Below are 72,089 nucleotides of genomic sequence, written 5' to 3' on the forward strand. Positions count from 1 at the left end.
TAATCATTTATTTTTGTCTTATTATATTTTCATATTTTCTCATGTTTTCTTATATTTTTGGCAAGAAAATTTATGAGGGAGCAAAAAAAAATTTCATAATTCTCAAGAGAAATTTTGAATTTGAAAATGAGAATCTTGTTTTGGGTGAAGCCGTACCAAGTGCAAAGAAAAATTCTTAACCTAAGGAAAAAAGAACAAAAAGTGTACTTTTTTCTCGTCTTTTCTTGGCTATCAAACACAGCCTTAGGGTTTTGTTTTGAAAGGGTGAAAGAGTCAAAATACAATATTGAAGGGTAAACTAGGTATTATCCCTTATCAAAATATTAAACAAACTTTTTTTTTGGTAGAAAATATTAAACAAACTAACAGTATAAAAAACTTAACAGAGTCAGTTTATTAGTAAAATCTAACTTACTTACATGGGAAGGGGATGTAATTTTTGAAAACACGAGAGTGATTTTTGAGAAGAGCAAAGTACAAGGCAGGTGATATAAATTACTTATTATTTTGAGGAAACGTGTGGACACACAACTTTTTGCTACACTTCTCCTTCATTCTCTCTCTTCACTTTTCTTCTCCCCCTATCTCCTTATTTCTTTCAGGTTACGAAAAAAAAAAAAAAAAAACTCCTTATTTCTTTGGATTCTTGCAAATCAAACCGGCAACCATATCGAACTCCTCTCTCTTTCCATCAACCTCTCCTGTCCTCACTACTCGTTGTCATTAGATACATAAATAAAAAAAAAAAAATTCAGAAATTTTCCTTTCTTAAATTGATTCCTAAAACTATGATATGGGGATTCAACTAATCTCCAACGATGCTCCAAATTGTTGGACGCTCAACACGTGGATTCCGACAAATCCAACGACTGAAAGACTTCAACCTGTCTCTCCTCTCGCTGAACGACTTAAGAGGGAGATGAAACACTGAGACCAATGAAGATCTTGCGACAATGACAGTGATCATGGCGACGATGATGTGGTTGAGAACTTCATAGATTCGTCCTAACCATCAGGACAACCTGGATGGGTACACCTACACACCCACACACATACAATGCGTATGACAGGGTTTGATCCCACGACCTCCTCCCCTGGGCACCAGCTCTTTAAGCCGGAGCTGCCACCACTGGGCTATTCTAGTGTTTGTAATTTTCATGTTTTGATTATGGTCTTAAAACTTGGGAATCGATCATAATCTATACGATTTTCATATCAGATAGGTCTCAGTTGGGATCGGATTAGACAGACAGATTTACCCTTTCTTTAAGAAAGTGGTATTTTGATCCATTCTACCCTTACCTTACCAGTGGATTGGATTGGAGATCCGAATTTTAAAACTGTAGTTTTGACACAATAAATTGAAGTTTTTCATTTCTTGTTTGGAATGAAATCATTCTCAAAACCCACCAATCCAACCAAATCCAATTTCACTCAATGGCTTTTATTGGAATTCCTGAAATGGATCAACAATTTGTGCATTGTGGTAAATTCTGATCTAAACAAACTTCCCCATATTATCTATCAAGAGAACAAAAAAATCCTCAACCATCTCCACGTTCTTTTCTAGAAGTGGGGTTTTTGGGGTCCATAAATGATAATCCTTTTTTTTTTCCCTTCCTACTTTTAAAGCTTTTCCGTCTAAAGCTATTGTCAAGTGTTATCGGCCTTTTCTTTTTCCTCATAATCATACGTTCATTGATTATTGAATAAATAACATAATGAAGTCTCTCTTCAGTTTGATTTCTATTTGTATTTATTTGACTTATTTTTATTTTTACAAGTGTTTGGTATAATTTATAGCATTTATTTTTATTTATAATAAATTAGAATAAACTACAAATCACAAATTACTCTCAAGCTATTTGTGACTTGTGGCAACAAATCATTTATGTTGATTTTTGCTACTTTAAATGAGCACGTGTGCTAAACTACTCAAAATCAATGGTAAATTGGTAACTTCAGTATCTTTTATACTTTTCCAATAAAAAAAACCCCAAATCTATCATCTCTCTTGCTCAAAGGTCAAAGCTCAAAGCTGAAGGTGTAAACTGAAACATATTTTTTCATTATATAATCAATTTTATAAATAATAACCAAACGAATACTATTTGTGGTCCATAATTTATCGTCACAAATAATTTCTAAAAAATAGTTAATAAATACAAATAGAAATCATATCAAAGAGAGCGGAAGCACACTGATATGGTTTATATATACTACAGTGCTCCAAAATGATTCAGATTTGTTTTAGATGGAAATTAATCGGGACCAATGCGGATTCTGATTCTGGGTTTTCTATACTTTGTTTTCACATTCTCACATCCCTCATATCAAATCCAAGTCCCCCCACCCCAAGCAAAGCAAGTTCTCATTTGACTGTTGACATCATTGTAATGATGAATGAGTTCACAATGTAGACGAAAAATTGGAAATACATGTATACAAACATGGGGATTAAACAAAGATGAGGTGTGTTAGAACAAACACTAAAGAAAACAAAGAAAACAAATAGATTCACACAAGATAACGCAGAGACTTAACGAGTTTCATACACCAATGTGATGTGCTACGTCCTCGGGTAAAGAAGAAAATGATTCATTAAGTTGGAAGAAAAATTACAATGGAGATCTCTCAAGAACATTCAAACTCGCGGTAAGAACACTCGCCTAGAAACCCTAACACAAAAAGATCCAAATCTTACTTACACAACAAAACATTATAACATATCAGTACTCCTCCAAGTCGGGTTGCTACCAAATTTTGTCTGAGCGAGTCAATCTTCAAAATAGTTCAAGAATTCGAGACACATAACAAGGTGGGGAATAAAAAATCCCAACACCATATTCATAAAGGCTGAGAAGATCCATGGTTGAAGATGATGAAGGTCGGAAGGATGATGTAACCATGACTGGACCTCCTCGGCCTCTAGCAACATCTGAGTTCTGCTGTGGATGAGAATAGGAAGGTGTGGAAGGGATGATTGGGCTTCCTCGGCTGCTTGCTCAATGATTTCAGAAGATACCAAATCCTAACCGAGAAAACTGCACCGGGTTAAAGAAGTCTTTAAAATCTGTATAACAGCGGATGAAGTGTATAAAATATAACAAGCCACCCAACCTGGATGAATATAAATGAAGTGAATTCCTGATAAATTCAATATTTAAGAACCTAAAATTCACTATCCAATCTATGAATTATGAACTTTACAAGTGGTTTCCCAGCAAAGAAATTGAACATGCCCACATGGTAGAATGAAAAACAACACAAAAACTCAACCTTGTTCCAGAATGATTTATGAAGGTTTATCAGACTTGAGAATTGTCAAGTACCAGCTTGATGATTTTCAATTCTTATTTCATAGGTTCTAGCAATCTCACCTTCATGACCGAAGTTGGTTTAAGATATAAAACTAAAGGGCCTTGAGCTTTGTGGAATCCAGAAAAGGTTCAGTAACAAAGGTTCTTGAACAAAATGGTACAAATCAACGACACCCAGAAACCAGATTGTGCAAATCTTAACATTTAGAAAGATAATAGAATGCTAAAAAAGAGTTAAGTAATCCACAGTATCTCACATTGATCTGGGGTTGCTGCAAATTAGGGGAGCTTCTTGCAAGACTCACCCACCGAGATTCACTGAGATATGAAAAGTCTGTAAAGTTCAATGTAGTAAGAAGTCTCGCTGGCAGCTGGCTGGTTGCCAAAACTGGAAGGACAACAAATGGATTACTTGTAGACAAGGTTCTAAAATGAACAGATACAGCAAATAAGTAGCAAGAAGATTGATCGATTTGTTTTGCCCTTATAAAACAAACCTCTAACTTCTAGCTTCTCAATAACACAGAGCCAGCCATGAACACAGATCATTGGATTGCATGCTTACTTCCATGCCTGTGGCATTCACCATGATGGCACATGAGATTTTGGTAGTGGGCAAAAGGGATTGTTCACAATTGAATTTCGAAATTCTTAGGCATTTGAGATTTGATGTGCAGAAGAGTAAAAGCATCGATCATATAGATCCTTAGAATCAAAACCTTGACAAGCAGAGTAAGCTCTGATCTGATTTATCAATAAAACAAGAAAGAATCAGAAATTAAAAAAAAAAAAACCAAAATCCCTAATTAACCAAAACCAATAGATTAGAAAATAATTCCATAACAAATCAATAAATAAACGAAGAAATAAAGAAAGAACCAAAATCAAGTAAGCAATGGACCTGAGAAGAGATGACAGAATTGTACTATTTCTCTCTCCCTCTGATCATCAAATGGTAGACAGTGGATTCTATGTTGAGAATTCCAACGGAGGAGTTGAAGAGGCCGGGTACTCTCGATTATCTGAAAAGGGTGAAAAGAAGAAGAAGAAGAAGTGAATTTGAATATAGAATAGAATGAGATAGAAGCATGAACTCCGCTACATCAGAATTACTAAAAGAATTAAGTTACTGTTCTTACCTTTCATCAAGTATATGATCTATTGTGTCTTGTCCACTTCTTTTTCCTCCATCTCTTGTTAGTCTGGAAGTTACCACTTGTTCGATCTTCTCCCCATCAATAAAGATTTTTGGGATGTGGGATATCTTGCTCCAATTCTCACATATCTCCTTTAGGAAGCATAGTTTCAAGTTACGACATCTCATGATCTTCAACTCTTGGAGTGCAGTGAGATGCTGCAACTCCCTCTCAGGAATTGACTTGATCTTAGAACAGGTTCGAATATCCAGAATCTGAAGTGATGTGAGTTGCCCTAAGCCTTCAGGTAACGATGAGTAAGGTGATTTTCTCACACACAGTAACTTGAGCTTTGGAAGAAACATGTGGTTGTTTGATACAAATGTTTTTGAAAATGAACCTGCATTCTCTTTTAAAACCAACTCTTCAACGTCCAGAGAAGCAAGATGAGAGGATGGAGATGGCTTCCAAGTCAACTTCGGACACTCCCATATGAACAACTTCCTCAGGGATGTAGCTTGGGTAAGGTGCGGTGGAAAGGACTTTAACTTGGGCAATTCAATAAGTAGAAGATACTGGAGACACGGCATAAAGATAAACTTTTTCCCATATTGAACTCCCATATCCCACTCTTTCAAATTCCACATTGCATCCAACTGAAATACTTTCAACTTTGGGAATATAATGTCAACCTTATTGTCACTTCCTATAGCACTGTCTTTTTTTGGTAGACTTTCTGTAGCGTTGTCAATGGCAAAAAACTCAACTCCTATGGATTTCACTTTACCCATTTTAGCAAGTACGAGGGTTTCAAGGAATGGTAGTTTCTTTAGAATTGGAGGCAATTGCTTACAGTTACTACACCCAGAAAGTTCCAAGAAAATAAGATTGGAAAAGAACATGACGTTTGCATTACTACCCATCCAATTGGGGTACTCGGCCCCAGGGTAGTCCCTAATTTTTAGTTTCTCAAGGTTTGGGTGCGGTTGGAGACTTTCTAGCACATCCTTCATCCTCCTCGATAACATATCTCCTCCAAAAACTTCTTCTTCTTCTTCTTTAAGATCTTTTAATTCTCCAATCTTACATTCTCCTTGTTTTACCCCACCAACAATGAAGTCTGACAAACCACACATCCTGCTTAATCTCCCAAATCCTTCTGGTAAGCAGCTCAGTCTAAGAGTTTCTGTCAAATCAAGATTTAACAAATTGACCATTCGCCCAATCCCATCAGGTAGTTTGAAAAGATTCCTGCATGCGGACAGTTCCAGTACTTGCAAATTGTACATACTAGTCAGTGTTTCAGGTAGTTCTCTAACCCTTGCCCCGGCCAAGTTGAGGTATTTTAGATGTACCAATTTCTCTATCTCATTTGGTAGCTCTTCAAGGTAAGTACCCCCCAAATCTAGTGTCCTCAAACATGTTAAGTGACAAAATAGCTCAGAAGAAACTAAAGGAATCTGTCCATTGATTTTAAGGGTGCGCAACTTCATTGCCTTGTGAATGAAAGAAGGAATCATATTTATCTTTTCTATTAATAGAAATAAATGGCGGACTTCAGTAAAGCTCAACTCCTGAGCATTAGTATCTTTAATCGTCAAAACGAAGCATTCCTTCTCTACAAGGGATTTTGCAAAATCGTGGACAAGATCATGCATTCCATAATATTCTATGATACCCTTCGAATAGTTAATGTTTTTTTGAAAAAATGAGCGTATGACCAAACTATTAAAGCACTCATCACCTACTTTAAACAAATCCCCACGGCCTGTTGCCAAGCTATCACCAAGAAAGCCTTGTGCGATCCATTCTCTGACTGTAGATAATTTTCCAAGGCAATAATCTCTCGGCATGATTGAACAATATGCAAAGCATTGTTTCAAATGAGAAGGCAAATCGTTATAGCTTAGTAACAGAGCCGGCAAGATTAGTCAATCAACATTTGATATAACCTTCCATACATCACTTTCCAATATATCTTGCCAATCTTGTTTTGACTTTTTCAAATGCAAAAGACTTCCCAAAGTCTTTGCCGAAAGAGGCAATCCCTTGCACTTGTTAGCAAGTTTCATGCCAATTTCTATCAATTGTTCAAACTCTTCCTCTTTCCTTCCAAGAAAGGCATAATGTCTCAACACTGCCCAACAACCTTCATCAGACAATTCTCCTAATTTATGTATATATGTGGTACCCATCATGGATGCAACATTCTCATTGCGAGTTGTTACAATAATTCTACTTCCTGGAGAACCACGTTTGAGAGAAAGCCACAATGGATACCACAAACTATGATCCTCATTCCACACATCATCCAACACTAGTAAGAAATGCTTTCCTTCAACAGAACTAGTCAGTTGACGATGCACAGATTGCCATGCAATATCATGATGACCACCTTGGGAGGCATTAATGTTCCCACCACCACCGCCGATTTCTTCAATAATACGCATGGCAACCTTCATTTTATCAAAAGGTTTAGACACATGTACCCACATTCTCTTGTTGAAATGATTTTTCACCCTATCATCATTGAAGACTGTTAGATCAAACACGAAGAAACACGAATAAAGAAAGATAATAGATCCGTACGACACAGAGATTTAACGAGGTTCACACACCAGGGTGGTGTGCTACGTCCTCGGGCGAAGAAGAAGATGATCCACTATGCAGAAGAAGGATTACACCCTAACAGCGACGAGGAAGAACTCGCCCTGAAACCCTAGCTTCGTGAAAACCCTAGAATACAATGACTCTCAACAAGCAACAGTACATTATATATATATACGCCAAATAACGGATCGACCCATCGGGTCGTGGTCGATCCGGTCGAACCATACCGCGGGGGCTACGCCCCCGCACCCCCATACGAGATACGAGATCAGTGATGGGCTCCGGGCTTGGGCCTATCGGCCCAAGCCCTCTGCTTCCATCACAGATCTCAGAAAAATTCCCATTCGGGTCGCCACCAAAATATGTCGGATCGGGTCAATCTTCAAAACGGGTCAAGAATTCGAGACAAACTTAACAAATCTCCACCTTGCCTTGAATTCTCCTCCAACAGATAAACAAATAGCTAATATCTTCATCTTCTCCAATAGCCCTCCAAAGGGCTGAACTCAAACATGACAAACACCAAGTAAGTTCAAGCAATGCTCGAACTTACCAACACATAAAGGCTTAGTCAACATATCAGCTGGATTGTCTTCAGTACCAATCTTCAACACTTGGATATTACCTTGAGCAATTATCTCTTTTATGAAATGATACCGAACATCAATGTGCTTTGTCCTCTCATGATACATTGAATCTTTAGTCAAGTGAATAGCACTCTGGCTATCACAATGGACAACAGTCACCCCATGATCCATGCTGAGTTCTCCCAACAAACCTCTAAGCCAAATAGCTTCTTTAATTGCCTCAGTCACTGCCATATACTCTGCTTCAGTGGTAGATAATGCAACTGTAGCTTGTAAAGTAGCTTTCCAACTAACCGTACTTCCTCCAAGAGTAAATACATAGCCTGTGAGTGACCTTCTCTTGTCAAGATCACCTGCATAATCTGAATCAACATAACCAGATAAACTATCACCATTCCTCCCAAACTCCAAACAAACACCAGAGGTCCCTTTCAAGTACCTAAGTATCCACTTCACTGCTTCCCAATGAGCTTTACCTGGACATGACAAATATCTGCTCACCACACTGACAGCTTGTGAAATGTCAGGACGAGTGCAAACCATAGTATACATAACGGAGCCAACTGCACTAGAGTATGGAACACGTGACATGTACTCCACCTCTTCATCTGTCTTAGGTGATAGAGCAGTTGAAAGTCTAAAATGAGATGCAAGAGGAGTAGTTACAGGTTTGGCATCTTTCATGCCAAAACGATTCAATACCTTCTCAGTGTACTTTTGTTGAGATAGCCACAGCTTCCCTGCTTTTCTATCCCTCTTGATCTCCATACCAAGGATCTTCCTTGCTGCCCCCAAATCTTTCATCTCAAATTCAGAACTTAATTGTTCCTTCAACCTATTGACCTCATTCCTATCTTTTGCTGCAATCAACATGTCATCAACATAAAGCAACAAATATATGAATGACCCATCAGAGAGCTTTCTGAAATAAACACAACAGTCATATTGACACCTGGAGTATCCAAAACTAGCCATAACTAAATCAAACCTTTTATACCACTGTCTAGGAGACTGTTTTAAACCATATAGGGACTTCTTCAACAAGCATACATGGTCCTCCTTATCTTCAATAACAAACCCTTCAGGTTGATGCATATAAATCTGTTCTTCTAGTTCACCATGCAAGAATGCTGTTTTCACATCAAGTTGCTCCAACTCCAAATCATGCATAGCAACTAAAGCAAGTAGGACACGAATAGAACTATGCTTAACAACAGGTGAGAAAACATCATTAAAATCAATTCCTTGTACCTGACTGTAGCCCTTTGCAACCAAACGTGCCTTGTACCTAGCATCTTCAACACCTGAGGCAGATTCCTTCTTCTTGAAGACCCATTTGCAACCAACAATTTTCTTCCCTGTTCTCGGCTTCATAAGCTCCCAAGTCTGATTTTTATGAAGAGATTCGATCTCCTCATTCATGGCAATCAACCATTTTGTAGAATCAATTGAAGCAACAGCTTCAGAATATGTTGCAGGCTCACTATTTTCAATTGTATCTGCAACAGACAATGCATAAGCAACAAATTCAGCATGCCCATACTTTTGTGGTTGTCTAATATTCCTCCTTGGTCTATCCTTGGCAATGCTGTACCGCTCTTCTTCTTGATTCTCTTGAGCATCATCTCCTTCAGTAAAAGTAGGCAACTGGACTAAAGTAGATTGTGCTTTGTTTGAAGATGAACCACCAATTTCAAACTCCACCTTCTCTCTAGATTTTTCTTGACCTTCATCACAATGAATAGGGACTTCTTTCCTAGGATGCAACATAGCAGATTCATCAAAAGTAACATCTCTGCTAATAAGAAATTTTGGAGACTTTGGATCAGAACACCACAACCTGTATCCTTTCACTCCAGATCCATACCCAAGAAAAATGCATTTCTTAGCCCTAGGTTCCAACTTCCCTTCATTTACATGTGCATAAGCAGGACATCCAAATGCTTTTAAATTTGAGTAGTCTGCAGGTTTACCTGACCAAACTTCTTCTGGAGTCTTGCACTCAATAGCTGTGCAAGGAGATCGATTCACCAACAAGGTTGCTGTGTTAATTGCTTCTGCCCAGAACTCCTTGCCTAATCCTGCATTTGATAACATACACCTTGCCTTTTCTAACAAGGTTCTATTCATACGCTCCGCCACTCCATTCTGCTGGGGTGTTTTAACAACTGTATGGTGTCTTGCAATACCTTCATTTTTGCAGAACTCATTAAAGTCACCTTCACAAAACTCTAGGCCATTATCGGTTCTCAACCTTTTAATTTGTTTCCCGGTCTGCTTCTCAAGCAAATTCTTCCACTGTTTGAAAGTGGCAAATACTTCATTTTTGTGCTTCAAGAAATAGACCCAAACTTTCCTAGAGAAATCGTCAATGAAAGTAAGCAAGTATCTTGCACCAGCCCCCTTTGAGGCAACCCTGGAGGGCCCCCATAGGTCTGAATGAATGTAGTCCAAAGTTCCCTTGGTCCTGTGAATAGCAGTACTGAAACTAACTCTTTCTGCTTCCCAAACACACAATGCTCACAGAACTCCATTGCTCCTGTACTCTGACCACACAACAAGCCCCTTTTACTTAATGATGCCATCGCTCTTTCACTCATATGGCCTAACCTCATGTGCCATAAATTTGTGACATCTGATTCAGACATAGATGATGAAGCTGCTGCAACAGACCCAGTGACTGTAGTACCCTGCAACACATACAAACTGCCAACCTTGATTCCTTTCATCAATAAGAGAACTCCCTTGCTGACCTTCATGACTCCACCTTCAGCTGTATACTTGCACCCATTTGAATCAAGAGTGCCTAAACTGATGAGATTCTTCTTCAAATCAGGGACATGCCTGACATTGGACAAGGTTCTGACAATGCCATCATACATCTTGATATTGATCGTTCCCATTCCAATAGTCTTACAAGAAGCATTATTTCCCATCAACACAACTCCACCTCGAACTGATTCGTATGTGGAGAACCATTCACGATTGGGACACATATGGTAGGAACAACCAGAGTCAAGAATCCATTCATCCTGTGATCTAACTTTATCATCAGTCACCAAAAGCATATCAGACTCACTCTCATCTTCAGCAATACTGGCTTCTGCAGAATCATCTCTTTTCTGTTGATTTTGAGCACCACCACCTGCCTTCTGCTTATTTAAAAGCTTATAGCATTCAGATTTAATATGCCCCTTTTTCTTACAGTAATTGCAGGTTAAATTCTTGTGCTTAGATTTTGATCTAGCATTCTTTTTGTCACCATATGAACCCCTTTCATTCGTTCTCCCTCTAGCTACCAAACCAATACCATCAGATTTATTGGTAGTTGTCAACTCATCATCAATCTTCTGCTTGCTTTGCAGATTCGTTTTGACATCCTCAATAGATATTGTCTCTCTACCATAAATCATGGTATCCCTAAAGTGCTTATAATAAGATGGAGGCAGAGAACATAACAATAATAGGGCCAAATCTTCATCGTCTATTTTAACATCTATCCTTTTCAAATCAGTAACAATAGAATTGAACTCAGATATATGGGATTTAATAGAAGTACCTTCGCCCATATGAAGGGTATACAGTTGTTGCTTCAATCTCAACCTATTGGTGAGGGATTTGGTGAGGTAGAGGTTCTCTAACTTCACCCATAACTCTGCAGCCGTTTTCTCTGAGAGAACTTCCTGTAGAACATCATTCGAAAGACACAACTGAATAGCTGAAAGGGCTTTATCATCCAAATCGCTCCAATCATCATCGGACATAGTTGCAGGTTTCTTCGCCTTCCCAAATAGGGTTTTCTTCAAACCCTGCTGCGTGAGAACAGCCATCATTCGAACCTGCCATAAACTGAAACTGATGTTGCCGTCAAACCTATCAATATTGTATTTCGTTGAAGCCATAGATCGAAGTAACCAAGAACTCTGATACCAGTTTGTTAGATCAAACACCAAGAAACACGAATAAAGAGAGACAATAGATCCGTACGACACAGAGATTTAACGAGGTTCACACACCAGGGTGGTGTGCTACGTCCTCGGGCGAAGAAGAAGATTCACTATGTAGAAGAAGGATTACAATCTAGCAGCGACGAGGAAGAACTCGCCCTGAAACCCTAGCTTCGTGAAAACCCTAGAATACAATGACTCTCAACAAGCAACAGTACATTATATATATACTCCAAATAGCGGTTCGACCCATTGGGTCGCGGTCGATCCGGTCGAACCATACCGCGGGGGCTACGCCCCCGCACCCCCATACGAGATCAGTGATGGGCTCCGGGCTTGGGCCGATATGCTTCCATCACAGATCTCAGAAAAATTCCCATTCGGGTCGCCACCAAAATATGTCGAATCGGGTCAATCTTCAAAACAGGTCAAGAATTCGAGACAAACTTAACACTTATTTTTCTAAGAATTAGAGTTTCACCAGTAGCATGAATACCTTGGAACGACTCTCAAACCAGCTACTTGTTAAGGCTCTGATACCATGTAAAGATTTGAGAGCCAGAATCAAAGAAGAAGAAATAAGAGAGACAAAGAGATTGGTGTAACTTGGGAGTCACAACTGTGTGTTTGGGTCTTCCCCTTTCATTCGATATGTAGACTACCTATTACATAGTCATAACCCAAATAGGAAAGTAGAATGCATAATCAGAATAGGAGACTCTAACTTAGTTAACAACTATCCTAAACCCAATAGGACACTAAGAAAGATATATCAAATATTATCCCACGGTATGGAGGTCTATGGTCACCCATAGCCCTCCAACTGATAAATGCTCTCATATACTCTAACAGAAGTATTCTTTTAAGGTTTGATCATGTCAACATACCATCTATTCTAGTTTTTCTCATGTGTGGCAGACATTTGGATTCTGACCGTCAAACCATAAAGGAAGTCATCTACGATAATTTGATAAACCCATAGAATACATTTAGCAACTACAAATAATTAGACTGCCTAACGGAGTTCATTTCAATCCACAGGGTTATGGCAGAAATTTATATAACTAGAAGAAAATACGAAATCAATGATTATAAAATAAGGAGTAATTATAGCTTTTAAGTTCCTCCTCTTCGCCCGCCCCCACTAGTTAAGAATCATGCCTTAGAAGTAAGAATATCGAATTAATTGACAAACAACAGTCCCAATCAGTTCCGTCTCTTTGAGTGTATGAGGTTGAAAGTACTCCAATTGCGCTCTCAACCGTGGCTGATGATGTCTGGGATAACACTTTAATTGCTACTTTAGACAAGTTAGGTGAGTCTCTTCCATATTGCACCCACCAGTCAGCTACATAAAACAATGAGAGACTATTAGATGGGTGTTTTCGTGATGGTGCATATCTAAATATGAAACAAAAGAATAAGGTCATTGGACCAACCAGCAGCAGTGTTATCTTGACCCGCAGCAGCCGCTTGGATGAAACTTCTAGTACATCCCAAAAGGCTTTCATCTGCATTTCAGTACCAATGTTAACAACTTAACATTAATATCCTAAATTAATAATTGCATCAATTAATAACTACAAAACTCACCTCTGTGTTGATAATATTCTGTGCCACTGGATTTGACTCAACCTTCTCCATCACGGTGTGAGCTGCATCTATGTAGAGGATGCATGAGTTGTCTCTCCTAGCGGTCCTTGATTATGGCAAGAAACTTCTAGTTACCCTTTCTATACACCACATCCACCTTCATCATTCCAATTTTTGCCCATGTGATTAGTAAGGTGAGTTTCTTTTGTGAGTCGACCAACCTCAAAACACTAACAATCGGGTATAATATCCTCACCACCTTCTTGAGGTCATCCTAGGATTTTTCTCTAGCAATAGTTACCTGAGCAAATTTTCCTCCCTGAGAATTATATCCATCCCAATTAAACCAGTCCTCTGAAGCAAACATGGACCTCAATCCAGACTTCTTCGTCTCAAAGCTCTTTAACGCGATATAGTTTGTTGCAAATCTTGTTAGCCCTGGCCTCACCAAGTCCCCACCACATTTAGTTCTTGACAAGTTTAGAGCACAACCATGGTTGTATACATAGGTGGCCACCTTCCTTGCTTTTTCAATAACATTTTTTACAATCTTCAGATTTTTTATGTCTTTCAACATGAGATCAATGCAATGGCTGCATAGGGAGTTCAAAATAGATAGTATCTGAGATTGTTCATTAGTTTTTCCCCAGTTTTCTTGAAATTGCTCTCATTGTCAGTGACAATATGAACCACATTCTTCACCCCAACATCCTTTACCACCTCTTCCAACAGCTTGTAGATGTATTTTGCATCATTCTTTTGACTAGATCCATCAACTGTCTTGAGGAAGATAGTCCTTCTATCACAATTTATCATGAAATTGATGATGGACCGTCTAGTGGGTCCAGTCCATCCATCACACATCATGGTCACTCCATAGTACTCCCATATTGGCTTAAATTCCTTAATGAAATCCACAAACTCTTTCTTCTGCTTTGGCAAATAGACGTAATACATCTCATATGCAGTGGGCCCCTTTACACCTGGCCCAACCCTACCAATCTCATCCAACATGTTTTAGTAATATGACCTTATGGGCACATTGACTAGAATGCTATGATGGAAAGCCCACTTGGAGAAAGCTATTTCCACTACCTCCTTTACATTGGTCCTACCTACTTCAACTTTAACTATTTTGAGTCCTGCTTTCGAAATAGTGCAGGATCATCTTGAAGAAGCTCAACATTACGGTTGTGAGCTAGTGGTGGGGGGTGGGGCTTCGTCCCTCACACTCTGGGACCTCAGTGGAATCTCAGTTTCTCTATGTCTCACCTCCTCCTCCTCCTACGTGGCTCAGGGTCTTCTTTAGCCTGTCAAAACGAACCGGCTCCCTTAGCCCTCTAACCACGTCTTTCCTTATCAATCTCAAGATGGGTTGTGCTTGCTATGAAAGAGTTCCTCAGTTGTTAAGCCTCTTGTGCTGTTTCTACATCATCCAAGTCAGGTTTATCACTGTCATAATCTTGCTCCCTCAACTTTGGCAACGTCTCTAGACAAGCATCATGATATTCTTCCCTAATTGCCCTCTTCTCCTTCCTCTTCTGCTTCCCTCCTCTTACATGCTCTAACATACTCCTCTTGATCTCATTAGAAACATTAGGACGGTCCAACACAATTCTGTTCTCACCAGTAAGATGCTACTTTAGTCTTGTGGCCCCACCGGACATGATTTTTTTTGGCAATAAATTACACTGTGATTTCCTCTTGTCAATTGAACAAGGTCTCCCATGCAGCCATGCAATGTTCCCACTTCATTCAACCATTATGCAATACTAACATCTTTGTACCAACACTGTTCCAACAAAAAATAGACCATTATTAACTTATGTACATCAATTTTGCCACATAAAAACAATTAAAGGTTTTTGTAAATTCCAAACAAAACACTATATTTTTTGCCTATTTAAAAAAGTTAATTTGGTAATAATTATTTAATTAATAAACAATAACTAATTAAGAAACATCACATTATTAATCAATCTTGATTGTAAATGCATTTCTAATAAATTCAATAATTTTCTTGAATTTTCAAACCATAATAGACTACTTTTCATAATTATTTGCATTCTTAAAATAATTTCAGCAAATATTTAGTGAATTTTCGGAATTAAAAAAAAAATGTTAAAAAACCATCATGTTGTAGATCGGCCAATGGTGTTCATCATATATTAAATTAAACATCAAATATCAAATATTAACCCTATTTTTTTTTTCAAATGTATGTTGTAGGTAAATATATTTTTAAAAATAGAAAAAAAAACATGCAAATAAAAAAAAAAAATCGGACACCGTGAATGCGTAGATCGGGTCATTCTAACTAACATATAAAAATTTGCATCATTCAACTCTTTTTCCATCTATATTCTATAAAATAAATGATTTTTGGGGAAGATGGGACTTACCTTTTTGGTCCAAGCTCCCTTACTTAGAGTTTGCAAGATCCAAGCTTGGATTGAAGTTTTTTGGGCACAAGAAGGTAATCTTGAGTGTTTTCCCAAGTTTCCCACTTCATAGAGAAGAAAATATAGGGAGAGGGTCGAAATTTTGAAATGAGAACACTTGGTTTCCCATTTAAGCATGTTTTATAAAGGCTGGCTCAACCTAAAGGGTTGAGCCCATTGGTCCACTCAAAATTTCTCACATTTTGTTTGAAATGTGAGAATTTTGGTCGATACCTGTCGAAACCAGTGACTTTTTTAAAAGTCACAGGCTATATGGTATTGGAGTCATGGGATACTGTCGAAATGTGGGAAATTTCGACGGTATCGCTCAAGTTCTTGAACCATGCCCAAAATTTCCCTCTTGATTTCAAGTTTGGGTGCCTAGACAACTTTACAATCGGTTGTGGTGGGGGGTAGATAAGAAAACCTCCTAGATAGAGGACCCAAATAACCCTACTCAGATAGCAACCCTAAGGTCAACTAAAAAAGTCAGCCTTATCAAATGATGGTTAAATTATAGGAATCAATCCCCCACAACTAGTGTTAATATCCTTCAAAAGATGAGAGAGAATGGTTGGGTAGTTTAATAGTAATTAGAACAATTTGAATATGAGATAGAATTTCCAGAAAAACACTAAAACTGAAATTAAATTTAATCTGTATCAGATCCTACCCAAAATTAAGATTGAATTTAAACAACTTAAATTAAAAGACTAACTAAACTAATGAAGCAAATCCCATTTTCCTTCCTTCTACCCAATATTTTAGGTTCATAAGTGGTCCATTACGAAGAAAACCCATGGGATCAGAGGCCCAACACCTACATAACCCAGCCCAAGCTTATTTTCGACAAAATAAGCCCTTTAGGTGACTTATCTGTATCAGGTTGCCTAGGATCTTGGAAACCACCTTGTCTCCTAGGCAGCTTCTAGGCTATGTCCTGACAACTATGCCTAAATAAATCAATTTTAGGATGTTCCCCCCCTCCCTTGAAGGTTTACTATGATAGTGTATTTATCTAACCAATATAATTTCAATTTTGGACCTAGTTTCTCTTCAAGCATGGGACCTCTGATTGGACTAAGATATTTTCATTCGCATACAATAGGGGTTGGGAGTTAATGAACCCAGAGTCAAGTCATAGCATCACATCACCAATGATGTAGAGATCTGGCCATGGGTGAAGGGAACTTATTCTTTAATTTTTATAGCAACAATAATTATAATTGAGGACTAAATACTTTTAATAATTTAAAATTTTATAGCATCAGTATTTAAAACTTTTTCTTATACATATATTTTAGCATAAATCTGTTTCTTGTATTAGATTTCTGTAGGTACTTTCAAGTAAGATAAAAGGTTTTATGGACTCTGTATAAAAAAGAAACCATGGATGGCTGCACTTAGTTCTACCTTGTGGAAGAGTGATGTGACAATTCTGACTGCTGTATATCTGGGGAATGGTCTGGATAGGCCACATGCCAAATTTCAGACCCAATTATATATCTTCCCATGTAGTGGCATGTACTCTTCTGGTAGTTTAAGCATTGGTGTGCACCCTTTTGGTAATTATGGAATTTCCAATGCTGTTTGTCCACTTGCCCAACTCTGTTTGAGCTGAAACTTGACATGTGAACATGGGACCTTGTGTCTACCTGTTCACCAAATTTCAGCCATATTTGACCTACAATGTGGTAGAACTAGGTACGCATCTATATATTCCATATTTCCGTGGTGGGTCAGCCACTCAAGAAGCCTGAACCCAATAATAAAATAATATTAACTATATAAATGAATGATTTTTTGGTGATTGATTTGCTGAAAAGTGATTGTTGAATGTATGTGCAATTAATCCATAAAAGTTTTAGAAATACTTAAGTTTGGGAAATTCTAAAATTGTCTATTTTTTTTAATTAAACAAATTAGCGAGTTTATAATTGGGAGTATTGAACTTTGAATCGTTGCCCTAAAAGTGTGTATAACAATATTTTACAGAAAAGTAAGGACTGCAATGTAAATTGTGGAATACTTCCAAAGATTTTTTAGGGTCTTAAATAATGAACATTTGGTGGGAATAAAATTCATTTTTATATGAATCCTTGTTCTTTTGGGTAACATAATACTTCTTTGCAATGGGTTTTAGTGCATTATTAATCTGTACTAACTATTGTGCTTTTAATGAAATCAGGAAATGAGCTTCCAGTAGAGTTCCTCCAAACTTTGTTGAAGATGGTGCCAACGGTAGATGAAGAACTGAAGCTCAGGCTATTCACTGGTGATATTTCCCAACTTGGACCCGCAGAACGGTTCCTAAAAATGTTGATTGATATCCCTCTTGCTTTTAAACGCATAGAGGCTTTGGTTTTCATGAGTTCACTGGAAGAGGAAGTCTCAATTGTTAAAGAGTCTCTTGCAACTCTAGAGGTATGTTTTGGATCTCCTGATTGGGTCTGTCACTCTGTCATCAGTTACCTGTTTCATGCCTCATTAAGGAGAACTCCTACTGTGCCCAAAAAGTCTATAGTTGTCAAGTTGCTGTGGTGAGCCAAGGCCCTGGGCAGCAGCCTTGGAGCCAGGGAGAGCTCAGGCTACACTTTACTGGTCAAGGCATTTATACGACAGGTTTAGTTTAGGACTTTTAAGCCATTGTTAGTTCTTACTGTTTACTAGTATCCTGACCATAGTTTTTAAGGCGCTGGTAAGGCGACGCCTTAGGGACGCCTTGGCGCTGATGCGGTCTAGAGATGATAAGGCAATGCTCCGCCTTTTGTGAAGTGGCGCCTTATATGTTTTTTTTTTTTTTAAACACATTTTAAAATTACTTGATGAAGATTCCAAATATAGATTTTTTATTGGTAGGTGTATGGTTTTGTTAACACTTGAGATGTATAGGATCAACTTTACTCCATCAAAAATAACCAAAACAAACAAAACAAAAACACGATTCACAAACAGGGTTTGGATTTTGTCAAGGGTTTTAAGAAAGGGCTTTGAGAAGGAATCAAGGTACAAGGAAGAACCATTGATCTAGGCCACCATTTTGCTCCGGCAGCGGTGAGCTTCATTCTTCTTTGACGGGAGTAGAAATATAGTGGATGACCTTAGGACTTAGGCACTCATTTTGGCATCATAGAGGTAAGTATAATAAATGCTTATATTTTTTATGTCTTCTTTTCTTTATATTTATAATTTTGTTTCATAATTATGTATTTATATTATATGATTGATGATTGATGATTGATGAAGATGAACTTAGGGCCCGTTTGATAACATTTCTGCCGTTTCTGTTTCAAGAAACGGCAGAAACATAAATTTCCGTTTCTAGAAACAGAAACGGAATTGAAGGTGTTTGATAAGTCATGTTTTTAGAAGTCGATAGTAACCAATGAAAAAATAGCCACAAGTCGTTTCTAGAAACGGCGACGCCTGGGTCGTTTCTTGAACCATAAATAAGTAAAAATTTCTACTTCTATTTCTGAAAATAAGTGAAACGAAACAGTTTTATCAAACGCTTTTTACTCCGTTTCTGCTGTTTCTGGAAACAGAAACGGCAGAAACGCGTTTCTTGAAACGTTATCAAACGGGCCCTTAGTTTATTCACTTTATTGATTTGTTTTCTTGATGAATATCTTACATTGGTATGAATATGAACATTTAATATTTATTTAGCATATGAGTAATATGATTCAACTAGGATTTGAACCAAATAGATTGGTTTTATAAAAAAATTACACACGAACGCTTTAGTCGATAAGGCGACGCTTTATGCCTGCCTTATCGCTAAGGCGCTCTGAAAGACCCTCAAACGCCTCCGTCGCCTTACCGCCTTAAAAACTATGATCCTGACAAGTTATGCCAATATTTATTTACTCTACTTAGTAGTAGTATAAGCTAAAGAGATGACATCATTTATTCATAATCAGTCAACGATAATCAAACAACAATAGCAAATTGGGCCTTATCCCAACTTAGTGGGGTCGGCTACGGATCCATGCAAAAACAAAATAAGAGGAAGGAAAGTCAATGAAAGTAAAATGAGAATAAAAGGGAAGAAGCACAGCCCAACAGAACATGACAAACTCAGATAAATGGTGTCGGCTACATGGATCCGAGCCCTCCAATCATCTCTTTCTAAGGTCATACTTAGGACCAGATCTGAGCCCTCTAATCACCTACATAATCTAACCCAAGCTCATTCCTCACTACTTCTCCTATGGTCATTTTAGGCTTTCCCCTAGCTCTTTTAGCTCCTTCAATTGGAATTAGATCACTCCTCCTTACTAGGGCATCCTCAAGCCTTCGTTGAACATGGCCATACTACCTTAAATGACTTTCTTGGAGCTTGTCATTAAAGAGGGCAAGTCCCATTTCCCAAATCAGCTCTAATGTATTCATTCCTTACTTTATCCTTCATAGTTTTGCTACACATCCATCTTAACACTGCCCAATATTCCACCCATACATCATAGTCAGTCGCACAACAATCCTGTAGAATTTTCCCTTAAACTTTAAAGAATACTCCTATCACACAACAATCCGGACTCACCTCTCCACTTCGTCATCCCACTTTAATTCTTCGTAAAACATCATCCTCTGTCACCTTCTTTATTTATGGTTGACCCCAGATATCTAAATTAGTCACTTTGTAGTATCTCTCTCCTCAATTTTCACCATATCATTATCTACCATAGTATGACTAAAGTACACATAATCTACTCTATCTTGATCTACTAATCCTAAAATCTCTTGTTTCCAAGGTTAATCTCTGTAGCTCCAACTTATCATTAATCCTTGTTTTAGTCTCAGCCACTAAACAATATCATCAACGAAGAGCATACACTAGTGGACCTCGTTTAGAATGCTCTTGGTTAATTTATCCATGATAACCGCAAACAAATAGGGGCTTAAGGCCAATCCCTGATGTAACCCAATGGGAATTCATTGCCTTGACCTCCCACAGATCTCACACTAGCCACCACACCCTCATACATGTCCTTAATTATATCCATTTATGTACTTAACAACCTCACTTTACTAGTTAATGCCAGATTAAATCTTTAGGGACTCTGTCATATGCTTGTTCTAGGTCAATAAAGACCATGTGGAGATCCTTGGCGCTATATATTTTGATGAGCCTCCTCAGTAAGTAAATAGCCTTTGTCATGGATTTACTTGGCATGAAACCAAATTGGTTCTCCGAGATATGAGTCTCTCTCAGAAGACGGGCTTCGATAACCTTTTCTCATAATTTCATAGTATGACTCAATATTTTTATGCTTCTATAGTTATTACAGCTCCAAATATTGCCTTTATTTTTGTAGCTCGGAACTACAATGCTTGTCCTCCATTCATTTGGTATTTCCTTATGATCATAATCTTATTAAACATATTGGTTAACCAAAATACCCCACATACTCCTAGGCTCTTCACACTTCTACAGAGATCTCATTTGGGTCTGGTGTCTTGCCTACTTTCATCTTTCTTAAGGCTTCTTTAACTTCCGCCGCTCCAACCTTTCGTATATATCTATGACGTAAGGTGTCTTGTTGACTAACACAGTCTTCTAGGTCACTCTTGCTTGAACTATCTCCATTCAGTTGGTCACAAATATACTCATCCCACCTCTTGACGATGTCCTCATCCCTTACCAACACTCGTCCATCATCACTTTTGATACATCTCATTTGGTTGAAATCTTTAGTCCTTTCTCTCATTTTAGCTATAATTTCCCCTTCTTTTGTGTTTAGGTTTACATAAAGGTCCTCATATATCTCTTCGCCCTAGCTATTCCCATAATCTTCTTAGTTTCGAATCTGGCAGCATAGCTCTTTTTATTTTATCTCTTTAGTCCTTGCCATATCTTAAAACTAACTTTCTTGGTCTTAATGGCTGCCTAGGGGCCTGATTGATGTAAGATCGAATCACTAGTTATCCAATCCCAGGTAGGATCCTTAATACATTCAATAAATTTAGATTCAAGAACAAATAAGAAAATAAAATAGAAAAATTAGATAAAAGAAATAAGGAAGTGTAGCCCCTTAAAAACTTATATAAAAGACTCCAAACAAACTCGAATGCTGAAAAGGAAGGCTAACCCAATCATTAACTATTTGGGAAACCTAAACTGGTTAGGAAACTGAAATAACAAAAACAAATAGACTCAAAACATAATAAGACTCTTAGGACAGCTAAAAGACACTTAAGACTCCAACATGGGGTTAGACTCAAACAAAACAACCAAAACATATCAAGACCAGGGCACCATTTGATAACGTTCCCAGAAACGCGTTTATGCGTTTTTTTGTTCCTAGAAATGGAGAAATAGGGTAAAAAGCGTTTGGTAAAAGTGTTTCGTTTCACCTGTTTTTAGAATTGGAAATAGAAATTTATAAAAATTTATGGTTCTAGAAACGCCCCAGATGAAACAAGTTTAATCTCCGTTTCTGGAAACGAGTTGTGCCCAATTAATCACCCCTGTACCTGATAAAAGTGCCTAATCAAACTGCTGCCTAGACCCTTCATCACGCTTCTCCTCTGAAGTAAAGAACAATAGTGGAGGTGTACTCCTCTTCAACTCCTCCGCAACCTCACTCTTTGAATCTCTTTTGCAAGTCTCATGAATCTGCTACTCCCGTGAACCCTCTTCAACCAGTCTGAGTGGTCTTATCACTTCCCAACTCGTGATTTTTCTGCAAGTCGTGAAAGGGTAAAGCAACCGTCGGTTTTCTTCAAATCTGCAAGATTCTTCTTCGATACCTCTCATCGACCTTCAAAAACCTACTTGCGACCTCAAATCTCTCTAGATCAAGCTCCGATTCCTATATCCCTGTGCTGCTCTCTAAGGGCCCGTTTGATAAAGTTTCTGCTGTTTCTGTTTCAAGAAACGACACGGGATTGAAACGACACGGGATTGAAGGTGTTTGATAAGTCATGTTTCTAGAAGTTGATAGTAACTAGCGAAAGAATGGCCACGAGTCGTTTCTAGAAATGGCGAAACAAATAGAACTTGTTTGCCTGAGTCGTTTCTTAAACCATAAATAGGTAGAAATTTCAATTTCTATTTCTAAAAACAAGTGAAACGAAACAGTTTTATCAAACACTTTTTGTTCCATTTCTGCCATTTCTGGACACAGAAACGCATTTCTTGAAATGTTATCAAACGGGCCTCAAAATTCTACAAGATACGCCCCTGTTCTTCCCAAGTTCCATTGAACCCTAAAATGCATGTGCGTAAAAGATCGAATAGCTTTAAACGGTGCTGGTTTTTTGAAATGGTTTCTGTTCCCAGAAACGGTTTATCAAACACCCAAAAATTTGTTTCTGTTCCCAAAAACGAGAATTTATGTTTCTGCCATTTCTGGACACAGAAACGGTAGAAACGTGATCAAACGGTGCCTAAGACTCTAACTAACTAATGAAGTATTTTATTTTCTTACTTTCTACCCATATTTTAGGCCAATTAAAGTGGCTTATTACAAAGAAAACCTACGGGATGAAAGGACCAAAACTTACATAACCCAACCCAAGGCTTATTTTCAAAAACATAAACCCTTTAAGTGACTTATTTGCATCAACTCTCCTCCACTTAAAAAAACTCTTCCTTGAGTTTTGAATATTAGAACCACCACCTTGGTGCGATGAAGGTGCAGTCAATAGTAAAACTCATACAATTCTTTAAAGACATGAATGTAGTATAGAATGTGAGGAGCTTGATCTTTAAGATACTTTAATGGGATGACGAACTCCACATGCGCAACCTCAACATCGTCAGATATATCCATTAGGTTCTATATATGCACTTTCAATCTCTTCAAACTCCAATGCAACATAGAGCTCTTTTGGTTCATTTACTCGGTGGTTAAAAAGCATCTTCAATCTTGAGGGTTGTTCATAGTCATCACAATTGTTGTAGTGTCAGTTCCTTTTTTTTGGATGAATAAAAAATTCTTTACCAAGAGAAGAAGAAGAATATACAAAGGGGAAAAAGGGGGGGGGGAGGGGAGAGGCAAAAGCCTACAATAAGAAGCCAACAAGGCCGAAAAACAAGAAGAAAAACTAAATAGCATCAACAAAGGGCAACAAAATTGGGGGGGGGGGGAATGCCATAATCCAGAATATCTTCAAGGGGGTGGATCAACCTGGAGGTTCCAAGAAGCAATGATGTGGGAGTTTCTGATGGTGGGAGGGGGAGTACAGGATGGGAGGGTTTTTAACTTTGGAGGTGACATCAAAGTAACGAGCATTCCAAATCTTATCTGGAGATCGCGATTTGGAGGTCCATCTATGGATGTTACGCTCCATCTCTAGGTGGTTCACAGTAGCACAAAAAGTGAGTTTTCCCACAGAGTCACAGATGGAATCACCAAAGAAGGTCATATCAATCCAGATCCATTCTTTATTCCCTATCGAAGGAAAGAATGGATCTTCTAGACGGCCAGCATTTGGAGAGGATAAATTTCCATATGAGGCGAGAGAGAGGGCAAGCAAAGAAGAGATGGTGGATGTCTTCTGTGCCTCAGGGGTAGAGGCAACAAGAAGGGTTGGCAGGGATATGCCGGTGAATGAGAAAAGATTGGGTGGGAAGGCAGTCGGTGAGGCATCTCCATAGAGTGAAACTATGGCGGGGCATGTGACCTTTGAACCAAACAACCTTATGCCATTGTAGAACCGGGGAAGGGGTCCTAATTAAAGACCAAGCAAAGGCATAGGAAATGGTTCCATTTGAAGAGGGAAGCCAAGTGCACTTGTCATTTCTACCTCTATGGGCAGGGGGGAGAGGGAGGAGAGAGGACCAGAGATCAAGGAGAGGGGGAGTAGAGGGGGGGAGGGGACCAACCAGTGGGGGAAAGGATGGATGAGAGTAAGGCATCAGTGGGAAGACTAGACGAGTATATGACTCTAGGAGATAGGAGGTGGGCAAGAATGCCTGCAGGATGCCAGGGGTCTTTCCAGAGAGATAGATTGACTATTGCCAACAGCGAAGGAGATGGAAGGAAGGACACTGGATCTATGCTTAAGGATCTTCCTCCAGATCCACAAGGCATCAGGGATGAGGGGGCGGTCCAAAGAGAGTTAGACTTGAGTAAACCAATGTAAATCCAGTCAACCCAGATACTTTTTATGCTTGGACACAATCTTCCAGATGAGCTTGATAATCCTAGTGGAGTTGGAGGCTTTGATTCTTCTAATCCCTAGGCCACCTTCGGCTCTAGGAAGGCAGACCTTCTCTCAGCTTAGGGGCCTTAGGAATTTGGAAGAGTCAGAGCCCTTCCATAGGAAAGAGTAAAGGAGACCTTCAAAGGATTTGATAATAGAAGTAGGGAGAGCAAAGGTTCTAAACTAGCATTACATGGATTGGAGGGCCAATCTGATTAAGGTAAGGCGTCCGGCGAAGGAGAGGAGTTTCCCTTACCAGAGCGGAAGTCTTTTCCTGAGGTTATCCAACATGGGAGCATAATGGTGGGAAGAGAGCCTGGAGAGATGAGAGGAAGGCCAAGGTATTTGACAGGTAAAGAACCAAGCGGAACACCAGAGATCTCTGAAAGGTTATCCCGGATATGAGGGGGAACGCCGGAGATGAAAATGTTGGACTTGGGGAGGTTAATACTAAGCCCCGAGATGGATTCGAAAGTTTGGAGAGTGGTCATGATAGTGGAGATAGAAAGAGGATCAACTTTGTCAAAGATCATGATGTCATCTGTGAATGCCAGGTGAGAGGCGAATGGCTTTGCATTTCGGGATGGAAGAAATTAGGTGAAGGTCGGTGGGGGATTGGATGGATCGGGAGAGGACTTCTAATGAGAGGGAGAAGATAAGAGGGGGAAAGGGGACATCATTGATGGATTCCGTGGCCTGATGGGAAATAGCTAGCCGGACTCCCGTTCACCAGGACAGAGAAACGAGGGGAGGAGATGCAAAACCGGATCCAATGCATAAAAGAAGGCGGGAAGGACATTTAAAGTAGCACATTAGAAATGAACTCCCAGCTGATGGAATCAAAAGCTTTGTGGATGTCAATCTTGAGGGCAGCTGAGGCATAGGACTTACGATCAAAACCGCGAACAATCTCATGACAGAGCATGATGTTATCTAAGATACTCCTACCCGCAATAAAGGCCGATTGATTAGGACTGACGAGGGAGTCAATGACTTTCTGGATCTGTTGGCAAGGATTTTGGCAATGAACTTGTAGAGAAGATTGCAAAGGGATATGGGTCTGAAGTCGTTCATGGAGACCGCATCTTCCTTTTTGGGGACGAGGCAAAGAAATGTGTGGTTGATGCCTCAATTTGGATCGGGTTGTAGAAGAAGCTATGCACTGCCGAGATGAGCTTATTTCTAATGGTACTCTAACAGGCAGAGAAGAAGCCCATGCTGAAACCATCAGGGCCCGAGGCTTTATTGGACTTATGGGATAAGATGGCCGCTAAAATTTCTTCCTCATTTGGAATGGTTTAGAGAAAAGGAATGGAATCTTCAAGGACAAACTTATTAAGAAGGTAAGGCGGGATAGGGGTGGTGGTGGAGGGGGAGGGGCTGATGAGTCTCTGGAAGTGGGAAATAGCTTCCGCCTTAATGAGATCCGGGGAAAAGTGGTCGATCCCAGAAGAAGAGATGAGCATCGGGATTAAGTTGGCATTATTTCTGGCTTTGAGAGAATGATGGAAATTAGCCGAGTTAGAATCTCCTAACTTAAGCCATTTAATGCGGGCTTTTTGGCAACGAAAGCTTTTTCCTTGATCGAGAAGTAAGGAGAGATCAGAAGAGGTAACTTTCTCTTCCTCAACAAGGATAGGGTTGAGGAGATCCTGTTGAAGTCTGGATTGGATGGAATGGAGCTTGTCCCTACCAGAGGAGACCCTGGAAGAGATGTTCCCAAAGGTAGAGGAGTTCCAGAGCTAGAGGGCAGATTTCATGCTCTTAAGCTTTTTGGCAAAAGCGAGAAGAGGGGGGAGGGGGTAGGGGTGTGAATACTCCAAACATTATGAACAAAAGGGTGGAAATCCGAGTGGGAGATCCACATGTCAAAGAACTTGAAAGGTTTAGGGCCAAAGGAGTGAAAGGGAAGGACATGGATTGAAATGAGGCTATGGTCCAAGATCCCAGGGAGGCCAAAGCAGGCATGAGAAGAGGGCAATGACAAGGGCTTTGTCAAGCTTACAAGCCACACGGTGAAATCCTAGATCTTCTGTTATGCCATGTGAGCTTGGCACTAGACCACCTGAGATCCATGAGACTGAGATCATCGATACAGTCATTGAAGGAATCCACAGCCTGAGAATCAATAGGTTGCCCCATGTTTTTCGTGGCTGAAACGGATAACAATGAAGTCCCCCGCTATACCCCAAGGTCTGAGACCTATGGAGTTGGCGAAGGAAAGAAGGTTGTCCTAGAGGGGAAGTTTGAGAGGGCCCAGTAATGAGCATAGACAATAGAAAGAAAGCAAATATAGATAGTTTGGGTCGAGGAGGATTGACAAGAGATGTTAAGGCAGGAGGGATCCCAAAGAAAACCCTACCATTGGGGCTATGCAGGTAATTGGAGAGGAAGGACCAGTTGGGAGCAATTGAAGAAGCAATATGAGAGGAATTTTCTTCCAGAACCTTGGTTTCAAGAAGGCAACAGAGGTTGGATTGAGAGGAGCGGATACGAGATCGGATTTCCACTTGTTTAGCTAAGGAATTGAGACCTCGAATATTCCAGATGGTCTATGGATTCATTGGGAACCAGGGTGAGTGGGCATCGAATGCTTTGAAGAGCTACGAGGGGTGGAGGGGATGGAAGGGCCTGAGAAGGGAGGGGGCCGACGGCTATAACCAATTACAGGGGTGGTGTTAGAAGTGGTGGTGGATGGGGTGGTAATGGAGGAGGTTTTATTTTTTTGGTTTTTTAAGGTTGGGGGTGGAGTGTTTAGGAGGTGGATTAAGGTTGGTGGGGGGGGGTTGTGGTGATGGTGTGAAGGGGTGGCATCTAAGGGGGGGGTCTAGAGTGGCATTCTGGATTGTACCGATTGGCGCAGAAGCAATAGGGATATGCTGTCTAACCATGGTCGTGGGGCTACATCTGTTCTACTGAGGCATGGTGCTGATGATGTCACGGATTCCAGGGGAGCGGGGCAAAGGCAATGTGGGCCTCACAGAGGAAGGATCCTCAAGGCCTTCAAAGGCTAGGTGAGAGAGGCCGAGGTTGATGTCTTGAGCGGAGGATTTATCTAGGTGAACGTCGTGGTTGGTGTGGCCTTCTGAGGCCGGCAGGGTCAGAGAACTATATTGGTCTGCGTGGCCTTCAAAGGCCAAGAATGATATAGCGATAGTGTCTTCCAAGGCTAGACAAGAGTCAACGGTGGAGGCCAGGGAGTTGGAGAAGATTCGGTCGTCAATAGGAGAAGGTGATGCAACGAGAAGACTTGACGAAGTGGTGAGGTCTTGCGACGGCAGGACAGAAGCAGACGAAGAGCGTAAGGTCTCAATGGCAATCAGAGATGAGTCGGCAGAGGTACCAAGAAGGGGCGAGGGATGGCAGCAAGTAGTGGGAGAGCTAGCAGGGGAATTAGGTGAGGGGTAGGGGCGATCGTCATGAGGAGTACGATCAGAAGCAGAGATGGGCAGAGGAGAGGTTAATGGATCGGGTTGATGGATATGGGTAGAAGGTTGGTTAAGAGGGTCAATGGGTTGATTAAGTGGATGGGTGGGGTTGGCGGGTTGGTTTAGCAGGTGGGTTGGGTTATATAGATTTCCAGGGTAAAGAGGGTGGTCAGATGGGTATTTTGAAAATTGGTTCAGCAAATGGATCGAGAGGAATTGGCTTAATAGGACAAATGCTGGTTCAGGGATGGACCGGATTGGTTGAGTGGGGTTAGGATGAATAAGGAGAGGTGTAGAAGGGTTAGGGATTTCCGCCAGAGAGCCAGAACTCGCAGAAAGGTTTCTAGCAACAGGGAGAGGTAGCAGAGGAGGTAAAGAAGATTTGGGGATGGGTGAAGGATCATCTAAGGTTTTCAGTTGTCCAACCTGGTATGGAGACTGAGAATCCAAAAGTGGAAGTACATGCTCAGAGACGATGGAGTCCGTCGTATCATGGTCTGACAACCCTAGAACCGAGAATGGGTTTTGCCCAGCGGATAAAGGATCCGGCGAAGGACCAGGGGTCCTGAGGTTAGAGGTCGTCGATGGTGGGATTCCTGATGTAGAATCAGGTAGGACTGCTCTTCGATTTCTTTTTTCTTGTTTCTAGTTGCAACGACGAAATGGTCTGTAGGAGCTACCAGATTTGTTAGGACATTCGTAGGAGCTTGATTGGCAATGGGGATTTGATTGCAGGTGTGATCTGTGTTGGGAGGCACATATCTCATGCACTGGGAGGTTTTGTGACCAAAGCAGCTACATATCGTACAGGTCGGGGGCACCCATTCATAGAGAACATCTTGGATGAACGACCATCTGCATCCCTTACTGTTACCGAAGAGGGGAGAACATAACCAGCTTGGACTTCGATGTAGATTCGGGCAAATGAAAGTCTGTCCATAGTTTTGGTTCTTTTATCTGAATATAGAGGCTTACCGATGAGGGAGCCGACGATGCTGAGCCCTTGGACGCACTAGTAATGGAGGGGAAGATTAGGGAATGTTACCCATAGAGGGATGGAAGAGGGCTCGGATTTGTTGAATGATGTTTTGGCATCACATTGTCACACAAAGATGGGCTTCTTCCCAACGTACTAGGATCCTCCATCAATAGCGAACACTTTGTCGGAATCGGTGTCTAAGTTGAAGACGAAGGTCCCATTGTCAAGCATATAGGTGGACATAGAACACACCGGCTTCCACTGTTTCAGCAGAGAAGATTTCACAATAGAGAAAGGTGGTTGGCTTCCCAGAAACGTACCAATGATGCAGTTTTTCCATTTTTGGATCTCAGAATCGAGCAGGCCAGGTGGACAGAGGCCAACAGGGGAGGAGTCCTGAATGCATAGTTTTTAAGGCGCTGCTAAGGCGTCGCCTTACTAACGCCTTGGCGCTGATGGGGTCTAGAGATGGTAAGGCAGTGCTCCGCCTTGTATGAAGTGGAGCCTTATGGGTTTTTTTTTTTTTTTTTTTTATTTAACACATTTTAAAATTACTTGATGAAGATAATGTTAATATGTTATGATGATTGATGATTGATGATTGATGAAGATGAACTTAGTTTATTCACTTTATTGATTTGTTTTCTTGATGAATATCTTACATTGGAATGAATATGAACCTTTAATATTTATTTAACAAATGAGTAATAGGATTTAACTATGATTTGAGCCAAATAGATTGGTTTTATAAAAATATTACACATGAATGCTTTAGTCAATAAGGCGACGCTTTACGCCCACCTTATCGCTAAGGTGCTCCTAAAGACCGTTAAACGCCTCCGTTGCCTTATCGCCTTAAAAACTATGCCTGAATGACCGGAGGGTGGAAGAATAAGGTATGACCGGAAGAGGGAGGGATGGGGGAAGCAGGGTTGGAGGAGGGGTTGCAAGGTAGAGGGGAGGAGGACACCACCGAACACCAGGAGTGAGAGTCGAGAGGAGGCAGTGTCTGGGGGAGGGTGGGGGAAGGAAATAGGGAGTCAGGAGAGGAAGAGGGAAAGTGAACGGCGGTAGTAGCAGGGGAAATTCCGGCAGCAGAGGCCACCGGAGGAGGTGGGGACTTGGGTTAGAGGTTATGGCATGGGTTGTGCAATATCAGCTTTATTCTGAAGTATGTGTGGAATCTAGTTCATATGTTCATGAGTGCCAGTTCCTTAGTCTTAACCTCATTGTCCATTACGGAAACCTTGTTGCTTTTGAATTCTTCGATATGAGTCTCAGTGTTGGGAACATCAATGACGAACTCTTTCTCGTTAAAAGGATTTTCTGGAACTTCTTCAACATTAACCTCAATTTCAGGTTCTCGTTCTTTGATTGGAGGTGTCTTCTCTTGTTGCTCCTTTGCATATTGTTGCACAAGAGTTGCCAAGTGGTCTACTAATTGTTTCAGACTCTTGTCACCTTTATTGTCACATGTGGTGTCTTTTGGAGAACTGGAGATGTCTTCTGATGAGAATCTTGTGGATGAAAGAGCCTTCTTTGGATATATGCAGGGAGGTATTGGGTCGCCAACTTGTACTTCATCTCTTCCCTAGTCCTAGGCTCATGTCCATGAACTCGGAGTAGCTTTTTGTGGACTTTCCACCATTCTCTAGCACAACCAATCAACCGGGAGCAATCAAATTGAAGCTTTCGTGTCACTGCCAAATTATAGTAGTCAAAATATTCCTCCAGAGAATCTAACCAATCAAGGACTTTGCATGTATTCCTCTGTCTAGTAAAGTAACGAAATTCTGGATCCATCTTCTTGGATCTTCCAATGGCAGCAAGTGTTGGGGCATGTAATCAAGCTTCAAACTGAACTCAAACCAGGCTGGAATTACTCAGGATAGCAGAAAAAATAAAACAAAGAGAAAGAAATAAATGGAAAATAGAGAAGGGGAAGAAAAAGATAGATGGGGAAGGGGGATAGGTTGGGTTGAGTATCTAACTCTTCCCTAGGCATCTCACCCACGAGGTTTCTCACCTCACTGCATCTCACAGTAATTGGAATAATCCTACTTTTTTTTTTCTTCATCAAATCGTGGCCTAAATCAGCCTTGTCCTTTATTTATAATGATAAATTCGATTACTACAATTGAATCCTTCCTTGCGTGGAAAGGAAAGGAATTCCTAATTGAAAACTAATTACAAATCAAATCAAATCTATCTAATTAGCTGAAATAGGAAGTCCGAGGAATAAAAACTACTAAATACACAAAGCAGCCATAAAATAGGAAAGGAATTTAATTAATGATATCACCCATGCAAGGACTAATCTTTCCTAAAATTTAGTATTGATTAAAGCTGTCAAAGTCCTCCACAATTTGGCCATGGGGTCCACTTGAAATTCTGAAAGCTTCCTACAAATCAGCTCAATTTCCCTTGAAAGGAAAACCACTATGCAAGTAATATTAACCTTCAATCTTGCCTTCATCCAGCTGGCATGGGACCCACAAATCAGGAAGGAATCTTCTTCATTTCTTATCTATGTAGTTGTCCTTGGGTGAACCAAGAACCAAGAACCAAGAACCAACAACCAAGCCACTCTGACCAGGGTACCTCCCGTAGCAGTTGCATCCCACAACTGGTCTGGACTAGTTTTGGGGCCTTGTTCCTATGATTTACATCAGCTCTACCAATCTTTAAAAAAAAAAAAAAAAAAAAAAAAAGAAAAAAAAAAAGAAAAGAAAAAAGAAGTCCACGAGTTTGGTTGAGTTGTTGAATCAAACTTGCATAATCAGCCTCTAGTGGGTAGTAGACTCCACAATCATCAACGTAATCCTGCTACCATTCTGGCTTTGATACCAATTGATATAAGATTAATCACTTGTGATCCAATCCCAGGTAGGATTTTTAGTACATTCAGTAAATTTCAGATTCAAGAACAAATCAGAAAAATAAAACAGAAAGATTAAAGAAGATAAAGAATGAAGGGAAGAATAGGGTAGGGGAATGGCTATCTCAGCCTGGGTCTCTCACCCTCAATCATCCTAGTTGATGACACAACCTATCTCAGGTAAATCTTTGCAAACAACAAGAGAAAATTGCATTCAAATTCATGTACAATGTTGTAGCCCCTTATAAACTTATATAAAATACTCAAAACAGATTCAAACGTTAAAAAGGAAAGGCCCAACCCCTTAACTAATTGGGAAGCCTAAACTGACTAGGGAACTGAAGTAACAAAGAAAATATACTCAAAACAATAAGACTCTTTATTTTTTTAGGGGAGAGGCATAAGGCCAAACAAGGGGAATCACGTGAACAAAAAAGGGGGGGCTACATCTACTGGATACAATCCCTCAAAGGGGGGAGGAGAATGGCTGAAGGGAGGTTCCAGGAAGTAACAATAAGTCTGTTCCTAGGAGAGTCAGGGGCCGAGAGGGCGGGAGAGCTACAATTTTGGTGGAGACATCAAAGAAGATGGCCTTCCAAATCCTTTCAAAAGAGTGAGAGTTGGGCATCCATCTACGAAGTTTCCTTTCCATCCAAAGGTGGTTAATGGTGGCACAAAAAACAAGCTTATCAATGGTGTCACAAATGGAGGGGCTGTGAAAGGTCATGTCAATCCAGAGCCATTCCTTGCTAGGAGGGGGGCTCTTCTACTAGAGGGTCAGCAGCGAGTAAGAAATTTCTTCCAGATGGTGGAGGAGAAGGGGCAAGAGAAGAAAAGATGGTCAATATCCCCAGTTTCACTCCAGTAGAGGCCGCAGGCAAGGGAAACCTGAATGTGATGGTAGATGAGGAAAGATTGCGTCAGGAGGCAGTTGGTGAGAGCCCTCCAGGATGTGAAGTTGTGCCGGGGAATGTGGCCTTTAAACCAGAGAACTTTGCGACAGGGGGCAGTATTGGCTTTAGTCATAACAAGGTTATATGCAGAGGAGAAGCTAAGCATCTTGGAAGGAGAAGGATTCCAAAGAATGGTATCCTCCCTCTCTCTGTGGTTGGGGAGAAGAGGAGGAAGGGAGGTCCAGATGTTAGTCAGGAAAGGGGGAAGGGGAGAAGGGGCCTATCCATCATTAAGTAGAACGGAGGAGATAGAAGCAATCCGATCCATTCCTAAGGAGTAGACAATTCTAGGACTAAAGAGATAGAGGAGGACTCCTGAAGGATGCCAAGGGTCCAGCCAAAGAGAGGTGGAGGCACTGTTTCTAGTGGAGTAGGTCATAGCCTCAAGCGCCAGAGGTCTAAGGCTAAGAATGCCATGCCACACCTAAGAGGAGTCCGGGCCCGGAACTGTGGACCAAATGGAGTTCGATTTCAGGAGATAGGAGTAAACCTAGGAGACCCAGATGCTATTCTTTTTTGTGGCAATTCTCCAAATCAGCTTAAGGATAGCCGTCGATTTCATATCCTTGATAAGCTTGAGACCGAGCCCTTCTTCAGCGTTGAGGCGACAGACTGAGTTCCAACTAGAGGGGCGGAGGAACTTGGTGGAATCAGTTCCTTTCCAGAGGAAGGAGCTGATAAGAGATTCAATGGCTTTGATGGTAAGGGGAAGGAGGATAAAGATGCCCGACCAGTAAAGATACATAGATTGGAGCACTGATCTGGAAAGCAACCCACATAGGATAGCAGTTTGCTTTTTCATAGCTAGAGTTTCTTATGCAAGAGATCAAGAATTGGGGTACAGTGGTGGGCCAAATGCCTGGCGGGAATGAGGGGAAGGCCCAGGTATTTGACAGGGAGAGAGCCAAGGGAGAATCCCGTGATATCAAAAAGATGGGCTTTCAAAGCCTCGGAGATCCCAAAGGTGATAAGATAGGGCTTTTGAAGATTAATGCTGAGACCTGAGAGACTTTCAAAAAGGCGGAGAGATGGCATGATGGAGGAGATGGAAGTGGAGTCAGCTTTTGAAAAGATCATGAGATCATCCTCAAAAGCAAGATGGGTGAGGGAGCTGGATTTGCATTTGGGAATGGGTGAGATGGTATAAAGATCAGTGGAGGATTGAATAGATTTAGAGAGGACCTCTAGGCCAAGGGAGAAGCAAGGTTTAAGATCTCATCTCGTTTCGGTATTTTGGTGGTTTCAGGACCACCGAAATACTGAGATCTCGTCGAGATGTGAGTTGATGTATTTTTTACTCGGATGACTGTTTCGGTGGTCAAACGGTCATATTATGACCTGAAACTTGTTGGGTAGCTTGTTTTAAGGTTAATAAACATGCTTAGAAGTTAAAATTGTAAAAATATTAGAACATGATAGTGTCTTAGAATTGCACCCTTGTTTGGCAGCAACCGCCGAACTGATCTGGAGAATTTACCTTCATTAGTAGAATAAGATATAATATGATAGTAATATCAATAAATAATGTATTTAAGTCATGATAAAAAGACATACATCAACATTAATTAACTAATAATTAGACTTTAGAGTACTAGAGTAGTATCCCAAGTCCCAAACATATTAGTTACACAACACTAATCATGAATTCATAATGACTATCTAATATCTACTGGAAAGAACTTTAACAACCTAGCTGGATTCCACGCCCAACACGTTGGAGTCGATGTGCATTTTCCTTTGATTGCACCATAAATTTATGCCACGTCATAGTCTAAGAGAAGGATCAAACGTCGTCCTCCACAACTGCCAAAAAAATTGAATCATCTACATACTGAAGGTAACTTATACTAGGGTATGTGTCACCACTATAGTATGAAGAAGAAGAACCCGCCATTGAGCTACTGTCAACTGATGCTTCTGGCAACTTGTATGGCTGGGCTGGGTATGAGAATAAACTATCCATAAAGCCACCACCATGTTACTGGGTCTGGGAGCCATAGTCAGTACTAGGAATGGATGAACCAGATCTATGCCCTATTCTAGTGAATTGACCATAAGGTCCATGATACTCTGACCAGGTGCTCTCTCAAGTAAATGAAGGGGCACGCCATTGCCCACTCACTCCACTCAAACTCATTCCGCCAATAAAAGTAGATAGACAATCGACTTCTATACAATCTAGTTACACATCTCCACAAAATCGGTGACGAGGTCCTCTACTGTAGCCTGTACTCCTCCCTCCACTTGATTGACGTGGACGTGATCACCATCTTGTATGGCATACTCAAACTGACTCTCCCAAGTGAATCACACCGGCTCCTACTTTGGCTCGGCCTATTCATACTGCTCTCGAACTCCTTCAAATCTATCACCATCCCCATCGCCATCGCCATCACCATCACCATCGCCATCACCATCACCATCACCATCACCATCACCATCACCATCATCATCGCCATCGCCATCACCATCACCATCACCACTCTTATCACTACCTAGTGCTCGATGTTGTGTTTGTGTCTGTGTCTATGTCTGAGTGTGGGTACGACCACCCGAGGAAGTGGACCAATCATCATCTTCATCTAAATCATCCCTACCAGGTGCAAGCTCGAATGGTTGGGGGGTCTGTGAATGTATCCTTCCCTTTGTAGCCATACAATCATCAACATCGATTGCCATCTCTAACACTACATATAGATTTGGCCTACCTCCTGGCTGATCCATCAACGGCTCACCTCTATCCCTCACCCAGTCTACTAGAGGATCCTCTTCATTTGAGTCAATTTGGAAAACATCAGCTAGCTCGATCTGGCCCCTATCATTCTCCATACCCATGCGTATGTGTTGCATCCTTAGTCTCATATTATAGTGCACATACACCAAGTTAGAGAGACGTTGTGAACCCAATTGATTCCGCCTTTTTGAGTGGATGAGTGAAAATGTACTCCAATTTCTCTCACAACCAGATGTAGTACATGTCTGGGAGAGTACTTTGATGGTAATTTTCCTCAATTCCGGTGTCGAACCCCTATACAACACCCACCATTCAGCTGCGTTACAAGTTACAACAATTTTAAAAGATTATTTTTGTTTCAAAACACTTAACACTTGTATAAGTAACATACTAAAATTTGGATTTCATAACTGCATCAGTTTTTGTATAACCCGCGAATGCGGTGGGGGCTCCAAAGCTGCCTAATGCATCTCTGAATTCTTTTGTCTATAACAAATTTACAAATAGGACCCTAGTTAACAATCGTTGTACTGAAATTTAGATTCCTATAGTACGACAAAACTCATCTCAGTATTGGCTTTGGCCTATAGACCGGGATTTGGTTGCAACTTGGCAACCACCTACTTCACTGCTTCCAGAAGCTCCGGATTCAATGCAAGTCTATGGCTATACTGATACTTGGGGTTTAAATAGTATGCTGAAATTTGACAAAACATATTATTGTCAATGTTAACATTAATACATTTTTATATCACATAAAAGAATGTCTTCAACTTTGCTTACTAGCCTTAAGCAATGGATGCTTGAGCTGGCGCTCCTAAAGTTCTTCTATTATTTCCATAAACTTCTTACTTCCACGTGGGTTAGCAGCATAGACATGTTCTTTCATCATTGCCACAACAACATACAGGCTTGGCAAGGTGGGTTTGAAAGCAGAATCCACCATCTTCAACACGCTAACAATTGGTGACAAGATTTTCACCACTTTACCCAGTTGTGTCCAAAACTCCTCTGATGACATGGTTGCCTGTGCCTCCCTACCACCAGGGGATCTTGCTTCCCTCCACCCAAACCTCTTCAGATGCGAACATTGATCGAAAACCAACTTTCTTGGACTCAAAACTCTGGAGTGCAACATAGTTGGTAGCAAATCTTATGAGACCAGGCTTGACCAATTCCCCCCGCACTTCTCCCTCAGTAGGTTAAATGAAAACCCATGATTATATACAAATGTGCTTACTTGCCTTGCCTTATCAACCACCTGCTTCACAATTTTCAGTTTCCCAATGTCGTTCAACATCAGATCAATGCAGTGTGCTACACAAGGAGTCCAAAGGAGTTGGAATCTGTTGTGATCCATCATTTTCTGTTCGGCCTTCTTGTAGTTACTTCCGTTGTCCATCATAATTTGAACAACGTTCTATATACCAACTTCTTCCACGACCTCCTTCAAAAGCTTATAGAAGTATTTTGTATCCTTTGTTTCTTTGGATGCATCAACAGATTTCGAAAAAACTGTCCTACCATCATAGTAATCCATAAAGTTGATGATGGACTTTCTCGTGGGCCCTGTCCAACCATCACACATTATGGTGACCCCATAGCTCTCCCATAGAACCTTTAATTCATCTATGTAAGCTTTCAACTCTCTCTTCTCATGCGGCAAATAAATATTCATCACCTCATGTGCAATGGGGCCCTTTATCCTAGGTTCGGCCTCAGCAACAACATCAAGCATCGGCTCACGGCTGGTAATAGGGACCTGTAGTGGTGTTTGTTGGGATGCTATGAAATAACATCCACTTAGACACAATCTCCCCAACATAAGACTTCATGTTAGTCCACATCCCCTTTATCTTACGCTGTGTTAAAATATGTACCACGATATGGGGAGTGTCCTTATCGTGGATGAGTTTTACCTTCTTGCTTTAGTTTATTTCTTTCCCTAGTTAGGATAAATCTCTACTTACTAATTAGGATAGACTTCCTATTTTATCTTGCTTGTGGCACAAGGACTTAGTTTCCTAATTTGATTGTACTTCTTTTGGAGTTAATAAATATTGATGGTAGGGGGGGACTGATAAAACACTAGGCTGCTCCCCTCTTGCAGTCTCTCTTCTCTTCTTCTCTTTCAATCTCTTTCTCTCTTCTCGTACTCTCTCAAGTTACTGGTTACAGATCTTGGTTTCGTAACATGGTATCAGAGCCATGAAGAAGAAGAAAAAAAAATCAGATTAATCTGTGTTTGAGTAGTGTTGCTGGAAAAAAAAAAAGAAAAACTCTTTTATCGTTTATACTACTGCTGGTCGATTGATCTTTTTAATTGGAAACTGATTGTTTCCTACTGCTGCTGCTGCTGCTATAATCGGTTTCCAAGGTTATTGACTGCTATTGCTACCCTGCTGATTGAGTTTTTTATCAGTCGAAGAAGAAGCTGGGGTTTGCATTGTGACTGACATAGGAAGAAGAAAAGGGTTCGCTGATTGCACTTTGGATCTGGTATGTTGGTGACTTGTTTCTTTTCCATCCCTATTCCATCCGTACTATGGCTGCTCCCAAATCAGGTTTGAATCATGCTGCTCTACCATCATCGTCTATTCAACGCAAGGAAGAAGAAGAAGAGTGAATGGTGGCCGAAGGTCTCTGTTTCCTTCCCCTTTCTCCTAGTTCTCCTTTCTTTGTTGCTGAAAACCATTTTTTTTTTTTGGCTTGGATGATTGTTGCCGTTGCACCTTCGGATATAATTTCAGATAATGCATTCTCTGTTTCCCGATTGCAAGAACTAGGGTTGCCTGGGTTTATCACAGTCGATGGTTGACGCTGTTCCATCTTCTTACGCTGCTGAATCGATTTCCTAGTTGCTATTGAGTTGCTACTTTGCTACTCAAATTCCGCCAGAATTTTCTTGGTTTTGAAGAATCACTGCCACCTTGGTTATGTCTTGAGGTTGAAGACGACTTCAACCCCTAAATCGTGGTCCTTGTTTCAAAGCCTTATTTCTGGTTTTCCATATTTGCCCCTCCCATTACCACTAAGTCCCTCTTGTCCTTATTTGTTTTCTCTTCCAAATTTAACCCTCGTTAATTAATACTAATTCCCTTGTTGTCCCATTGGCTCTTTAACTACCAAATTGACCCCTTCAAAATTCTGGTTATTTACCAGAATGCCATTACTCCATTAATTGGCTATTATATGCTTGGATGGGCCCATAATTATTATTAGTGATGGGTTTTTAAACCCAGGATTGTGTGGATTAATTATAGATTTGCCATTTTTGAGCACATAGCACCCAATTTAGGGTCTTGGACCCCTGGATCGCCTTAATTTGGAATTTATAGTTTTTGGGAAAATTGCTACTTGCATGCTTGGCAATTGGAGTTCTCTATTCAGATTTGCTACAGTAGGGGGTATTGGAAATTCTTTTCTTGTGTTGCTCTTGATTATGGGATTATATGTACTGCTCATCCTTTGAGATGCTAATTATTGGACAATGTATGTCCACGTGTAATGCTACACGTGAGGGGGAGATTGGAGTTATTATCTACTCAATTGCAGTTCTTATATTATCTGTTTTATTCTGCTACTTGCTTACCTCGACACTTGATATTGGTACTTGCTTATCTCGGCACCTGATGCTGCTACTTGCTTACCTCAGCACCTGATGTCGATATATGCTTACCTTCGCAACCTGTTGTTGCTACTTGCTACCTACTACCTGCCTTCTTTGGGAAGCACCTTTGATGCTATTGACTTTATGATGTGGATGATTGGAGTTCTCTCTGTGCTCTCTAGCGTCTACCACTACTTCTCAAGACCGGTGTTTTGTTTAATTTTCTATTCTTATTTGTCCAAGCTGGAAGTTTTCTTTTGATATATTTATACTCCAGCTTGAGGGGGAGTGTTAAAATATGTACCACGATATGGGGAGTGTCTCTATTGTGGCTGAGTTTTACCTTCCTGCTTTAGTTTATTTCTTTCCCTAGTTAGAATAGATCTCTACTTACTAATTAGGATAGACTTCCTATTTTATCTTGTTTGTGGCACAAGGACTTAGTTTCCTAGTTTGATTGTACTTCTTTTGGAGTTAATAAATATTGATGGTAGGGGGGGACTGATAAAACATTAGGCTGCTCCCCTCTTGTATTCTCTCTTCTCTTCTTCTCTCTCAATCTCTTTCTCTCTTCTCTTACTCTCTAAAGTTACTGGTTACAGATCTTGGTTTCGTAACACGCTGCTTACTACCCTTTTTCCTGTACGCTCGGGGATCCTATTGTAGAATGGGGTTTACACAAGGTGGTACCACTAGAGCTAGAGGTGGAGGTGGGGCTGCTCTTGTGCTTTGTGGTCTCTTAAATGGCAAAGGAGACTGTGAAGATCCACTACCTCCTGCTCTAAATGGACCAGCTCCTCCTTTAGCCTGTCGACGTCTTTCCTTCTCCTCACGTAGACTTTGTCGGCTTAATGCTTGCCCCTACCGCTAATTTCTAGCCTCTTCCTCAGTTTGTATGTCATTAGGCACATAAATAGGGTCATTACTGTCATCATCTCTATCATCATCATAATGATGCATGGGAGCATGTAGTGCCTCCTCAAACTCTATCCTCGCCTTATCTTTCGCTACTTTTCTCTTATTCCCTCCCTTCATGTCTTTAGCTATGGCCTTAGCAATATGATTAGGCACTTCCCTGCATTTAGCCATATCTGAGCAGTTCCCAACCAAATGTTGTTTAAGTCTTGTGGCCCCACCACCCATAAACTTCTTATGACAGTAGTTGCACTCTGTTTTTCTCTTATCGCCATCAATAGGCACTCCGTGTTTTCATGCAATCTCTCCACTATCACAACTACTATCACGCCTCCCACCTCCTCTCCCTCTTCTTCTGCCTTCCTTGTTGCCTCCTTTGTTAGCCATTTTATATCACCCTAATGCTGATGCATAGAAAAAAGAATACCATTATTAACTTGCACATATATGGTAGCTACTTATATATTTTTTTTTACCTAAAATGATTTTTTAATCAATTTTAGAAAATATTTTAATGACATAAACATAATACAACAAAATCAAATATGGTATAGCATAACAACCATCATGTACGCTTCAAAACACTTTAATATTAATCTCTTATTTTTATTTTATTTTTAAAATCAAAACAAAATATTTTTCCCTATTTTTAAAATTATTTTTCAATTATTAATCTATTTTTCATATTTTAAAAAAATTAATATAAATAATTACCTGCTAGAAAAAAATTTCACTCCAATGAGTCATAGAACAGCCAATGGTGAGTAACATATATATATATATATATATAGTTGAGATCCATCAAGTAATATTTACCATAAAAAGTAACAATTTATGTTGATGGAAAATGCATTTTTAAATAAGAAAAAAAAATTATGAGCCAAAATAAAAATTTGATTCTGTGAGGTCGTAGATCGGCCTCTAGTGTATAACATATAAAACATCTAGCCTTATCCAACTAGTATTTATGTTACTATTTCAAAAAAAAAAAAAAAAAAAAAAAAGGTTTTAGGGAAAGTACTTTACATTTCCAAAGCTTCAAATGTGTAGATCTTGTTGTAGGAGTGATTTGGAAGGCAATATGTGCAATGATGGGGCTAATTAGAGGCCAATATGGCGACTTTATGTTCAAAATGCAAGATGGAACCGAGATTTCACCAAGACAGAAGAGACAGTCGAAATGTCTCACTGAAGTGAGGTATTTATAAGCCTTTGACTGTATCATTTTGGTATCTTACCGAAACAATACCAATATTTCGGCCGAGATATCGAAATATCGACCGAGACCATGTACTAAGCTATTTCGTAACCTATCTTGTCTCGAAAAAAAAAAAAATACCGAAATTGTGATATCTCGGAGAGATTTTGAACCATGGGGAGAAGAGAAAGGGGGAGAGGGGGCATCCTTGACGAATTCCCACTGAAGAGGGGAAATATCCTACAGGACTTCCATTGACAAGAACTGAGATCCGGGGGGTGGAAATGCATGCAAGGATCCATTGAACAAATTTTGGCGGGAAGGACATTTAGAGAAGGGTGCTGGAGAGGAAATCCTAATGGATGGCTACGAAGAGCAGGCGGTTCGAGACCTCGGACATTCCAGATAGACTAGGGGGTCATTTGGAAGAGGGAGTTCGGTTCGAGAGCTCCGAAGAGCAGGCAGAGGATCGCTGCTGGCCAGCAGTAGAGGAGCTTCTCTTGTGGCGGTGATATTCATGGATTGAGGAGGGGAGAGTAGAGCTAGACTTCAGGGTCAACGGATGGACAGGGATGGCAAGGTGGTTCGGGCTAAGCTTGGAGGAAGAGGATGACTTCTGGTTCTTGGGGGAAGGCTTGGGCTTGGGATGGTTTGTTTGGGCGGTCTGGTGGTGGATGGTAGACAAGGAAGGAGGGGGCTGGCCAGATTGGTGCATGGTAGACCAAGGAAAAGGAAGGCTAGCTTAGGGAGAAGGGTGTGACTTAGGTAAGGCAGTGGAGGCAGTAGCCTCATCAGACAAAGAGATAAGAGTGGCATGGGGATGAAGGCTCAGGAGCAGCTCTTAATAGAGCAGTGGTAGCCAGGAGAAGTGTTGGGGATAATCCTCCAAAAGATGTAGCAGGAGCAGCATCAGGGTCTTTGTCTTCAGGGAAAGTGTCACTAGATAGCCCGGAGGGGCCAGCAGGAGGGGCGAGAGGACCTTGCAGAACCCGGCGATAGAGAGGGATGGCAGTAGCTTGAGTATCATCGGTTTGGGCATGAGGATCAACAGTCGGGTCAGAGTTCCCAACATTGGCAGCTGCAATCAGTTCATTAGCAGGGGCGGGAGAGATCCGAAGCCTAGAGGGGTAGATGGCAATTCCTGGCAGCAAGGAGGAGAATGAGTTGTGTTCCAACAACTCTCCAAGATACACAATGAGACTTAGAGGGGTATAAAGGGGGCCCTTGGGCGACTCTATCCAGCCTGGCCACACCCTCAATAGATATTTGAGGAGAGAAAAATGGGATTTGATCCTAGGGCTAGCGGTAATGCTGGGGTTGGCCTCTTCTTTGTATGGGCTTCAAACAGCCCTTGTAGACCTTCAACTTGCTTCTAGAACACCATCAAGTCTTCTTGTTGAATCTCTTTACATAGTATAGCCTCTATTGGACCCCTTTGCTTTTTAGGGTTTCAAGAGAGACTCAAAGAATGAGTAGGAGAAACCTTGGTCCACTCTCAAACCCCTTTCTGGTTCAGATACCAAGTTGGAAGTTAGAGTTAATTAGGGTTAGAGATGGGGAAGATGAAGAGAAGAGAGGAAGGAAGAAGAGGGAGAGAAGTTGAGAGAAGAAAGAGATAGAAGAGGGCAAATCGTGGGAGCGCATTTTGCTCTCTTCCCACCTATTCTAGGTTCAAGCTAGTAAGTTAAGGAAATTACATAGGTCTCCCTAGGGAGGTAAAAGAGAAAGAAAATACAACTTAGGACAACTTAATATAAAAATAGTTCCTAAAGTGTCCCTATTACATAAACTCCAACAGAAAAAAGGATTATTTTCTATGTTAACATGTACATCACACGAACTCTAATTATCTTCTAGCCCATGTGGATGAAATTCATTGCTGATTAACACTTGTTCTTTTGATGTTCTGTTTTTATATGGTAGGTAGCTAGCAAGGAACTTAGAAGCAGCCGGCTATTCCTGAAACTCCTAGAGGCTGTCCTAAAAACTGGCAATCGCATGAATGATGGTACCTTCCGTGGTGGAGCACAGGCATTTAAGCTTGACACACTCTTGAAACTGGCTGATGTCAAAGGAATTGATGGCAAGACCACACTCTTGCATTTTGTTGTGCAGGAGATTATCCGCTCTGAAGGTATACGGGCTGTCCGTGTGGCCCAAAACTGCCAGAGCATGTCCAGTGTGAAATCAGATGACCTTGTGGATTGTACCCAGGAAACGGAAGATCATTATCGCAGTCTTGGTCTCCAGGTTGTTTCAAGTTTGAGTGGTGAGCTGGAAAATGTCAGGAAGGCAGCGGGATTAGATGCTGATGCCGTAACTGGAACACTGGCCAAATTTGGCCACTCATTGGTGAGGACAAAGGATTTTCTGCACAACGAAATGAAGAGTGCAGAGGAGGACTCTGGGTTCCACAGCAGACTCAAGAGTTTTGTAGAACATTCAGAAATTGACATAACTTGGCTGCGAGAGGAAGAGAAGAGGATCATGTCTCTTGTAAAGAGCACAGCAGACTACTTCCATGGGGATGCAGCGAAGGATGAGGGCTTGCGTTTGTTTGTGATTGTTCGGGATTTCCTGATAATGTTGGATAAATCCTGCAGAGAAGTGAGAGAAGCACAAAAGAAGCGAACAAAAATGCCAAAAAACAAGGAAAGTCCGGCTTTGCAGTCTTCTGCAGATTCCCATCATCCACTGTCTCCAGACATACGTCAGAAGCTTTTTCCTGCAATCAAGGACCAGCGTATGGATATATTTAGTTCAGACGACGAGAGCATGTCTCCTTAGTTTTTTCATTGGTATGAGGTTTTTGTATTCTTTTGCTTGGATTTTTTTTTTCTTTCGAGTTTTCCATTAACAGTTAACCCATTTGTAGAAGTTTAAGCATTTAAATAGTCTTTGAACCAATCTTCACTTGTTTTCATCTGGCAATTTTTTTTTCAGGAGGCTCTGAAAGCAAAGTGAAAGTTCTACCAGATGCTGCACTAGTCTTGTGCCCATTTCGAATTCTGGCCTACAGAAATTTGTGAAGCTCTGAGTTTTGTCCATTGATTTTTTATTTTTTGTAGCTGATGACAATTAACTCTCTCAAAGATCAGTCTGACAATAACTAGCAATGGCATCTATGACCTCAGACATTTGAAGGTTGGTGAAGCAACCAGTACATATGCACCCACTTCAAACTAACATTGCAGTAGTCATCACTGTCACTGTCACTGTCGGACAAAGTATATGTATTCTCAAAAAAGGCTTTTGGTCCATGTTTTATTAGGCCTTTGTGGGGTTCCAACTTGTCAATGAAAATTTAGAGGTAATGATTTGCCTCTTTCTTTTACTTTTGTAAATTTTTATTCTCATCATTTGCAAAAAGGAAAAAGAAAAAGGAACCTAGTGAGGTTCTTTGGAATTCAAGAACTTGTTTCAGTGTGTGTGTGTGTGTGTGTGTCATTGTCGACATCGAGGTTTTACGTCATTTGAGATCGGATGAGATGTATAGGCCAATCCGGGATTGGGACATTGACCCAGCTGATGCTGGCCAATAGTACTGATATTCACTGAAAGTCTAGCCATTATAACCCTGGATCAGCAGTGCCTGAGACTTGAAATCCTTGGTTGTTGGTTTTTCTTCCCTTCCCCCTCTTGGTACTACTGGCTCTTGGGGTTTGTAGCACATTGAAATGCACAATGCATCTCCAATTGGACTAGTCACTACTTAGAATGAATGTAAAACCATAAATCCCCCCGCCGTGCCGGGGGCGGGGGTGTTCAGGTCTATGCAGCTTGTCATGCCCAACGCTAAAATTGAAGCAATAACTTTTTTAATTAAAGGGGAATTTGGCATTATACCATTTCAAAAATTGCTTGTGTTGGTGGTGGCTTAGCTTCACTCATTGCAAGGTGGAAGTGCTGCTCTGGCTAGATGATGCTGAAAGGATGTTCGCAATTTGGTTCTCATATTCAAAGGTATAAATAAAATGAGACAGAAAGGATGCAGCTCTGGCGGTATGGTTGTGAAGTGCAGTTCTGGTACATAATTGACTTCCATCATGTGGCATTTCTATTGGACACATCTAAGCCAACACTATGTATCAGCTAAAGTTAAATTTGGGATCCTAATTCAATTATATATCCGGTCTTGTATTGCATTTTTTCTTAGTATTTTTAATACTCTAAGTTGGTTAAAAAGGTGTAAAATTATTTTTTTTTTTTCATTAGTTTTCTCAGCTTGGTTTGATGCATGGAAGAATCAGATTAGACTCAAACCTACATTTAAGGAGCTTAGAGCCAAGGTAATTAAACTTGGGACCCAGAGACTGCTTAGGGATCCTCTGTTTTGAGGATATATGCACACAACTGTGCTCAAATCTTCTCGGTGGTTAGAAATTGGGGCTTATGTTAGGCGTTCTTCCTCATTTCCATCCGTCATCATTGGTCATAAATGTTTGTTCCCTAAATATATTTAGGGATGGTCAAACATATCCCCACCTCATTGTTGCATGATACCTTTTGTCCCTCTCAATAGCGTTTGAAGGCCTTGGTCAAGCTAAAGGGGAATCGTTCCTTTAAAAAAACAGAAGCAATTACTAAGGACAAAAATTTCACACATTAAGAGTGGAAACCCCTACCAATAAGTGAGAGAGGAGACCCACATTTTATTGATGAGAGAATATCGCCTTGCACTTCTTTTTTTCCATAATATAAGTAAGAAATCAAATATTTATATATAAATATATATATATATATATTTATATTTTTTTTTTTTTGGCTATTACATCCTAAGGAACTACCCAAGGCAAGGGATTTTACTCACGCACACTAGAGGGGAAGGGGCAAATGATAGGAAAAAAGTGGGGACCTTCCACACTCTTGACACCTGCTCTACGAGGCTTTTGCCTCTATTCAATTCATAATGATTGAATCTAACTTTGGTTGGTTAATCCGATCAGTTCATCGATGGTCGACAAGTATGAATGTTCTAATGAGATTCTGCACGTATTCGGTGTATTTGACTGGTGGATTTAAAAAACCTCGTGAATTGACTTGGGTTACGAGCATGGTTCTGGGCGTATTGACTGCCTCTATTCACAGTCTAAAAAAAAATAAGAATTCTAAGAAATTTGAGACTGGCTATCAACAAAGCCAAATGAAAATGAAAATACTTAGATAATAAAACATCCAAAAACCTAAAAGTGTCAGAAGTGGGATTTGAACCCACGCCCTCTCACGAGGACCAGAACTTGAGTCTGGCGCCTTAGACCACTCGGCCATCCTGACATGGGTTGTAATGGTGCCTAATATATTTATAATAGTATATCTAAAATAGTATTATGATAATTGCACTTATCAAACAGGTTGAAATTGGATTGTGTTGGACTGATTGAAAACCACATTGAACATGAAAAATTAGACCAAAACTGAATACAAACCAATACTAACCCAAAAACTTAAAAAAAAAAAAAAAACGTATCTTTGTGTAGACTGTAGAGGAAAGAGTATCCTAAAAAGTAGCATGGCTCGTATACCCAAACACAATGTGCATCAAAATGACCACTCCACCCGTCGTGAAAAGTAGAAATTTCATCCCTATTGATGTTTCTGCAAGCACTCCCATTGGCACCTATTCTGGTGTATGGGCCACACTGCCTTTTTGAGGAACTCTCTTCCTATCGTATCATATTTTATTAAATTATAGAGAAATTTACATCCACCTCCCCTCGTATTTTTCGTTACTATGTCCTCCCCCATCGCTTTTCATTTATTAAATCTAAACCCAGCCAACCTAACACAGTTAGAGAATTGTTAGTATTAAAATGGAAAAGTCATAATAACCCTTTTAGTCATTCTCAATCAAAAAACGAAACAAGAGACTAATTTTAAAAACCCTAGCCCCCTACCCCCTTCTTTGCCGTCTCCGTTCCCGATCCATATGCATGGTGGCCGGTGAGTCATCATTTAAGTGTGTTGGGATCCCCTTCTAGTGGAAAGAGGAGAGACTGAGGGAGGAGAGGTGAGTGAACTTGTTATGAGGAACGAAGCCGACAGTAAGGGAAGAAAGACGACGGTAACAACATAGGAAAGAGGAGAAGGTAGAGAGAGAAGAAGGGCTCATGGAGGGGAAGTAGAGAGAGAGAGAGAGGGAAGATCTGTGGTTGAGGTGGAGGCTCAACCACCGCTTGCACACTAGAGAAATGACTGAGGACGTTGACGGTGGCAACTATTGAAAAGTTTCTTGCAAAAGCTCGTCGAACAGTGTTGTTCTTAGGGTTCGAATGAGAGGCAGAGAAAATGTTCAAACATTGCGAATCCCTGATGCGATTAAACTACTTCATTGGACAGAGACTAGTAAATTTCGCTGACCGAGATGTTGTCAATAGTAGAAATATAATCAGGAAGAACATGTAGTCACATGACTCTTAGTAGACAAAATTGCACTGGAGTTAGGTTACTAGGAAACTAGGTCAGTGGGGGGGGGGTGTGAGGGAATAGAGATAGAAACCAGTATACAAGCAACTTCATCTATAATTTATACTACTTAACTACTAATCTTAGTCACACGAACATGAACCAAGTGGTAAGATGTTGCAAAAATTCAGGTAGAATGGGAGGGAAAGAATAGTAGAAGCAATTTGCCACAGAAACAGGAGATTTATTAGTCAGAATTCACAATTTCTGGGAGGTTCACAGAGAGAGAGAGAGAGAGAGAGAGAGAGAGAGAGAGAGAGATGTGTACATTATGAAAGGTGCCTATATGTATTTGAATTTAAATTTGAAACAAAACTCAAGAGGTGCAAAAAAATAAGTATCCTTGATCACACCCACACTGTATCTGGTTATGGCCCGGCTTGGCTCGATGCATGCACAATTCAAAAGCACCGTAGAAACCTCCGTACATACATGAGGAGCGGGAGAGTTCCTCGCCAAGGGGTTTGCACCCTTAAAAAATAATTCTATATACATGCCCACAATTCCTCTCCTCTCATATCAATGTAGGACTAAACAGTTTGGCTTTTGCTCAAAGATTTTGAATTTTCATTCCAAACTTTCCTTTACAACTATTGAGCTCAAAACCCAAAAGTAAGAGTAAAAAGTGAAAATAAAAAGTATAATTAGGGAATATGTTATTATTCTGAAACTTTACTTTTATATAAACTATGTATACTTATATAAATACAACAGAGTCGTTTGGTACCCCTTCCCAAACCGCCCGGTGTTTCAAACAAGAAAAAGAGATGGAAAGGGACAAGACACAGGAGGATGTGTATTTCCCTTTCTACCCTTTCAAATAAGGCATCTTAGTCATTTAAGTCCCTTGACACTATTAATGTGTGAAATTACACAATTTTACCCTTATGTTAAAAATTAAATCAGGTATCGAGATCGGTTTGAGACGATGCCGATCCGATACTGCACTGGCCGCCACCACTTCGCCAATCCAAGACCAAGAGGCGATTCCCCATCTCGGCAATGATGAGCCAGCGAACATGCCTGTGATTGGACTTTGGAGTCGGACTAAAAAAGATCCATGAAAGGTGACAAAGGCCGCACCTCTTAAACCCCTTGCGAAGAATCCAGAAACCCTAAATCCCAATCCCATAAATGCCTGAGTCACCCCGTTCAGAATCCCCATTTCATTTTCCTGTCTTTCCTTGCTAAGTGTGGATACTGAAGATAAAACAATGCCCCCCAAACGCCCATCTCTCCTCGAAGAGCCACCAACCGCTTCTTCCTCTTCTGACGAGGAAGAAGAAGAAGAAGAAGAAGTAGAAGAAGGTCAAGATCCGGAAGAAGAAGAAGAAGAAGACGACGATGATGACAATGATGATGAGGGCGAAGAAGAAGACGAGCAAGTGAAAAAGCCTCCTGTCAAGGCCGTCCATCCTCCTACTCCAAGTTCTGGATCCGGCCCTGATGCTCAGTCCTCGGAGTCGGAAGACGATGAAGATTCTGGTACCGAATCCGGCTCTGATTCTGAATCTCCAGAAGAGCCCACTCGCCCTTCCCGCATTGTTGATCCCAACATAAAAGCTATTTCCTCCAAGCCCATGGACAACGGCCTTAAGTCCAAGAACCCTGCGACGAAGCCCTCTGCTGCTCCCTCTCCGGCGACCCCTCCCGGTAAGTTTACGGTCGCAGCTAAGCGCCCTGCCGAGTCAGACAAGGATGGGAGAAAGGATTCCAAGAGAGGGAAGAGGAAGCATTCGGATGAAGAGGAGGACGCTGGTGTATCTGACGATGCTGAGAAGAAACCTGGGGAAGATAGGAAGAAGCAGATGTTTCAAAGGGTGTGGACAGAGGATGATGAGCTTGCCATCTTGAAGGGCATGCTTGATTACTACTCCAAGAAAGGGACCGTCCCATCTGCCGACATGAATGTCTTCCATGAGTACATCAAGAAATCCTTCCATGTCGAGTTCTCCCGGAATCAGCTGGCTGACAAAATCCGTAGGCTGAGGAAGAAGTATCAGAACAATGTCGGCAGGGGGAAGAACCCGATTTTCTCAAAGCCACATGAACAGAAGGCCTTCGAGCTATCCAAGAAGATATGGGGCGATAGTGCTGCTAATGATATTGTCAGTGATCAGACTGTTTGCAATGGAAATTTGGGTAATACGTCTCGTAAACCTAAAAAAGTTGTTGGTTCGCTGCTGTCAAAGGCTATTTTACTTGGGTTAGCAGAGGAGGAAATCGATTGGTCTTTATATCCACATTTGGCCGAGTCATTCCAGACTAAGAAAGAGGCGTGGATGATGTACATGCCAAATCTGGAGGACAGTTTTGTGGAACAAGGTGCCTGTCTGTTGGGTAGTGCGAAATTGAAAGAACTGGAACATAATTGGAGAAACTTGCGAATGGCGGAGCTTGATCTTCTTTGCAAGCGTATGGAGTTAATGCGGGAGCAGGTGAAGCTTTTTCAGGATGCATGCAATTCAAGAAAATGATAGGGTTATTCTCAGGTAATTGGTTGTTTTTGGGGCATTTCTAATTGACGTAGGAAAGAAGGATGGTAGGTTTTTAGAGGGGTTATTGATAATCTTTGAGGTTTCAATCATGCCAGGAGAGTATAGGAATTAAGTTCTCCTTCAAACTTGGAGTAACTAATTGTCATCTTTCGCAGTTGTTCTGACAGGGAATATTTTTGTTCTCCGATTGAGGTTCTATGGCATTATACTCTTTACTTGGTGTTTGGATCTATTTTTGTTCTGCAATTGAGGTTTCTCTTGCGTTATACTCTCTACTTAGTGTTTAGGTTTTCCATTATTGCCCATTTTCTTTGTATGTTAATGTAATCCCTTGCCGGTTCTATGGTATGCTCTCTTACCATGCAGGTTTGTTATAATATGCTATCTAATTGTCAGCAGGATTTAACTTCTTGCTTGGTTGTAGGTGCAACTTTTCGTTGGTATGCAATTGGCTGCAGTTGGGGTGGATATTGAAAATTTTGTAGCTCATATTTAAAAATATTAGGCTGGTTGCTCTGCTTTAAGATTGACTCTTAGTGTAGTGCAGAGGGATGTTTTCTTTTATTTGTTGCATTAAGTATTACTATTCTCTTTGATTCTGAACTTTCTTCTGCAACTTTAGAGCAAGGTTTGGTTCAATTTTCTGGTTGTATATCGTATGACCAGGGCTTACCATGAGGATTTGAAGGAGCTTGTCTGGTTGTGGCTCTGTACTCCCGTAGGGCAGAGGGAGAAGTTGTTATGGAGAGATGTTCTTTATTGATTCATTTTGGTGTTTGTGAGAAGAAAAAAATTATAGATGAGTACTCATAGGTGCATACTGTTCAGAATTACTAAGAAGGTGAGTCATTTGCCAAAGTGGAGGAGTCCTTTAGGGAAGTTCCGATGGGGATGATCAATTTTGATGGGTGCCACTAATGTTTTTAAGGGTGACACCTCCGGAGTGGTTCATGCAACTCAAGTTTGGTGGTTGTTCCCTTGGCAATCCAGGGCCATCAAATAATGGAGGAGCCGTTAGGCTCTCTTCTTGTGAAACAGGAGTTGTATTTGGGCCCCATTGGAGAGGGGGGTTCCCCTCTTGTAGAACTTTTACCTTTTAAGTTTGGCTGGGGGGTTGCTATTTGGAGAGGGATTAAGCGTTTGATGGTGGAGGGTGATCCATCTGATGTAATAACTGGGATGTGTGCTATTCAGAGGAGTCTGGGAGATTTTCTCAGATGATCTGTCCTATTGGTCACTTATCCTCTAAGCTGATCTGCAATTTTCAATGGAAAACTTGGTCTACCATAATGTGGCAGGTGAGTGGACTAAATAGTTTTTTAATTCCCAAATTATGTTTTGGGTAGACGAATTCTTTTGAAAGATGTACTTTCTTTCCAGCTTTGATTCATTTCTGCTGCTTCTTCGTGTTGCTTCTGTTGTGTTAGTTGTGGGTGCTTCCCCTTTAGAGATGTTATATATTGTTCATCAATTAATTAATAATTCGAAAAAAAGTCAAAGTTTTTAAGGAGAATTCTGGACCCTATTTTCTAGGAGAATACTTGCTGGCATGTTTTTATAGTTGTTTCTTAACATGGTAAATCAGTCAAAGTAGGTTGCCCAAAAGTAAAAATGGGGGTGGGGGTGGGGGTGGGGGGGGGGGGGGGGGGGGGGGGGGGAAAAGAACGCTGATTTCCTTTCTTGGTCTAATTAGCGTACTTTCGCTAAGGGCATAATCCAGTAATATGGGAATGCTAGGGCTACTTTGCTTATTTTAGTTTTAAGGGCATTTGCTAAGGTGTGTCAATGATTTAGATGTTATACTTGTCTGTGTTATTTAATACTGTAACTCTAGATTTGTTGGTTTGAATTCTCTATTTTCAAATAGTATAGATGTTGGGTCTTAGGAGTTAATGTTCAAGTTAATCAATTAGGTGCTTTGTTAGTTAGACTTGTGATAATTCTGATTATGAACAATCAATTCTTTATTTATCGTTCTTTAAACCTGTATGGTTTATCCTTTAATAATTCCATGTGTTAGTACTTAGCAGCAATGTTTATACCCCTTTTTGATGCTGCTGCATCATTTTAATATCTATTGTAGTAAACATGTGAAATGCTCATGTACCATCCCATCCCACCCCCCCCCCCCCCCCAAAAAAAAAAAAAAAAAAGCATGTGTATAAAATGGTGCCAAAGTGTTATTATTTTGTACATATTTGGATGTTGCATAATCAAACTGAAAATGTATGGGTGGAGACTAGTTGCATCATGAGCATTACATAGACTCAAAAAGTCAAGCACACTACTTAGAATTCTTTTCCTTAAAATGTCCAATTCTACGTGACAAAATAACATATATTCAGGGATGTGTGTATAAGAAAGTATTAAGTTTAGGACAACTGAAATTCTATTTATAAAATAATACCCAATAGGCAAGGTAGAGATGATTGTCAGGAGTGTTAAATCTTTGATACCCGTCGTTAGCCAAAAAAAAAAAAGTGTTAAATCTCAAATGTTTCTGTATGCCACGTTTTATGTGGAATTGACTCCATACATGATAGTAAGGTTGAAGATGTGAAGCTATGGAATCGGCTCTGATTTGTTGAGGATATTCTTATGTAGTGACGCCTTAAATTTCTTTTCCTGTTGACTTGCCCTTATGGTGTTAGGTTTTGTTTTTCTTTTCTTCGTTTTAATATAGTTTCCATTCACCCAATTTTTTTTTTCTTTTCCTGCGATTGAGAAGGTAGAAGAGTAGTATTTTTGAAGTTTTTGTGTGGATGGGTCTCAATGGACAGTTTGATATATTGATAAAGTTTTCCATTGCTGAAGTTTGCATTCGTTTTTTTTCTTATAGATGTTACACAAGTTTGAAGTTATACTCTTCTGCATTTTACCCATAATGAAATTCTCATATCTGCCCCTGCCCCCGCCCCCGTCCCCCGCGACTGGCGGGAAAGAAGTGTTTATTATGAAGGCATGCTTATTAACTTCCATGTTTTAGTTTGTGTGGCTTGATGTTATTCAGTGGGTATCCAATCACTGATTTGGTTCTTTATGGCATGTTTTATGCTTGGTTTTCATTTATGATAAAAATTGGTAGGAATAATGTTATCAAGTTCTCAGTTATCCTGTGATAGTTTGGGTTTTTTTGAGCCATACCACTTCGGCAATATCAAAAAGTTTGAATTGTGTATTGGATGGTGGATTTTTGTGGATTGTGCCGACTTCATCTATGCTGAATTAATCCAAATGTATTTGATCCTTGAAATTTTCAAGTAGAAATTGTACTATAATATAGACTACATTCGGAGGTAGAGTCTTAACACTCCTTGTAATTTTGGGCTGCTGGTGACTGTCATTCTAATCTACTGTAGTCTAACGAAGCAATTGAGGCACAGCTCTCTTTCGCCTGAGGGGTTTGTCAGAATTACTGCAGTTCACATCTTCTCCTCAATGTTAATCACAAAAATTAGATAACAACATCATGCCCCAATCATGATCGTTGTCACTCCATACTTTTTACACATCTTTTGAGTCACTATACTTCCAAAATTCCTTAATCATGATCACTGGGAGATTTAAGCCTTCAAGGATGCTACAAGAATATCTTTTGAATCACTCCCTACTGCGAAAGTGCCCCAGTTATGATCGCTAGCGAGCTTTAAGCCTTTGAGGATGTTACAACAGTTCGCTTCGGAACTTTTTTCTGTCTTCAGAAAATTTTCAGCAATTAGGACTAGCTTTCATTTAAAAATAATAGGGGAAGGCCAACCTGAGATTTTTATTTTATTTTATTGTAATGGTGGAGCTTTTTTTATTTATTTTTACAAAAGAAAAAAAATAGTGGAACTTTTTTTTGGGGGGGGGGGAGAATTGATTGTATTGGTCCATTTTTGTGCTCCTGCCTCTCTCAAATATTATTTATTTTATTTATTAATTTTTTTTTAACTTTTGAAGAGAAATATTTTTGACATGAAGCATTAGTCCTATGAAACAAAAAGTATGCCATAGTTTTTCTTCTTAAGCATTAGGAAAAAAAAAAAAAAAAAAAAAAAAAAACTATTAACAAAATAAAATCTTTTCTACGTCAAAGTGATTGAGACAACTTACTAATTGTAGCCATGTTACCTAACCTTTTTTTTTCTGTTGGTAGAAGCCATATTACTTCTACCATATTACCTAACCTAGTTGCAACGGACACCATATATTTAACCTTACATATAACCCAAGTGGGTAGCGCAGTTGGTGAGCAATGAACTTGGTACGAACTATAAATTCGGATGTTCTAAGTTTGACTCCCATTGGGCACACTTTGGGTCACTCACACGGGGGTATTTAGTGCTCTTCATTGTTTTAAGTGAAAGTTGAATAGTTCTAATTTAACCCGGTATGACTCGGTTCTTGTGGTTGTGGGGTCAATAAGGGCTAACAAGACTAGTCAGACCATAGGTTTGGATACCCATCATTGGCAAAAAAAAAAAAAAAAAAAAAAAAAAATTACACATGAACCATGCTAGCTAATTTAGTACCAAAACCATATACTTATCTTTACGCATTTAAAGACATTGGCAAAGATATAGTTATGGTGGCAAGCCATGGTTATGGGCAAAAGAAGCAAAATGGAGTCTCCATTTCAGCATACAATCCAGAAGAGATAAACATATAAATAAAAGAAAGGATATTTATACTTTTATATGCACACCCAAACGTAGAAAGTTCTTCCATCACAAGTTTGATTGTGGCTAGTAAATCATTGATGCATTCCAGACTACATGACTTTATTTCTTTAAGGTATTTGTATCACTGACAGAAGGATTTTGAGTCCTTCACACTAAACACAAACCTAGATGCTACAAACTTACTTTCAAAACCTATGTCTATATTTACTAACATTCGTCTGTGTTGCAATCTAAATATTCTATTATTTAATGTTTAACAAAAAATGCTTTTTTTATAATATTATACATATCTTTAGGCAATAATTCTCATATATTGATAATTTATAAGAGGAAATATCACTCACCTCCCCCCAAACAAAATGATTCTCTCTGATGTCCCCAATTGTTTGAAATGGCTGTTAAGTCAGTCAATTTTTTTTATCATAATGCCTAAACTATCCTCCTAAACATAAAATATCCATTATACCCTCAATGAAATAAACCCCTTTTCCCCATACAAATCTGACTTGATTGAGAACAGCCTCATTGATCAGATCACCAGCAGCCTCTTGGGACTCTGATATAGCAGCCAAATCCTCAACAACGCATTTTCAAGAGATAAGAATCACAGAGAGGCGGTGACGAAGGTGAAGTGGTGGGCTCTAGAGGGCCGTGATGAGTTTCAAAGTTGGATTGGGTGACAGGAGGAGGGACGAGTGACCGAAAGGGTAGATCGGTGATTTCTGAGGAATCAAAGGGTACTTCTTCTGCTTTTTTGCTGAAGCCTTTGAAGTTAGCTGCAGCGATGAGGATAGAGCAGCGAGTGAGCTCTTGGCCGAGGACAGAGATGACGGAGAGTAGGGCGAGGAAGTACCAAAGGGTATCACCTCGTGGACTTAAGAGCGTGGATATGGTTACAAAGAGGGGTTTATTTCATTAAGGGTATAATGGGTATTTCATGTTTAGGAGGGTAATTTAGGCATTATGATGAAAAACTGGCTGATTTAATAGTCATTTCAAACGGTTGGGGACATTAGAGAGAATCTTTTTGTTTGGGGGGAGGTGAGTGATATTTTTAGAAAAGTGTGAAGTCAAATTGATATTTCGACATAGCTGAAGAGAGATGAGTAATATTTCCTCAATTTATAATTACAACTTGATACAACAAGAAACCAACAGAGGTATGTAGTCTGCTAGAGCTACAAATACCTTAAAGAAATAAAGTCATGTAAAATATGGAATTAAACAGTTTTACTATGTTCAGGTGCATGAATTGGATCATATTGTTCAAATAACAGTTTGGTTTCAAATCTATTATTTGATTGGTTCTTATATGAAGTTTAGAGTTCTGTAATTATATATGTGTGTGTTAATTTATGAAATGATTTTTTTGCTCTGGAAAGCTGTTAATAAGAGATGAAAATCTTAACTTACCCATTGTAAAAGTTTGTCATCTAGGTGATTATTCTTAATGATATTTTACCCAGCTTTCAATTATATGCCTTGATGTCAGAACTACACTGGCTATTGATTGAAATTTTGGTTTTGTTAACCTATTACTAATTAAAAGTTATAATATTAGCCCCCATATTCTGAGGTAATTAAACCTTCGTCTTTGTCGTCTAGATGATTATCCAGATGACAAAGCGACATACATTCAGTTTTTAGTCTAATGTTTTGACAAAATTAATTATTAGAAAAGAAAAAAGAGAGGCAGCAATATTTGTGAAAGATATACAATCAAACTCATCAAATGCAATAACAAATCATTGCGAAGTTCTTTTGCTTTGACAAAAAAATAGCAATATATGTGAGAGATGGAGAGAACAGGTGCAAATTTTTACCAAAGACAATCGAAAATAGATGAAATTTAATTATGTTCAGAACAACAATCCTCAACTATCCTCTTTTCCCAACATTCCAGCATCAATTCTTATTGTGCATGGTCTATACATTTTGAAAACAGTTCCAAAATTAGAGTGTATATATATATATATATATATATATATATATGCTTGTGGAAGTAGATGTAATATTGACGGTCTGTGGCACGGTATGGCCGAGGTGGATTTCCAGTACCATGGATTTAGAGCTCAGTCTTACAACTATAGTCACAAATACATATTGGATGACTCTTGCATGTAGTTTGCATATGGTTAGGCATACAACCCCAGTGCTATAACCCCTTGCTAATAGGGGGTCAGGTATTAGCTATTCCCATTTGGTGGTATGTCGTGTAGGACTACTACACCCGGATATGACGTACTGTATCCTGAGAGGGAACAACATGATATGGTGTAGCATATGCATGACTGTCAGACACATGGGGGATCGAGGCTCTGATTGGGACCATGTGTCGAAGTTACTATTTAGGGGTTAACCGGGAGACCAAAGATCTGATCGGGGCTGATTGACTCATGCATGCAACGAGCTTATATTCCTGATGACCCACCGTATAGGGTGGGGAATGCCACCTACGTTACTTATAGTATTTAATCCATTGGATGAGACTTAGTAATTACATTGGAATTAGATTAATCAATGAACCATGTGGATGCTGCATTATAAGTTGATTGTTATGAATTGAGAATGTGGTATAATAAATGAGTTGATGATATGTAATTTGAGATGTTGTATGTTGGATGAGTTGGTGATATAGACATACGATGCAGTATGTTGAGATTATTTATGAAAATGATTCTTGCATGCTTATGTGATTGAAGACATGAAATGAAATGCTTGAATTATTTATTATTTATAATTTTTGTATGCTTGTGTGCTTATATGCCCCCACCCTTCACTGAGCATACTTGTGCTTACCCCCCCAATCCTCACTCCTCCATAGGTTTTGAAGTTGAAACAAAGATCAAGAGATTGGTTGCAGATGAAGTTATGGACAAGGAGTGACTATAGACAAGGACCTTTGATACCTTGTATATTATAGTGTAAATTAAATGTAAATGGTATTATGTAATATATTATAGCTTGTGGAAAATTATTAATGGGCCTGTAATATTATAACAATATCATTGTAGCTGATCACCATATGTATATCATGACCTTTATGGAATATTACATATACTCTAATTTTACAGTTGAGTTAGTTGTGGGTTTGGTTATTATCTGCATACAGATCTTGTGTGTTGGTTGGCTGACTGCATTGAAAATTCTAGTGTCTTATGCCTTTGCCATATGAAGGGCAGGGTGTGACATGTGACATGTTACACGTGGACAATGAGAGAATTTGGGAGAGATAAGGAAAGAGAAATGACTCTATAGGAAAGAAAGGGTGGTGTTTGAGAGAAAGAAGGAAAGTAGAGAAAAAGAGAATTGTTATCTTCCTTATATAATGGGATTTAATTTAATTTTTATAGAGAATTGTTATTTCCTTATATAAAGGGATTTTATTTTTATTTATTATGTTTATAATATAAAAAGTAAAAGAGAAGAGGAGAACTAATATTTGTTTCAAAATAGAGAGAGATTGAAGGGGGTGAGACTTTAATAAAGAAATAATTTTCTTAAATGAATATAGAAATTAATATTTAATTATAGAAAAGAATAAAAGGTACCAATAAAAATAATAAATAAAAATAACAAAAATGAACAAAAGTGATATCCATATATATAAGCATTCACATAGTTGTTATATTCCATTTCATGGAGTGGGCTGGTCTATTTTCCCCCCACTTACATGTATCTAGGAAGAGTACTCTCCCCACACAAACCTTTTTCCGATATATTATTTCTCTTATTGTATTTATTTACTTATTTATGGGAAAGTTTTTCCATGGCGAGTATGGTTTCTACATGTGCGCAAGGGCCAATGGGAGCGCACAAGAAAATATCCATACATTGGTCATTTTTCCTTTCATGGTGAGTTAGTGGGTAGATCATTTTGCCCTCCACGCCCCTTCCCATGTGCCTAGGTGTAGAAACCACATTCTCACAGAAAATTTTATCTTTTTATTTATTTATGTATTTATTGAGAAAGGAGTATGAGGAAGGTAATGAAAAAGAAAAAAAAGGTTGAAAGAGAGGCTCTCCTATGATTTTGATAGATAGATAAAAGGCAAAACAATTTTTTGATTTTGATAGAGGGATAGATAGATCACATAGATTAAAGGCCAAAGTCCTTTGGTACTTCCAATCCAAACCCCTAATTTGGCCATTTCTAAAATGACAGATATGGCCCTTGAATACGTTAGATGCGACAAATAAAGTTGCGTGCGGGGCTCGGAGGGCCCTTTTAATTGACAAATATGCCCTTGAATATTTTGGATTTGGACAACTGAAGCAATGTGAAGAAGGGCTGGGAAGGCTTTAATCGGAGGTCGATAAATGTCATACTCTTCCACTCTTTTATTTTAAATATGTGTATATGTATTATGACTTTAACCAAAAATAATAAAAAGAATTTTATGTGTCTTATGACTTTCTTCCTTTAAATTAAGAGGGAATTTAGTAGACACGTTTGTATAATTTATTTATTATTTATATTATTAACATTAGATGGTCGGGAGTTTATTGAACTTGATTATTATTCCCTTCAACGCTTGAGTTATATGTTATGATAAGTTTTCTTAGTTAAGATCATATAATTTCTTGAGAATCTTAAGGAGAATGTAATAGATTTAGTTAAAGGGAATCGAATTATAGGACTCATCGAAGTTGGCTTTCAATTGAAATAAATTTAGTTAATTATTTTAAAGTTCTTTTACAATCCTCCTCCATTGGATATGTTAAATGTTCTTAAGTTCATAGGTCCCAAAATAGGTTTGTTGTTTAATGAATCTACGGACGTTCTCTCTAATAATGCTAGTAAGGTTCATTTTGAATTCTCTTCTATGGATCATCATGGGTGCCTTCTTTATTAGGAACTTTATGTTAATTTAGAAATGTTATATTATTGCATTCTAGATAGGAGATGAATAGTACCTAGGATTCAACAAGTGTCATGATTGTGTTTCAATGTAGATAGTCTCATTTTACAGTTTTCTTGGATGAATTTAAGAAACTTTATTATACTTATGAGGAATAATTGAATATAATAATTCATAAATCAATATCTTGTTTTTCTAGTTTTCCTCATTAGGCTTATTATGCATGGAAGTTGTTTAACATAATACATCATAATACATTGCTAGGATTTTATTGAGTTGCCTTGTGTTGCTGCCGAAATCCTGAGGAGCTGATCCTGCACAAGCACCGAAGGCAGAGGCCCGGAGGTATCTTCGCGGTAAGTCCTCCAACGCCCAAGTCAGAGACCGGCAAAACAGTTTTTTACAGGAGTAATGGTGTGGGTCTAATTTCTTACCTCTCCCCTCCTCTCCCGCACTCTTTTATAGTGCTTGGGGTTTAGGGTTTCCTTTTCGGAGTCCCCCTCGGGTCCGCCTCTTTCCCTTTTCGAGTCCTACTCGGATACGTCCTATCCCCTTCGATTGGAGAATATTCTCTTCACGTGGTTTACGTGGTTACAGTCCTTGCGGCCTCTATCAGGTGAGCGGCACATGTCCTTCCTACTCGGATATGTCCTATCCCCTTCGATTGGGGAATATTCTCTTCATGCGGTTTACGTAGTTAGAGTCCTTATGGCCTCTATCAGGTGAGCGGCACATGTCCTTCCCTTGGATATCACTTGTTCTTACCTGACTGGGCAATTAGTTTGGCCGTATCAGCAACTCCCTTACTTCCACTAGGAGGCTCTTCCTGTGGTAGTAATCATGTCTTTTGTCATTTCCTTTCCCATCCATGTGTCACCTAGGCCTTATTCTTTCGGCCTCGGCTTTCGTGCTGCCCGCGACCAAGACCTTTGGTCAGGCCGCTCGGCCCTTGCCTGAGCCCCCAACCGAGGTGTGACCGTAGGTCAGGTTAGCTCAGCCTTAGCCGGAGCTCCCAACCGAGGTGGGGACCTTCGGTAAGGTCAGTTCGGCATTAGCCAGAGCCCCCTACCGAGGTGGTAACCTTCGATCAGGTCAGCTCGGCCTTAGCCGGAGCTCCCAACCGAGGTGGTGACCTTCGGTCAGGTCAGCTCGGCTTTAGCCAAAGCTCCCAACCGAGGTGGGGACCTTTGGTAAGGTCAGCTCGGCCTTAGCCAGAGCCCTTACCAAGGTGGTGACCTTCGGTCAGGTCAGCTCAGCCTTAGCCAGAGCTCCCAACCGAGGTGGTGACCTTCGGTAAGGTCAGCTCAGTTTTAGTCAAAGCCCCCAACTGAGGTAAGGACCTTCGGTCAGGTCAGCTCGGCCTTTGCCCGAGATCCCAACCGAGGTGGTGTCATTTGATCAGGTCTACTTGATCTTAGTCGGAGCTCCCAACCGAGGTGGGCACCTTCGGTCAGGTCTGCTCGGCTTTAGCCGGAGCTCCCAACCGAGGTGGTGACCTTCGGTCAGGCCAGCTCGGCCTTAGCCAGAGCCCCCTACCGAGGCGGTGACCTTCGGTCAGGTTAGCTCAGCCATAGTCGGAGCTCCCAACCGAGGTGGTGACCTTCGGTTAGATTAGCTTGGCCTTAGCCAGAGCCCCCTACCGAGGCGGTGACATTCGGTTAGGTCAGCTCGACCTTAATCAGAGCTCCCAACCTAGGTGGTGACCTTCGGTCAGGTTAGCTCGGATTTATCTAAAACCCCAAACCGAGGTAAGGACCTTCGGTCAGGTCAGGTCGGCCTTTGCCTGAGATCCCAATTGAGGTGATGTCATTCGATCAGGTCTGCTCTGCCTTAGTCGGAGCTCCCAACCGAGGTGGGGACCTTCGGTCAGGTCTGCTCGGCTTTAGCTGAAGCTCCCAACTGAGGTGGTGACCTTCGGTCAGGTCAGCTCAGCCTTAGCCAGAGCCCCCTACCGAGGTGGTGACCTTCGGTCAGGTTAGCTCGGCCTTAGCCGAAGCTCCCAACCGAGGTGGTGACCTTCGATCAGGTTAGCTCGGCCTTAGCCGAAGCTCCCAACTGAGGTGGGGACCTTTGGTAAGGTCAGCTCGACCTTAGCCAGAGCCCCCAACAGAGGTAAGGACCTTCGATCAGGTTAGCTCAGCTTTTGCCTGAGCTCCCAACCAAGGTGGTGTCATTCGGTCAGGTCAGATCGGTCTTAACCACTCTTAACCGAGGTGGTGACCCTCGATCAGGTCAGGTCAGCTTTAGTCGGAGCTCCCAACCGAGGTGGTGTCCTTCGGTCATGTCTGCTCGGCCTTAGTGGTGTTCCTGACCGAGATGGTGACCTTTGGTCAGGTCAGCTCGGCCTTAGTCGGAGCTCCCAACCGAGGTGGGGACCTTCGGTAAGGCCAGCTCGACCTTAGCCAGAGCCCCAACCGAGGTAAGGACCTTCGGTCAGGTTAGCTCGGCCTTAGCCAGAGCTCCCAATGAGGTGGTGACCCTCAATCAGGTAAGCTCGTCTTTAGTCGGAGCTCCTAACGGAGGTGGTGTCCTTCGGTCAGGTCTGCTCGGCCTTAGCCGGAGCTCCCAACCGAGGTGGTGACCTTCGGTCAGGTCAGCTCAGCTCGGCCTTAGCTAGAGCCCCAACCGAGGTTGGAACATTCGGTTAGGTCAGCTTGGCCTTTGCCTGAGCCCCTAACTGAGGTGGTAACCCTCGGTTAGGTCAGCTCGACTTTAGTCGGAGCTCTCAATCGAGGTGGTGTCCTTCGGTCAGGTCTTCTCGGCCTTAGCCGGAGCTCTCAACCGAGGTGGGGACCTTCAGTCAGGTCTGCTCGGCTTTAGCCAGAGCTCCCAACCGAGGTGGTGACCTTTGATCAGGTCAGCTCGGCTTTAGCTGGAGCTCCCAACCGAGGTGGGGACCTTCTGTCAGGTCTACTTGGCTTTAGTCGGAGCTCCCAACTGAGGTTGTGACCTTTGGTCAGGTCTGCTCGGCCTTAGCCAGAGCTCCCAACCGAGGTGGGGACCTTCGGTCAGGTCTACTCGGCCTTAGCCGGAGCCCCCAACCGAGGTAGTGACCTTTGGTCAGGTCAGTGCTAGTCCAGGCGCGGTGATGCATTCGTGCGCTTTGCTAGTGTACTTCGGGAATTGAGCTTTGATGACATGTACTGCATTTAATGATTCTGGAGAGTCGCACTGACGCATTGTTGCCTTTATATAGTCTCTCATTTTACCGACTTCTACTCATTTCTCTGACCATTTGACCTTTGTCCTTAACTTCCTCTGACTTTCGGTTCGGCTAGTCATTTAGAAGTAAGTCATGTTCAGCTCTGTAGGTAGTGGCCCCTTGTCATCTGAGGGTGCGGTCTCTAGGCGCCGTAGTCCCGGTCGGGTCCGAGGGATGTCCTTGGACTCGTCCTCCACATCCACATCTTCGGATGTCTCCTCGCCTTCTATCGCCAGTGACATGAGTGGTGAAGGTATTAGGGAGGGGCTTCTCGACTTTAGGGCCCAGGCAAATGAGTCCTTGGAGGTCGAAGCCAGGAGTATAGTTTCGACCATAACCGAAGAGGAGTTGATTGAGCTCCGTGTGTCGTGTGGCATACCGGACGAGTTCCTCCTTCGAGTACCAAGGCCAGAAGATAGAGCAAGCTACCGAAATCCTGAGGAGCTTTGCTTCTATCGGGATGCCTTCAAGGCCGGGCTTCTGCTCCCCCTTCATCCTTTTTTCAGTCAGGTGTTCTGGCACTATGGCATCTTTCTAGCCCAGCTGACCCCGAACGGGTGGTGGCAAGTCCTTAGTTTCATTGTCTTCTTCTCTCGGATGGGGAGACCTCTCTCCCTTCCACTCTTCCTCAACTGTTTGTCTCTCGGTTCCAGCAAGGGGGACTCAGGCTGGTACTACTTATGCCCTAGGAAAGACCTTCGATTTCTGAACCGATACCCAACCTCGATACACGATTAGAAGTTGAAGTTCTTTTTCGTGAGGGTGTCCGAAGGGTTCCCCTTCGGTAATACCTGGGACATCCCAGATCTGAAGAATGTGAACTCTGCACTTACCCTCTTCGGGACAGATGCAGAGTCACTGTCGATGGCTAGGGACAAGACCCTCTGTCAGCTTGTCGAGTCCAGTAGCCTCCAGTCGGATGCCTTCCTGTTCCAGTTTGGGCTTAGCCCGGGTGAGTCCTAGGTTTGCAACTGCTTTTGTTTCGGATTTAGCATTCTCGTATTGATCTATATCCTCTTTTTTGCAGTGCAAATATCGAGAGTAGAAGCAAGAGTGGCTGCGGCCTGATGAGCATAATAATGTGTAAAATCTTAGGGATATAAGTGTACATTTTGCCCCACTTTGGATAGTACTACTTTTATTTTTTTATTTTTTATTTTTTTTTTCAGTTTCCAAGTCTATAAGAGAAATTGCTTAAAGTGAATCAAGAACCAATCCAAAGGTGGAACCCACTAATTGGTACCATATTCTCTCTCCTACAAAACCCTGAAGATTATTCTCTCTCCTTGCCACCTCACAAGATCTTAAAGATGCTATGCAGAGATTCTTTTATGATTTAATTAAGATTACAAGATATTGGTTAATATTGCAAGGAAGGAATAGAATTTGTTAATTTTAGAAACGGATTCTCTCTTTCCTCACACAATATCTCAGAAAATGAGGATTTTTACCAAGATTTTATTTTATTTTATTTTCTTTCTTTTCTTAAAGAAGGTTTGTAGAAGGAATAGAATTTGCCCCTTCCTCCCCCCTCCTATTTATTATTCTCCTTAGTTTACTTTCTAGTTTATGCTTAGTTTTATTCTTTCTCTCCCTCTCTCACTCTCTTTAGTTTAAGTTCTTTATTTTTGCTTTAATCATTTTTGTAATAGTTTTTTATGTCAATTAATGCAAGTACTCTTTTATTCTTATTCAGCCTTTTATGTTTATGATCTATGCAATTGAGTTGTAATTTTTAAAGTTATAGTTCTAGGCTTAGATCTAGGTGACAAGATCACGAGCCGTGGAGCATCTTTTTTTTTTCAAGTCAGTTTTTTTTTTTAAGATTTGTTTTCTCTAGTACTAGAAATTTCAGATTTAGTTTATTCTAGATCTGGTTTTTAGTACTGGTAGTATCTCAATTCACCCAAGCTTTCAAGTTCAAGCATTGAAGTTCAAATAAGTAGGCTCCCTCAGTAGTCTTCTCTCCCCCCTCTCATTCCCTCTTCTGACTACCCTTTCTCTCTTAATTTAGGATTTTAATTTCAGTCATTATATTATTGCTATCCCTTTCCCCCAAGATTCATGACTAGTGTATGTGTTGGCTTTGCCCCTCCTAGCCATAGAACCATCAATTTATTGCTTTTATTTTAATTGTCTCCCTTTCCCTAAAGCCAAGTAGAGTAACCCTTGTAAGAGTGACTCTCTGGTCAAGTAGGGAAGCTCATATTATAATGCATCCCTCGGGCTAAGTAGAGAAACCTACTTGTGAGTCTCTCTCTAGCTTTCTCCCCTTTCTTTTACTTTATTTTTATTTTAGTATTTTTTTCCTTTATTTTTTTTAATTGCGTGGGTTGTTTATTTTCACTTATTTATTTATTTAATTTTAATTGCGTGGCTTGTGTCTTTAAATTCTTAGATGACGAATGGTTAGGACGTTATTTTAGGTACATATGTTTATGACGGTAGTTAGAATTAGATCACAACCATTAATAGGTTCACTTTTGCATTATTAAAAGAAAAAATAAATAAAGTGACTGCTCTCCCTGAGTTTGACCCGTAGCTACACTGATCCGTACGCTTGCGGTTACATTTAAAATCTCAAACAAGTTTTTGGCGCCATTGCCGGAGAGACAATTCCATGTTATTTTTCACTTTCTTTTGGTAAATTGGAGTGCTTTATTTGCTTTGTTTTATTTTATTTTCTTTTATTGAATTCCTGAGAAGATCAACTTGCAATAATAGTTGTATCAATGGAGGTCGCCATGCCTCACAGTATGATAAAGACAGGTTTCGCCCTGTAGTAGTACCTCAGGAATTGTGGGTAGTTTTCTGTTGCATGAGTGTGTGGTCTCGTGATTCTACCAATCGTTTAGTAAGAGTACCTATTTTTAGAATGGCAGAACAACCTAAGCCTACTTTCAAGAATAGATTCTACCCAGCCAGGGCAGCCCAACCTTCTTGCATTAGATTACCAGTTGCCACTGGAACAATTATGAGCTTCAAACTCAATTCATCACTATATTACCCCACTTCCATGGGATATCTTTCGAAGATGCTTATTTGTTCCTAAGAGAATTTGAGGAGGTTTGTGTCCTCATTAAGATACAATACCTCAGTGATGATGCTGTTAAACTTAGATGCATTACCTTTTCACTCAAGGATGGAGCAAAAAGATGGTTATATGGACTGCCAACTAATTCCATTACCACATGGGATCAGTTTACGGTAGCGTTCTTAAGAAATTTTTTTCCCTTGCATAAAACAAACAAACTTAAGAGCGAGATTGTGTAGTTCCGACAAAAATCTCAAGAGTCATTTTCTAGACTCATGGAAAGGTTCCAAGACCTTCTCCAAGAGTGTCCCCATCACGGGATTGACAAATGGCATCTTTTCCAAATAATTTATGAAGGGATAGACTACCATACCAAGCAGATGTTAGAGTCTATGTGTCCTACAGGCTTCATAACTTACGCGGGCGAAAACGAAGCTTGGAACTTTTTGATTGACCTAACTGAAAAGACAGAGAATGAGAGTCTACTCAGGAAAGTGAGAGAACTATAGGAGGTAAATGGTACTATATCAATGGGATAGTAGCCAAGGAAGCCCATTTAGGTAGCCTCATTAGAAGAATAGAAGCTCTTGTCCCTAAAGCACATGCCCCAGTCTACCAAGTCCAAAATCAAGTCTCTATGAGCAATTGGTGTCACTCCCCTGGACATGTAATGGAAGATGCCCCAACAGTTCTGGGGGCAATGAAAGTGTTAATGCTCTTTACCCGAACAACCCGTTTAGCAACACTTACAATCCATGGAGACAAGGGAATCAAGGAGGTCCATCCAACTTTCACAATCAAGGGCAGCCTAGTCCCCAGGGGCCCAATTTTGCACCACTACCTAATTCTTTCCCTCGGCCTAATCTAGGTTTTCAGTCAAATTTTGCTAGGCCCCCTCTCCAAGCATCTTATCAACAACCCCCGGGGTTTACATCCCTGGAGATGCGGTAAGAATTAGTGAGCTAAAGAAAAGCATGGCCCTTCTCATGACAAGCCACAATAATGTGGAGAGGCAACTCACCCAACTTGTCACAATCATGCATAAGAAGGAGAAAGAAAAATAGCCTAGTCAGCCAGAGCCGAATCCTAGACATCAAGTGCTGACTCCACAAGGTCTACCTGCTCCTCAGCTCAATGTTGTACAGAGTCAACAACATCAAGGGCCCTCCAACCAGTGTAATGCGGTATATGCCCTACGGAATGATCGAGAGTATCTACGGAATGGTACCACTCATTTTTCACCATCTGACCTTTCTGTTGACACTCTGACTATCGAGGTTACTATTGTGTCTCCCATTCCAGGTTCGTCAGATGGAGCTGAAGAGATTAATAATGATTTGGTGGAAGCCATAAAAAATGATTCTATTAATGAGAGAACTTCTGACAGTGTTTATGTTCCTCCTGTCCCCTGTCCTAACCGTTTGATGAATAAGAAGAAGACAACTTCAATGGAAAAAATTTTAGAAGTCTTCAAGAAGGTAAAGGTAAACATACCTCTTTTGGATGTCATAACTCAAATCCCAGCCTATGCCAAAGTTTTCAAAGACTTATGCACTCACAAGCGTACCACAAGTGTGCCCAAAAAGGCATTTTTGGCAGCTAATATCAGTTCAATGATCACACAACCTATAGTAGCCAAGTATAAGGATCCCGAGTGTCCCACTATCTCTTGTGTCATTGACAACACTCGTATTGATCATGCCTTACTTGACCTTGGTGCAAGTGTGAACCTTCTACTTTATCATGTTTATGAACAACTTGGATTAGGATATTTGAAAGCTACATGGACAACTCTCCAGTTGGCCGACTGTTCTGTCAAGATTCCGAAAGGGATGGTCGAAGATGTCCTACTTAAGATAGGAGAATTTATTTTTCCAGTTGATTTTATTGTTTTGGACATCAAACCCTTCACCACTAGGGATAAGATCCCTATAATTCTTGGAAGATCATTTTTGGCTACTAGCAATGCATTAATCAATTGCCGGAATGGTCTACTAAGGATATTTTTTAGCAATCACACTATAGAATTCAACATGTATAGGTTGGGCAAGCAACCCATAATTTCTTCTGATGATATTGACGAAGAGGTCAATATGCTTGAGAATTTTTCTAATGATATTGTTAAAACTTTTGGCATTGACTTTGATTCAGAATTCCAAGAGTATATGGAAGAATTAGAGGATGATACTGAAAATTTCTTCTCTGATGTTTAGAGCCTTCATACACCCATGGAGCCCATTGGTCCTCTATCAAATTCTCTTCCTAAACCCTTAATTGTTGAGCCCCCCAAACTTAATTTGAAAGAGTTGCCCTCTAACTTAAGGTATGCCTTCTTAGGAGAAGATCAAACTCTACCAGTTATTATCGCCTCAGATTTAACTTCAAGTCAAGAGGAAGAGTTGATCAAAGTTTTAAAAGAAAATAAAGAAGCCTTAGGTTGGACCATGACAGACATTATAGGAATTTACCCCTCAATCGTTCCACATCATATTCACCTCATTGAGGATTCAAAACCTTCTAGAGAACCACAAAGAAGGGTTAATCCTATGATGCAAGAAGCTATTAAGAAAAAGATCCTAAAGTGCTTGGATCATGGTATCATCTACCCTATTCCTGATAGCGAATGGGTAAGTCCAGTGCACGTGGTGCCAAAAAATTCAGGGATCATAGTAGTCCAAAATACTGAAAATGAGTTGATCACTACCCGTGTCCAAACATGATGGTGTGCATTAACTACAGGAAGTTAAATGCAGTAACTTGGAAAGACTACTTTCCTTTGCCTTTCATTGATCAAATGTTAGAGCGGTTAGCCGGACATGAGTATTATTGTTTCCTTGATGGTTATTCCGGCTATAACCAGATTCTCATTGCCTTAGATGACCAACACAAGACCACCTTTACATGCACCTATGGAACCTTTGCTTATCGGCGTATACCTTTTGGGCTTTGTAATGCCCCTGCCACATTCCAAAGATGCATGATGAGCATTTTCTTTGATATGGTGGAGCATTTTTTAGAAGTATTGTGGATGACTTTTCTATTCATGGCTCCTCATTTTCTAATTGTTTGCATCATCTTTCTTTAGTACTCAAACGATGCAAAGCGACTAATTTAGTCCTCAACTGGGAGAAATGTCATTTCATGGTCACACAGGGCATAGTGTTGGGTCATGTCATTTCCAAAGAAGGGATCAAGGTCGATAGAGCTAAGGTGGACTTAATTTCTAATTTACAACCTCCCAAGTCAGTTAAGGATGTTCGTTCCTTCTTAGGTCATGCAGGGTTCTATCGTCGATTCATCAAAAACTTCAGTCACATGGTTAGACCTCTCACTAATCTTTTGGCTAAAGAGCAACCCTTCGAATTTTTTAGTGAATGCCTCATGTGCTTTGAGCAATTAAAGAAGGTGTTGACTACAACCCCCATTCTTCAAGCTCCCTTATGGACTGAGCCCTTTGAATTAATGTGTGATGCATCTGATTTTGCTGTAAGGGCAGTCTTAGGGCAAAGAGTTGATAAACTTCCTCGTGTTATCTATATGCCAGTAGAACTCTCAATGATGCACAACTGAACTACACCACAACAGAAAATGAATTGTTAGCTGTTGTATTTGCATTAGAAAAGTTTCGTGTATATCTGATAGGTTCTCATGTAATTATTTACACTGACCATGTAGCTATCAGATACCTTATTCATAAAAAGGATGCCAAAGCACGTCTTATCAGATGGGTTTTGTTTTTGTAGGAATTTGACTTAGAAATTAAGGATAAGAAAGGCAGTGAAAATTTGGTTGCAGACCATTTATCCCGGTTACCCAATTCTTTGACTGTGAATACTCTAATTAACGAGTATTTTCCTGATGAGCAACTCTTTGCAGCATCTAGTGAACCTTGGATTGCAGATATTGTAAATTTTTTAGTTACAAACAAGACTCCGGATCATTGGTCTTCCTAAGAGAAGTACCATTTTCACTCATAGGTTAAGTATTTCTTTTGGGATGATCCTTACCTTTTTAAATCATGCCCTGACCAAATTATCTGGAGATGTATCCCTGATCATGAGCACCATTATATTCTTTCCTTTTGCCATGATCAGGCTTGTGGCGGCCATTTTGGGCCTACTAAGACTGCAACCAAGATAGTGCAATGTGGATTTTATTGGCACAGTCTCTTCAAAGACGCCTTTGCTTATTATAAGGCTTGTCCTTCTTGTCAGTCTTTAGAAAAAATCCGTAGAAGGAACATGATGCCTCTCAACCAAATTCTCGTGGTTGAGGTTTTTGATGTTTGGGGAATAGATTTTATGGGCCTTTTTCCTAAGTCATGTGGATATGAGTATATTTTGTTGGTTGTGGACTATGTGTCCAAATGGATTGAGGCTCGTGCTTGTAAGACCAATGACCATAAGGTGGTCATTCAATTCTTAAGGGAAAACAATTTTTCCCGATTTGGTACCCCTAGAGCTATCATTAGTGATAGGGGAAAGCACTTTTGTAATAAGCCTTTTGAAACCTTAGTGAAGAAGTGTGGGATTACCCTCAAGTTGGCTACCCCATACCACCCCCAAACCAGTGGTTAGGTAGAAGCGTCCAATAGACAGATCAAGCAAATTCTAGAGAAGACAGTTAACCCAAATCGAAAGGATTGGTCTAACCGTTTGTTGGATGCTTTGTGGGCAGGGAATTTCTGTTCTATCCATTTCAGACGTTCCCAAGTAGCATCCTCCTCCGAAGCACCCTGCCATTGGACCAATACTTCCACATCTGCGACATTGCCACATTTAACCAACCTTCTCCCTAAGATAACTTCAGGAAAGGGTTGAATAGTTCCACCTTCAGTTAATGGAGGCAAAGTTGAACTCGGCTGCACCAAGTCGCCCAGTTTCTTTTTTCAGCTGAGACACATGGAAAACTGGATGTATTTAACATCCAATAGGTAATTCCAACTTGTAAGCAACTGTCCCTATTTTTTGGATTACCTTGTATGGCCCATAGTACCTTGCTGCCAGCTTCATGGATCTCCTTACCGTCACCGACATTTGACAGTATGGCTGCAATTTGAGATAAACCAAGTCTCCCACTTCAAAAGACATTTCTGATCGATGCTTATCCGTAAAATTTTTCATTCTTTCTTGAGCCGGTCGCAAATTCTCCTTAAGGCAATGGAGAATAGTGTCTCTATCCCTTAACTCTTCTTCAACAGTTTGGACCTTGGTGGACCCTGGAATGTACAATAATAATGTACGAGGTGCCACTCCATAGACAGCTTCATAAGGAGTCATTTTAATAGCAGAGTGATAACTAGTATTATACCACCATTCAGCTAGTGGAAGCCATTTTACCCAACTTCTTGGTTTTGACCATGTAAAGCACCACAAATAATTCTCTCGGCATTGATTCAGTACTTTAGTTTGACCGTCCAACTGAGGGTGATGGGATGAACTAGTGTGTAAATGGTTCCCCTGCAACTTAAAAAACTCCTTCCAAAAAGCTTCTGTAAGATCAAACACCAAGAAGCACGAATAATAAAGAGATAATAGATTCGTACGACACAGAGATTTAACGAGGTTCACACACCAGGGTGGTGTGCTACGTCCTCGGGCGAAGAAGAAGATGATTTACTATGCAGAAGAGAAATTACACCCTAGCAGCGGCGAGGAAAAACTCACCCTGAAACCCTAGCTGGTTTAGCTGCGTGAAAATCCTGGAATACAATAATTTTCTCAACAAGCAATATCCCGAAGCCCACGCACGGAGCGGTAGCTACTTGCAAGGCTTGCAAACCGGCTTAGACATTAGGCATGAGAATCGGCCAATGCATTCACTCACATCCGTTGATTGCGGTGCGCCATACACCAAGCTTGTTTCAGAGCGGATGTCAGGAG

At 40.5% G+C, this 72,089-nt stretch overlaps 3 protein-coding genes and 1 non-coding gene across 5 annotated transcripts; 2 read left to right on the forward strand and 2 right to left on the reverse strand.

Annotated features, from left to right (window-relative positions):
• Positions 1 to 3,669: 3,669 nt before the first annotated feature.
• LOC122066205 (disease resistance protein RGA2-like) lies at positions 3,670 to 5,093 on the reverse strand. 2 transcript variants are annotated; one of them, XR_006136282.1, is made up of 4 exons: positions 4,460 to 5,093; positions 4,222 to 4,342; positions 3,818 to 4,064; positions 3,670 to 3,708 (listed from the first exon to the last, which is right to left on the reverse strand). XR_006136282.1 is itself a non-coding variant. In XM_042630029.1 (3 exons), the coding sequence occupies exons 1-2, from the start codon at positions 5,077 to 5,079 to the stop codon at positions 4,339 to 4,341; spliced, it is 624 nt and encodes a 207-aa protein (XP_042485963.1). In that variant the 5' UTR covers positions 5,080 to 5,093; the 3' UTR covers positions 3,824 to 4,064; positions 4,222 to 4,338. The 2 variants fall into 2 exon arrangements, 1 of the variants encoding a protein (XP_042485963.1); XM_042630029.1 differs by lacking the exon at positions 3,670 to 3,708 and having other exon boundaries at positions 3,824 to 4,064.
• A 12,719-nt stretch (positions 5,094 to 17,812) lies between these two features.
• Positions 17,813 to 44,819, forward strand: LOC122066207 (formin-like protein 5). Its single transcript, XM_042630032.1, has 3 exons — positions 17,813 to 18,058; positions 43,409 to 44,283; positions 44,429 to 44,819. Exons 1-2 carry the CDS (start codon positions 17,813 to 17,815, stop codon positions 44,270 to 44,272), a joined length of 1,110 nt encoding a protein of 369 aa, XP_042485966.1. The 3' UTR covers positions 44,273 to 44,283; positions 44,429 to 44,819.
• A 1,856-nt stretch (positions 44,820 to 46,675) lies between these two features.
• TRNAL-CAA lies at positions 46,676 to 46,759 on the reverse strand. The gene has a single exon. It is a non-coding gene; the product is annotated as a tRNA-Leu (tRNA).
• Positions 46,760 to 49,031: 2,272 nt separating this feature from the next.
• LOC122066206 (STOREKEEPER protein-like) lies at positions 49,032 to 50,677 on the forward strand. Its single transcript, XM_042630030.1, has one exon. The coding sequence runs from the start codon at positions 49,162 to 49,164 to the stop codon at positions 50,422 to 50,424; it is 1,263 nt and encodes a 420-aa protein (XP_042485964.1). The 5' UTR covers positions 49,032 to 49,161; the 3' UTR covers positions 50,425 to 50,677.
• Positions 50,678 to 72,089: the final 21,412 nt, after the last annotated feature.

Source organism: Macadamia integrifolia, unplaced genomic scaffold (assembly GCF_013358625.1).
Source record: "Macadamia integrifolia cultivar HAES 741 unplaced genomic scaffold, SCU_Mint_v3 scaffold2294, whole genome shotgun sequence".
NCBI classification, from domain to species: Eukaryota; Viridiplantae; Streptophyta; class Magnoliopsida; order Proteales; family Proteaceae; genus Macadamia; species Macadamia integrifolia.

What these genes read in the sequence shown, in the direction of transcription:
- LOC122066206 (XM_042630030.1), top strand. Translation starts at nt 49,162, where the DNA reads ATGCCCCCCAAACGCCCATCTCTCCTCGAAGAGCCACCAACCGCTTCT.
- LOC122066205 (XM_042630029.1), bottom strand. Translation starts at nt 5,079, where the DNA reads ATGGGAGTTCAATATGGGAAAAAGTTTATCTTTATGCCGTGTCTCCAG.
- LOC122066207 (XM_042630032.1), top strand. Translation starts at nt 17,813, where the DNA reads ATGAAATCAGGAAATGAGCTTCCAGTAGAGTTCCTCCAAACTTTGTTG. An exon ending in AGTCTCTTGCAACTCTAGAG is followed by an intron (nt 18,059 to 43,408) that starts GTATGTTTTGGA and finishes TTTATATGGTAG; the next exon opens with GTAGCTAGCAAGGAACTTAG.